Source organism: Vanessa atalanta, chromosome 19 (genome assembly GCF_905147765.1).
Source record: "Vanessa atalanta chromosome 19, ilVanAtal1.2, whole genome shotgun sequence".
In the NCBI taxonomy this organism is placed as follows: Eukaryota; Metazoa; Arthropoda; class Insecta; order Lepidoptera; family Nymphalidae; genus Vanessa; species Vanessa atalanta.
In genome coordinates, this window is record NC_061889.1 from 2,018,898 (window position 1) to 2,090,986 (window position 72,089).

Below are 72,089 nucleotides of genomic sequence, written 5' to 3' on the forward strand. Positions count from 1 at the left end.
TATCAGGCAGTGATCCGAAGAACCAAGTGGAGCCCGAACCTCAACCTGATATTCCACCGGGTGGCTAGTCAGCAGAAGGTCCAGTAGGGAAGGCGCTTGCCCGTCAATGTCTGGGATCCTGGTGGGCTGATCAACCAACTGGGTCAAGTCATGCGTGAGAGCGAAAGCATGGGCAGTCCTTCCCGCATGGTCAGTTTTGGAGGACTTCAACCATGATTCATGGTGAGCGTTAAAGTCCCCCAAAAACACCAGTTCCGCGTTAGGAAACTGCTCTTGCGCAGCATCTGCCACCCGACTAAGATGGTCAAATAGTCGGCTTGTCTCCAAGTCACCATTGTGGGATCTGTAGAGGCACACGTAGACCCGACTCTGACGAACCAAGTCCACACGTACCACCAACAGGGAGAAGGAAGGGTCCTCCAAGCAGCGCAGACGGTGACAACAAACATCCGTCCTGACGAACAAGCATACTCCGGCTTTCGCTTTGAAGGATTCTTCAAGCATGTAGCCGGGATAATTAAGGTAGCTGGTATCGACAGGACGGAGTATTTGAGTCTCCGTCAGAAACAACATTGCTGGCCGTGCTGTCTCGAGATGGTGGTGGACAGCATTGAGGTTAGCGTGGAGTCCACGGATGTTAACGAACTCAACCTCAAACAGCGTGGGAATGGTGGGGGTGTGCACCGCTGTACGACCGTCATTTCTTTTATGCACTGTCATGGATAGGGGGAAAAAAGAGGAAGAGACGTGAAGCGAGCGATGCGTTGCCACGATAGGGACGGTCAAAGTGTGGAGCTGTGTTTCCCCAATAAGTTGCCAGAAGAGAAAATAAACTGACCCGCCGGGCGGAAGGGCCCCCGAACCCTCCCGGTAGTGGCCGCCGGGACCCCACCGTCCGGTCACCAACCGGCACGACGGTCCACACCGGGATTATGCGTGGCCTGGTGGGGCAGCCTCGCGAGCTGGTTAGGAACGCTTGGGCCCCTGTACTCTGCCACGGGCGGCCAGCGGAACAACCGTTTCTACGGGTCTCCCTGACCGGCGGGTCAATATACTTTCCTCCAGCATTGGTTCAACAGCAACATCCACCGGACCAACTCTTATCGCGACAATGCGCGCTCGGGCACTGGCTGTACGCCGGCTGATCTCGAAACGCGGCTGCAAGCAGCCACTTCACGAGTGTTTCACCATGCGTACGGTGGTAACAAGCCAGGCGGATGATTGACATCCTACCACCAGTTTACTTTACTTTATACGGCATTTTGTTTAAATATATATTTTTTTAAACTAACGTACTCACAGCTATTAAATTTTAGTCACTTATAATTGTGAAAGTTGTAACTTAGTTGTAATAAAGTGTTTGATGTATTATTTATTGGAGATACTAATTATGTACTAAATTATTAAGCACTGTTATAATATTATATGTAAAAATGCACATAAAACTAATTTAAGAATTATTGAATTATTTTTAATTTGAATATTATTTGCGATAAAAAATGTAGGCCATAAGAGGCATGATGGCATAAGAGGGTCATGCCTTTGCCTTCGCCAGATACGATTCGATCTTAACCCCATTGGCGGCAATTGTTGTTTTACGTCAAAAGTTTGAATTTCCGTTAAACGTGCTTAGTATACTTCTACCACCCACATTTTAAATAAAATCAATAAATTTTGTAGACATTTACGACAAATTTCCTATTCTTGACGATTTCATAACAAAGACATAAAAGAGTCATTATAAAACGCAATATTTCTAATTAAGGTGAAACTGTAACCCCAATTTTTATTAGCCTAATAAAATAGCAAATTGATCGTAATTTTTTTATTCCAAATCATATGTAGCATATGTTACCGAACAAGTGTGTTTGAAAGATACATAAATTAGTTCAGGAGGTGCATTTCATTAAACATACATTTACATATTTCGAAACGAATACGTCGCCAGGTTTGCGTTTGATTTTACAATAATTCATTGCTGAGTTTAAAATCTGTTTTAATTAAATAACAATCTATTTATTATGAAGAACAATCTTAAAATTAGATTAGATTAGATTTATTAGTATAAATATATAGTTAAGGAATATTTATATTTTATACTTTGAATATTCCCGAAGATATTTTTCAGTTCTATTAACCTGGAATCTAACATCGATGACAATTAATTACAATACTTCTTCTTTTTTCCAAGAAGTAAATGTTAAAAACATAAGAAACTTGCATAGTTGTTATTTTAAAGTAAACCGGATTTACAATTAGATTTACAATTAATGTTATTAACAAGTCAGTTGATTTGGAATTCGAGCTTCAATCCCAACATCTTTCTCAAAGAGGTATTCTTTTAATATAAATACCTAAAATTTATTGTTAATTTGTGATGTAATTTTTTTTTTTAATATAATATGTAATCGTTTGCCCAAATCATTCTTTCTACCATTTGTTTTTATTTTAATTATTAATAGTATGTCAATTTATAGGAATATTTTTGTATTCCGTATAAAAAGATAATATAATTTGTTTTTTTTTTTATTTCACATTTTAAAATCTTCATAGGACGACAATTTAAATTACCTATCTCTTCAAAGCGTTTCAAACCTTAACTAGCTTGATATGAAATTTATATGTATGAGTGGTTATGTTTCCGAACGACATAAATTATACAAAACAAACACATATTATATAAACAATGAGGGATTTAAGAATAAGACAATATGAAAAACACCAGTGAAAAATTTTATCAATATCTATTTTAACATACCGAGACACAATTTTTTTTTTTTAAATTAACCTGGATTTAGTGTTGGCCTAATTCATAAGACCAAGTATATTGCATAAAAAATTAGATTACATTTTATATGTATGGAAAGGGAATAATCGATTTATATAATATGTTTTTAAAGAAGCTATTTATTATTAATTTAATCAAACTACGAGTGTACAGATTGTTTCGATTGTCGTGTGAGTTACCACGTGTTCGTAAACACGCACATTTGATATAAATTTAACATTATGCAAATCATTACAGACAAAACAAATGTTATTTACCACAGAACACTTGTAATTCATTCAAAATTTTATTACTTCAATATGCAGAATATCATGTTCTGCAAAAAACGCTTTCGACAAAAAAATATAAATAATTAATGTAAACACTTCCCACTGTTCCATCTTTAACTTTACCCTTATCAATAAATATGTTAAAAACACAAAAAATTTCAAAAGAACGTCTGTTTCAAACAAACAGACGTACTTACTTTAAGAATAGTATTGATATAATACGTAAGTGCCTTAAATATATATTGTTATATAATATAGTAGTTAGGTACACATAAATATATATTTAGACTTTTATTAATTATAAGACAGAGGGGGGCTCCAACGATATAATTTGATAAGCATATATTTTGACTGCAAGTAAAAATCTAGACAAAAAAAAAAAAATTTGTCAATGAAATATTTATTAAAATAGATCACATAGATATAATTGGTAATAACTTCGATTTACTTGTAGAATGATTGTTGTAGAATATTGAACCTTATATCATGAAACTACATATTTATTATAAGCATTTTCCTAGAGCAATAAAACTTAAGTTAAAGGAAGATTTTAAATAAATGAGAAAAAACATACGGTAAGACGAATTAGCGACGGATATAATGACAAATGCGTGCCAGCGTAGAAAAGAACGCACAAGAGATCACTTGACGTGATATTGATCGCTTTATAATAATCGTTTATATCACTCTAAGCACCGGTTTAGAGCCGAGACAGTTCAGTTGTCAGAACGCTTAAATCTTAACTAAAGACTGCGGCTTCAAAACCGGACCATCACTGACATTTCAAGCGCTTAATTTGTAAATTTAATTCATAACAAACTTTTTGTCGAATGAAAATGTAATAAATACGTATCCACCAACCTGCTTTGGAAAAGCGTTGTGGCAAAGCTCCATCTGTTCTTATTAAACCTAAAGCAAGCTTAAGTTAAACAATGGACATATTAAACAGACTGTTGCGTTTAAATTAATAAGCTAATTTAATTATAAACACTTGTCCTCAATAATTAGCCGTTTCGAATTAAGAGGCTGAGGGATATTGTAATAAGAAAGTCTCTAATACCATTCTTACAAAGAAAATCCTATCTCATAAAAAATATCTTCTAACATCTATAGAGTGCCTCTGTCTGCTACCTCTTCACAGTTCAAGTGCTAAAACAATTTAGATAAAATTTGGTACGAAGATACTTTGATCCATGGGAAGGATATACGCTACTTTTTTAAATTCACCCCTCGAGGAGGTAAATTTGGGGGTCGCGGTTTATGTTCTATGTATAGTTTTGTATATTTCGCACCAATAAAGCCGCAGGTTCCAAAACCTTCTCCAAAAGCACTGCATTTTCTCATATAAATTTAGGTGGTATAGCAAATTTTTCAGTTAGACATTAAAAGAAAACGTACGTTCATTTATTAGTATAGACGTCTTATGGTATTTATATAAAACGACTACTTAAAAGCCATATGGCGAAGTGAAGTTGAGTATTATTTTTTTGTCAAATATATTCGAAATCTCCAACACTTATTAGGGTAAGGTACATTCGTCCCGTTGACAACTATCATTTGTATAATGTTCAGGGGCGTATGGTCTATTTTTATTTATGTTAATAAATCATTATAATTATCTACAGTTTTGCTTACGTTAAATAATATTATAGAAGTATATTAAATAATTAATCAATTGCAATAATTGTAGCAGGTATATTATGTATTTAAAAAAAATTGAGTTTGATGTATGTCTGATGCATTAACAAAACAAATAATAAGCTAATAAACTTTTTTTTTAAGTTACGAAACCCATTAAAATATAATACATGTAGTGTATAGATAAATAATAATTTCAAGATGAAAGTGATTTTAAAAATAGAATCAAACAGGAAATCGTACACAAATGGCCGAGTGGGCCAATCACATGGATTCAATGGAATCAACGATTGTAGGTTCAAAATTGAAAACAACAAGTTGTACACAATCTCCCAGACTGCACATTGCACAAAATATCTAGTAACCTACTGCATGCAGCGTGGTACAATAAGCTCCAAGCCTTCTAATGGAAGAGGACCTCTTTAAACATCTGTACTAATATTATAAATACGAAAGTAACACTGTATATCTGTCTCTGTTGCTCAATCACTGAACTGAACTACTTACTGAACCGAATTGGATGAATTTTGGTACTAAGCAAACTTGAACCCAAAGGAAGGACTTTCTATGTCTAACACCTGACACAACCAACCCCTAAATCGCGAGCAAAGACGCGAATGACAATAAATTATTTATAAAGGAATATTTGTTTCACAATAATAAATAAAATTACTGTTAGAATACATTTAGCAATAATGTGTCATCCTTTGTCCGTTACAACCTTTATAGGAAACCAACCGTGAAATACTGAGAAATAGGAACTGCATTCATCATGATATTATTTATTGTCTTATTACAACGGAATAAAGCTGTTTTTCTAACATTCAAATATGAGTCACTGGAGAAAATGGGTATTAATGACTTGGTTATTTAATATTTAATGCTCGGACTAGCGACTTGCTTTTCAATGTTGCTTACAAAAAAAGCACGAATAATGATTATTTTCTTATTGTTTAAAATAAAATATGAGTTTATTGCACACATAGGTAATCATGAAATCTCTGGTTTAGACATTTGCTAAGAACGGATTTTACGAAACACCACACTTTAAGACACCACACACTAAGACGCTAAAATGGGGGTTGGAAGTTTGTGTTTTATAAACGCGGGCAAAGTCACAGGTTCAGCCAGTCATAGTATAATTATAATCATAACATAATTGAAAAGTTATTGCTCGTAAATAGCCCGTTGGTATCCCACTGCTGGGCAGAGTTTATACATACAATACATAAATTATAACAATTTTTAAGAATAAATTTACGATCGATTATAGCATGCACTTATGATCAAGTAAACGATTTGTGATAAAATGTAGAATAAGTTCATGGATCTTATAAGCAAAATGCATTTTAATGCAACCATTCAATGTATTTTAATTAACTTGTATTAATTAGTAGAAAGTTCGTTATATATTTCCTTCTAGAAGACCTTATTCAAGTGAGTTAGGAAACCAATAAATCAAAAGCGTAAAAATTTAACTATAAAATATATTAATCAGAAATAATGTCCAAAATTTTGTCACTGTTACAAGAGAGGAGGTTGTATTTTTTAGGTTATAGGTAGAATGAGCAAGTAGAACCACCTGAAAATAAGTGATCACTACTGCCACTATCCTACCGTACAAATATACTAAAGTAACTCAACACATTCTCCGCCTTCTATAAACCAATGAAAGGCAGCAATTTTTCTCTAGAATACATTTTAAACAACAGACGCCGAGTATTCGTTAATTCGACGTAGATTAATGCAAATGACACCTTCTCATATACGACACAAGACGTACATCTTACTTTACATTTGAAAATAAATATACATTCAATACTAAGCCGTATGCGGTTGAATTAAGGTGCTAATTATATAACCAAAAGTGTAGAAATATATTTGTATAGAAGAAATGCTGATGTACTCGAATTGACAGAAGATTTTGTTTGTTCGGAGGGTGAAAATGTTCTGTATACCGATATTTTTCTTCGCTAATGTCATGTCTACAGTTTAAGCTTCGTGTTTAAATACATTAAAGATCATTAGAATAGTCATTCATCCTTGTATAATAATTGGGGCTCGGGCAATTATTTTCAATTATCTTTTCATACAATCTTCTGATTCTAAACAATTTAATTTTCAAATGTTTTGGAAATATCGTTAATTTTGGATTGTTTTTTTCTTTTTTATATGGCATTGGTTGGCGGACGAGCACATGGGCCAATTGATGGTAAGTGGTCACCACCGCCCATAGATAAAGGCGCTGTAAATTATATCACCTATGCGCCACCAACCTTGGGAACTGAGATGTTATGTCCCTCGTGCCTGTGATTACACTGGTTCACTCACCCTTTGAACCGGAACACAACAATACAGAGTACTGTTATTTGGCGGTAGAATATCTGATGAGTGGGTGGTAACTACCCAGACGGGCCTTACCACAAAAAGGATGATTGAGAATTTATTAATTTATACAAAATTAATTGTTTATTAAGGATATAAATAAATAGTTTGTATGAATTCTATAATCAGTCAAAATCAAATAAGACTATAATGAAAGTAATGAAATTATTCTTTATGTTATATATTTTTTTAGAGCCCGATCAGCTGTTTAATAAATAAACATACACACGCTTATTTCATTATCAGACCCCAACTGGTCTGCCATTGTATTTTATACTTAGGGACGAGATGACCAAGTGGTTAGAACTCGTGCAGATTTTAACCTGAATTTCCATGTATGTACTTAATTTGTATTGATAATTCATCTCGTTTTCTGTGGTGAAGGAAAACAATGTGAGAAGACCTGGTTCAGAAAATAGAAATATGTTACTGACATACGTTAATGACGTCATATGCCAGAAAATCTAGAACATGTGTAACCAATACACATTTAAGCAACGTGCTGGCATAAACTTTTCCTAAGCCTTCTCCTCAAATAAAGAGCAGGACTTAGCCCATCGGTGGGGCAATTACAGGCTGTTGCTTTTTTTTTAGTGTATTTTATAAAATGTCTATTGACATTACAGAAAAATATAATCAGACTTCTTTATTCCTTCTTGTGCCATCCGCTTGTCTGAAGCCAATGCTTTTTAGGGATAACATTTATGGTAGGTCAGTTGCTACGGTTTACGGTCACAGATATGGGTGATTACGAAGCTTACGTGCTCAGTTGGATAAATGCACTACTACTACTCCCTTGGTCAGCTCATACAACAAAAGTTATTATAATATAATTTATAAGTAAGCCGATATCACTCAGTAGTTAGTGATACGTATATCTTAACCAAAGAATTATGGTTTAAATCCTGACGAGCATAACTGAATTTTCATGTGCTTTATTTGTGTTAATCATTTATGTTCGATTTTTAGTATTTTTGTCCGGGATTGAAGGGTGAGTGAGCCAGTGTAACAACGGGCACTAGGGGCATAACATATTAGTTTCCAAGGCTGGCACATTGTTGATGTATCTTACCACTTACCATCGGGTGGCCCGTACGCCTGAGCCCATCCAACCTACCTATATTATAAAAAAAAAACCTTTTTAAATGCTGAACGTTAAATCTTTAATCAAATCGACAGTGCGAAGTCTTCCAGTAACTACACTTCTGAGTATAAAAAACTCAGCGTACAGTAGTCGGAAGATGCTTCCGACTACCGTACACTGAGTTGTAGTATAAATATTACACATATCGCAACAAAATATTACGCTGGTGTGAACATCGATATTTTTTTTTATACTCAGAATTCTAAATTTAAATTATATCCGAATTTTTTTTTTCTTTGATGTCGCTTTTTGTATGACCATGGGTTTATATTTTTTGAATAGTTTAAAAGTTGCTTCAATAGACTATATACTTATGTAAAACATTATAAAACAAAATCTATACAATTTATATACAAACATATAAACAACGAAGCTTCCCATAAGAAGGGTAATTGTATCCATGATTGGCATCTACACGTGTGCTGTCCGGCAGCGTCTATGCGGGTTAGGTGCGGACTTGCTACGACAATTTGCAGTTTATTTAACTACCTATACAATATTCAATTAATTTGTTATCAGTAACTGTTTTTATTTGTGTCTTAACACAAAACGTTAATTTTCATAAAAAATAAAACTAAAAGAAAATTTCGTAATTGCACAACTTTAATGATTTCAAATTAGTTAATTAGTAATCGTTCCTAAACTAGTATCGAGTTATCGAAGTAGTGAGTTCGATTTTGGACAATTACTAGTATTATTTTAGGCCAATTATGTTTTTGCTGCAATCTTATTATTAGAGCCTATATGAATTTATATAAAGTTTATGTCAATGATAACTTGGATAGTTAATACCTACGTTATTAAAATGATTATCATAGTAACAAGTCCGTACTTTTTAAGGGGGAAGTGTTTTATTATTGCTTTTATCTTTCAGAATCTACAATTTTTTTCCCTTCCATTTCATAGCTCGTCATTTATATCGCAACTGCTAACAATTAATTTAATTAAACCGTATCGCGTTGGGGCGCTGTTTTTGATGTAATCATTTATTACCTAACAGGTTTCCGCGTTAGGTGCTTAATGTAGTGTGAATCGAAATTAAAAAGAGAAATGGAACCGAAGTGAAAATGTCATATTCCTTTCAATTAACGTTTCACGTTTACCCGAAATTCGACTTAGATCGATCGTGAAATGTCAGAATTTATTATCTGACATTGACTGAGATAATTGAATATTTAAAGTCATACGTGTCAAAATTGTGTATCAATATAAGTTGACTTACAACATTTTATTATTGAAGTGACAAATTTATTTCTTTAAGAATGAATTTGGTGCCTCGCAATCATACGGGTACAATTATTTATTCCAAGATTTTATATTAAATATAAAATAATAAGGAACTTCGACACACTAAATCTGCCCCGTTGTTCCGTCCACATTATTTTCTCCCCTCTCGATCCCGTCATTAATGGTCCAAATTTTTTTCAAAACAATCTCTAATTTGGTTATACGATGATGTCGTCCGAACCGATTTCAGATAGGGATATTTTTTAATTTTTTGATAGTATAGGTCGACGGACGAGCATATGGGCCACCTGATGGTCAATGGTCACCACCGCCCATATACAATGGTGCTGTAAGAACTAAGATGTTATGTCCCGTGTGCCTGTAGTTACACTGGCTCACTAACCCTTTAAACCGGAACACAGTATAACTGAGTACTGTTGTTTGGTGATAGAATATCTGATGAGTGGATGGTACCTACCCAGACGGGCTTGCACAAAGCCCTACCAACAAGTAAACTAGCCCTTTACGCACAACATCATTATAATAGTCCAAAAGTGTGTGCGCAAACAGGTGCATCCTCTATTCGCTCACTTACACAAACCAATGAGATGACAAATTCGACACCAGTGGAAAGAGTTCAGATGCAGGATCAACGGCTTCACGTGCCTTCCGAGGCAAGGGTATGTACACACTTTCAACTTCCAGATTCTGAACTGAGAATTCTTCCACAGAAAACCTCAATATTTTTTTATTGGCCCGACCTGGTATCCAGAACCTTGGGATATGTGGCCTTATGTCTAATCCCTGGACCAATGAAGCAGTAACAACCGGTAAATGACATTACAAAGTATTCCTGTACGGCAGTAGCGTTTTCTATTTTCTAGCGATTCCTCACGATGATTTCCTTCACCGCCGAGCACGAGATGAACTATAAACTCAAATTAAGCACATGAACATTCAGTTGTGTATGCACGCGTTCTAACCATTGGGCCATTTCGGCTAAAGCATACAAAATCGCCGTCGTCCATTAAGACGGGTACGATTGTTTACCAATTCAATTTATATCGATTATAAATATGAAATATACTAATAGATAATAAAAAATATATTTTTCCGATGCATCCTGTCGATGTTCACATGATTACGTTAATAAAACCGAATCACGCAATAAAAATAATCACGATCGAATTTTATGATCAAAAACGGTCAAAAAACTTAATGATTATTTTATGAGCACCCGTGACCTTACGAAGGGTGAAACTAAAGAACCGCAAAACCGTTTTTCACCCAATTATCTTGTATATTTACCGTTATTATGTTTAAATAGCTTAATGATGAGTCATTGCTTTAATTATATAACGTGCTTTCAAAATCGAAATATTATTTATTAAAAAAGTCGCATAAAATTATATCGTCGTGTATAGTGTGTAGTATTCGATTAAATTGGAGGCTACCACCAATTTGGAATTTACAATAGTAGTACTTGTTGACTTCCAGGCAGGAATATATACGATATAATTGTAATTAACAAACATCCTTATAGATATCGAAATAGTGTAACTACTGAGTTTCTTGCCGGTTCTTCTCGGTAGAATCTACATTCCGAACTAGTGGTACTCGTAGCTTCACTATATAGCTTGTTAAATGACGATTCAAAAGTGCTAGTAAAAGGCTATTTAAATACTTAAAGTAATTATATTTTGATTTTGATTTTTAAGTTACTCTTAACAATTAATGTTATTTAAATATGATTAAATTATCCCTTCACTTGTTTCGTTTATCTTAATACAGAACTTATTATAAATTAAATTGCATACAAATGTATTATTAATTAAATCCTTTGTATTTATTTTTAACAAAAAAATTATAAAATCAACATCCAAACCAGTAGTTTTAACATCATCCAAAACATTAAATTTAATCCTGAAATTCAACATCTGTAACTAAAAAAAACTACATTTAAAACTACTTTAGGTGTTAACCTGCGTGTTACACCAAACCTATTCCAAATTTTGATATCGAGTAACAAAATATACAAACTTTCATCTGTACTAATATTATAAATGGGAAAGTAAGTCTGTCCGTCTGCCTGTTGCTCCTTCATGGCCAAACCAAACCACCAAATTTGATGAAATTTGTTTTGAAACAAGCTTGAACTCCAAGAAAGGACATAGACTTATTTATGCCTAGCACCTGACAATCAACCTCTAAAACCTGATTGAAGCCGCTACTACTAGTAGAGACAACTGTAAAATTAACTTTGTGATACAACTTAGTAGTTGTAAATTTTACAGCCCCCAAAATATGTAAACTTAGTATGAGATTACCGCGACATTAAACCTCCCGACGCGTTTTCAGTTTATATCGCCTCAATCTGTTGCAAAATAACGTGACAAGCTCCCTTGCAGGCCGATGCTAATTTAGGATTACCAGATTTTTATGATCGAAGTCTTTTGCACAGAATTACGACGGCAAATTGCAAGATTTATCGGATTGTTTCATCTTCTAGGCGGATTACGAATGCCCTCATCTTGTTTACGATCATCGCAAGGACTAAAAGCACGTTTTATAGTTGCCTTAATTTTACGACGCCTGATTAGTTGCGGGATTCATTTGTTTTAGTTACCTACACATATGTACACGGCTTAGTAATACAGTTGTTGACAGAATGAAAAACAAGATATTGTATGTAATGTATATAAGCTAATTACGAAACTGAAATCAAAGAAATTGAGATTGTTTCTTTCCTTTTGTCTTTGGGACTTGCAATATTAGTTTTTTAAATAATAGTAGCTTTGCCTACTTTATAATTTCAATTGAGCTTAATGGTTGTGCTAAAGAGGTTATCGATCCTCTTTAGATCGCTAGGCAGTACACCAATGCCCTATTGACGCTTTACTAATATGCTTTCGTATAAGTGCTATGTACCACAATTATTGTTATTATATTTCGAGATATCTTTACAAGTCTTTACATCATAAATTAACGAATTTGCCTTTTATTACGACTACATCGTATAGCAACGCTTATATTTGAAAATAGAACAAATTCTCTTCTCTAAAAAATATGTTTTATATTTTAAATTAACACTTTTTAAATAAAATAAAAATAAAATTGCTATCATATAAAAAAAAAAACTTTAAAGAATACTTATTTCCGAGCTCGTAATAAGGCAGTATTTCCTTTTTTTTCCGTTGCGGCTAAAATGGAACAGTAAAATTAAACCCCGGTCTAGATCTGACGACTCATCAGGGAGACAATAACGCATTTCAGATTTTACAGCGGAAAATTTGCATGAAATTCATCTGGGGAGGATTTACGAGTGAGTGTAATTTCGAGTCCTCTTCACTACTAGCATATGCATGTTTAAATTTCTAACTATATACAAGTGAAGCTTTGTATCGTGTTACGAAACGGGTAATATATATTTGGAATATCAGACAAAATTTTTAGATAAAATCTATAAAATATTTTGTCCATAAGAGATAATTTGGTAGTTAGTTACAATAATATTTACCATATAATTTTAACTAAAGTCTTACTCAGCATCAACAATTAGGAATAAGAAAAAAAATTCTATATCAAGAATACACTGTCCCTTATGTTTTCAAGCTAAGTTGATTCCAGAATCATCTAAATACAATTAAATAATAAAAATTAATCATTAATGAAAATTTAATTTTAAATTATTTTAAAAATGTTACTAATTATAAACATATATATTGTAATTTGAATATAACGTATTTATATATTATGTTTATGTATATACGGAGGAGTAGGGTTCTTTACTTCTTTACTCTACCTTAAGGTTGGAAGAGATCACTGTTTTAAATATAAGGTCGACTTTACAATAAAGAGTAATTTAATTTTAATTTTTTGATTTAATGTTTTAATATTTATTTAGTTTTATTAGCGTCTGTAAAAGCCCGACGAATAAATAATATAAAAATTTTACTTCTATTATTAAAATAATTTATGAATAATATATTCATTGATTTTTATGTTGGGATATTATAATATAAAATATTCAAGGTACAAAAAACAAAATAAACAATTCATAAAACTAATTCCTGATGAGATTGACAACATAGTATACTTTATTTGTTACCGAATTTGTTGCAATTTGAACTTTAATTCTTTTGTAATAAGGTTCAATGTATATATTATAAGGGTGCACAGTATGTCAAGACTCGGGGATTAGGGAACGAAATGCATTCGGTAGTAAATTTTACGAGTATGCAAATATAAGAGCAAATTGAACGGTTGATTCTGAGCCTTGACTTATCACTGACGTGATGTAAAATTAAGCCCGACATTTCTTGTCGTAAACCATTCTATTAACGTGATGAGGAAAGTTTTCTAACCTTTTAGTGTTTATATCGGATGTATTTATCATGAATCTCTACTTTTCTTAATTGTATACACTATAAGAATTTCGAATTCATTTTGATTAAAACAAAATCACTTATCATTGTCCACGGCCTAATTGCAGCCCAGTCATTATATACATTTCGAAATTCAAATGAACCGAGATGGCAGATTTTTGGATGTGTTGTAGGAGGGCTTAGTTTCGATGACCCTGGTTCGAATTCTTCTTGCTAGGCGCTCTTATCGAGTCTCGTTGATTCTCGAAAAACAATAAACGATCCTTCAATAGTCGATGTTGAATTTCGCGACGTTCTTACATATTTGCACATAACGTATTACGGAGCACACAATCCCGGCTTTCCTGCACCAACAGGCAGAATCGTATTTCCCTTTGCATTTGCACGATATGAGCTTCAAAAAGTCGGGTGGCGTGAATTTTTTAGGATCTTTGTGAAGTTCAAACCGCCAAGCCGATCAGATCCGAGAGATCAGGTACATGGTGAATACGCTCCAAGATGGAGCGAGTCGCTTTCGCGATATCGCAATGAACATGAACCGTAAAAACAAATACAACCCTTTTTTCAAGATGGCGGCGAACGCACATAGGAAATCGACGTCGACATTCAAGTAAAATTTTTCTAAGCTTCTCCTACAACATATTCAAAAATCAGCCTTCACGGTTCATTTGCACTAGACTTTTTTCTTTTTTTTATGGCATTGGTTGGCGGACGATTATATGGACCCCCTGATGGTAAGTGGTCACCACCGCCCATAGACAAAGGCGCTGTAAGAAATATTAACCATTCCTTACATCACCTATGCGCCACCAACCTTGGGAACTAAGATTACGTCCCTGGTGCCTGTGATTACACTGGCTCACTCACCCTTCTAACCGGAACATAACAATACAGAGAGTACTGTTATTTGGCGGTAGAATATCTGATGAGTGGGTGGTACCTACCCAGATGGGCTTGCTCAAAGCCCTACCACCAAGTAAACTACTACTAGATAGGGCGAACACGTTATAAGTGTTTAATGTTGCTCTTCCTTTTCTAAAACGCAAACCTATTCATATCATTAACGAAACTTTTATTTATCTTCACATTACTAATATATCTTGTTATTAAATGTTTATTAAATTATTCGAAACATTTAATCACATATGTATATATATAATTCCATTTCTACTTCGCTAAAATTTGACAATACTTTACTTTTAGTTATTGACGACCTCCATGGTCGAGTAGTGTGTACATCGGTTTTCATGGGTACGCCACTCCGAGGTCCCGGGTTCGATTCCCGGCCGAGTTGATGTAGAAAAAGTTCATTAGTTTTCTATGTTATCTTGGGTCTGGGTGCTTGTGGTACCTAATGATATCAGAGTAACGTATGTGATGTTGTCCAATATTTATTATTATTATTTATTAAAGTTAATATAATAGAAACATGTTATATATGTTACGCAATTTATGTATTTATTTACGAGCCATACAGTCTTCATTATGATAAAATTTAATTTTAATGGAAAAATATAATCAGTGCAAGTTAATTTAATGCTTTAATAAAATTCTTGAATGTTGAATAAATACATTTGAATTTAAATGCTGCTGATGTTCTCTAATAATTCACCTGGTATCTCACTCGTGAAATACAGTGATACGCCATTTCGATAAGTGTATAAATATATTCCATACATTTTATAATTATTAAAGTCAATATCGCTAATCACATTCTGGCATTTCACGCTCGAGTTCTAAAGTGGGATTCGAGTTTCTACTTACAGAATACTTCTAAAGTTATAGGTCGAATTTTTTTTTTTAAGACTCAATATATATATATATATATATATGCAAAACCGAATACTTATTCATATTATTTAGAGTTTATAATTTAGAGTTTACACCGTAACACGTATTATAGTATTCGTTGTCGCCCGCCTCTCGTTTTAGGGGATAGTCGTCCGGTACTAGGTACAAAAAGCCCTATGCCCTTCCTTAAGGCTTAAGCTTACTTTATACCAAATGTTATCAAATTTGTTTTAGTTGTTTAGCCGTGAAAACGTAACAGACAAACAGTAATAGAGTTACTTTCTTATTTATAATATTAGAAGAGACGTAACCCATTCAAGAAAAAAAAAATTGGCACATTTTGGTCTTTCGAAAATTAAACTGTCAATTCCAAAAAAAATAATTTAGTCACATACATAAAAACTGTCAAAATTGTATGCTAATGATTATTTATTAATATTGCACGTGTTTTATATACAATATTGGTTTTATGGACAGACCTACCAATTACATACATACTAGTTGACAATCACTAACACGCCATTAAAAATACAATTGTGTTCAAACATCGTAACACACAATTAGCTTTCGAAATTCTATTCAAACTCGTTTCACTGTCAACGCGTAATTAAAATGAATTGCTATCAAAACGTATCATCAGTAAAATAACTAAATCCGTTTTTTATTTAAAATTTAAAAACCTTTAAGTCGACGGAATAGAGTTCAAAATAAACGAAAATTTAATTCGAAATATTTGCTATTGATTTGATAATATTGTAACTGATATTACTTAAACTGGTAACACACGTCGAATGTACATCAATATGGTCTTTATAGTTGGGTAATAATTAACAAAATCGTTTGAAGCGTTTGTACATCGCAGGTCAAATTAAACTGGTGTGTTATATAATACAAAAGTGTAAACGCTCAGGGGCGTAACAAACTAATTAATTTGAATGCCCGCATTTGATTACACAAATCAAATGGTTTATTGTGTGGAGGGGTGTAATGAGAAATCGCTAAGAAATTTCGTTTGTCACGTTTCGGCCGTGTTTCCTGTGTATTTTTTGTCCGTGATGCCTCATTATTGAACACTGTGCGAGGACTATGAAACTTTAGATGTGTTTTTTTTTTAATATTATTTTTTATGTTCGTAAATATTTTCTAGTTGTGTTAATTTAATCATTCTATTAAGATCCCTTAACTAATATTTAAACGAATCAACGTGACGGATTATTTCGTTATAATTTTTCTTATTTAAACTAAGAGGGCAGGCAAATGAGGCGCTTGGTGAATAACTACCTACCCATATTGGTAATTTAATTAATATTTACCACTCCTTCAAGGTGCTGGCAAGTCCCTTATACTTTGTTCAATAAAATAAATTGTTGAAATTTGGCGGTACAATACAGTTAGAAAGTACGGTACTTAGATGTACAAAGGTAAATATTTTAACTAAGATCAATCAATATTCGAAACTTTAAAATTCAACAAGACAATAAATCATATTGAAAGACATAATACAGTAAAGTATTCAACTATAATGATTGAAGCGAACCTTTATAATATATCTTTAAAAAAAAAACAAAAATACTCTAAAGCGTATAGCTCTATGGCAATCTCCCCACGACACAGGTGTCGTCGATTCACACGCGGTTTCCTTTACGATATCTCGTTTATTATTTTGTCCAGTAATTATTATAGTGTGCCCACTGGGCGGTTATGATTATGACTATGGTTATTGCGTAACGCGATCATTGCGTAAACAATAAAAATACGTTAATTTTACGTCGTTTTGAATTATAGACTTTGCTGTTATTTTTGTAAAGGAGGGATATATTAACCCTAAAATACAGATATAATTTGATATATCGAATTTTAACCAAAGATATCCAAGATCAAAGGGTTCATACTCAGGGAAGCACCACTAAATTTTCTTGGCTTAATTTGTGTTTATAATCAATCTCAAAAACATCGTGATGAAAGCTGCATTAGTCGGATGAAAATCTGAGCTATATGCTCGTCAACTCACATTGGAGCGTTCTGGAATAAACTTAAGAACTTCTCAAGGAAATAAGGTCAACTATGAGACACTTACTGGCTGTTAGATTAATTTTTGATGAGTAATAGTTGAATTCGCGACGTCGCTCACATGGCATTCGTTTTGTGACGCAAATCCTCCTAAGTCTGCCTCCGTACCATGTTAAAGTTATTTTTTTTAATAATAATGCATATTTAGATTATACTTACAAAATATGACTTATGGTAGAACTGAATAAATTAGCTTTTTGATGACGATATTATTAAAATCAGTTCAGTAGTACTAGACTTTATCGATGACAAACAAACCGAAACAATCTTATTTTCTTTCATAGAATACAATTTCATGATTTCTAGAATTATTAATCGAAAATAAAATAAAATAAATAATGTTTTAAAAATAAAAACAATAATCGTAACTATACATAGTTTCCAAAACGCCGATGATGATCATCACGTTCATCGGACATCCAGCAATGAGCCTCAAATGTTTAGCCAGATAAAAAAAATCTTTACTTTTCTTGATGATGATAATCATGTCCTGGTCGATTTAGATCATGGTTTTAGTCAATATCGCAAGATATTATATTCTGTGCCTAAGTGTATGTTCAAACATAGGATCACTTTTTTTTCGATACGGACGACAGTGCCAAATTTTAAACTTCGAGCTGATACTGAAGATTTCGTAAATGAAAACATAACAATTTCTTTGTTAACCTGACTTGGGGTTCGAACCCAGGACTTCAGGATCTGAAGGCTTATCAGCAATAAAGCAACGAGTCAAAATAAATAAGTAACAACTTATAAATGTCCTTTTTGAAGATTTGGAGCTTATTCCACAACTCTGCTCCAATAGGAGTTGTTGGATACTCATGTGGCAGAATTTCATTAGCATTAGATAAATTCAGGTTTCCTCATGATGTTTCCCATCACCACCGAACACGAGATGAATTAAACACAAATTAAGCACATGAAAATTCAGTGAGTGCCTATAATTCAGTGAGACCCACCCACACTTACAGGAATACCTACAAATATCCAGATCACGGAATAACTTTCATCATAATAAGTGTATTTTTAATTTATTTTCATGTCTCCTTCATTGCAAACGTACATCTATTGTGTGCAATTGTGACACAGTTACAGAAATACTCTAATTGAGGTCAAGTGACGTATATAAATAAGCAAGCCACGCGACCTGATTAAGCTCATAGGGAAATACGCGACTTCACATGAAGCGCTCTCAGGCTCACGGTAGCTTTATGGTACAGTTAGTTTTTTCATTGAAAATATAACGCTAATTACATTGACAGCTTATGCTCTTTCAAAAACTATTTAATGATGAAAACTTTTAACGTTAAAATAACGTTATTTTTAAATAACATTTCAAATGTATTCACGATATGACGTTTAGAATTTGGTAATATGAATTTTACTTTATTATTTTTTTACATAATTATAGTTTATGAAATTTTAAAATTAATGATTTAAATGATTTCATTTTATTTATATTTTTTCCGAAAATTATATCAACCATTTCATTGGCCAATTCAGTACATATAATATGTCAATCTTAAGCATCACTGGCTAAAAATCATTCAGTAATTTAATTTTATAGTTCATCTAGGATGATATTATATTGTATGACATATTATAATATAATATATCCACCAAGAATTAAATGCATATATTTTTATAGACTTTATATATATATATATTTACAAGCTCAGAGCTTTTCAGTAACAATTCCTCAAAAAATGACTTAGCAATATTTAAGGAATTACTGTTGTTTCCATTTGCCCTTCAAAATTAAGTACAAAGCTTGTGCTAGGCGTATCAACAGCTATCGTCAATGGGTCAGCATCGATCTGCGACCCTCACTTCATAGGACAGCCGATATACCGTTGAGCTATTCCGTCATAAACTTAACGCAATATTTTCTATAAATAACCCACTCGCTCTCCCGCAGTGATTAATCACGTGACATTCTTTCGGAATTCATAGTACGATTTCAACATGACTAATTTAATATTGTAGTTTATATTAAGAATGGAAACACTTCTCTCAGTTTGTTTACATTACAAATTATCAATAACCAAATATATTTTGTATTAGTAGTAAGTATAACTACTATTTTATTATTATTAGTATGAGAATCTGAGTTCCTAATTGAAATGCAAAACGAAAAGTGCCTGTTGTGAGGACTTAAATCTATACTAATTTTAAAAATGCGATAACTAAATGCTCTGTCTGTCAGTCTCTGTTACTGAAGAATAATCCTTCTTCAGTTAGTGTCTTGAAAATCTCGGAAAGATGCCCGTGACCTGCAACGCGGGCTCAGAGATGCTGTAGGAGCTTTTTTACATATGTATCCGACACCGTTACGGTGTCGTATACGTATGTGAAAACGGTTACGGTTTCGTTCTTCGCTAACACTTACGCTCTACGACTAGAGTGATCCCAATTAAAAACCCTTCGTTAGTTGCAAAGTCGTATATATTCGTGTCTTAAAAAATATAATAAAAAAATATTTACAGTAAAGTCTCATTAAATAAGGAACCGAGCATTATTCAAATTATAATAATAGATATCTTTTCATTTGTTTTCATTTGAGAAAAATAACGTACACTTAAAATTATGTCAACATATTCCGTTAATGACCCACTGTGCGCTCCCTCGGCGATTAATCACGTGACATCGTGCATTTACCGAAGATCTTAATTTAGAACTCTTTGTTGAGATTTCGTTTTCAAAACCGTGGAATTAAATCTTCCGTATAATTGTAAGCACATGATAATATTAACATACATGTACATTCTAGCATAGGTAACCCTTTGTTTAGAGAAATAAAGAATAATTAATTTGTTTGTAAGTTTTTTTGACTATTTATTGTGTGTCCACGTCATTTTTAATTTTCTTTTCTTTGGAGTAGTTTTTTTTTATGGATTTGTTATATTCCTTCATTATGTATGAATGTAATTTATATCATGGCATGGTTAAAATATGATTTTGACTATTTATATTATATTATTTACATATATTATAGTTGTACGTCTTTTTAATTAATTTAAACAACTATTGTACTAAACAAAATATATCTAGAAATGCACCAGGTAGGTAAAATAAGGAAAATATTTTTTATTAAATATTAATCGTACAATATCTAAAGCCTTCTTTTTAAATTGTATTTCGTTAAAAGATTTATTTGTTTAATTTTATCATGTTAAGAAATGTGATATACAAATTTAAATGTGTATGGTTCCCGTAAACAAAAACACTAGAATACAAAAGTCAGAGAAATGTTATTCTCAAATTAAGGTATTTATTTTTAAAGTATGAACCAGTCGTCTCTGTTTAAATCTACTCTGTAATGCGAATGAGTTGGGCGCGGTGACAAAACTAATTATTGTTTTGGGATAAACGACTTCCTCTAACAGAACTACCATATCGTTATATTTAAGTAACCGAATATGAGGTTAACTTTATTATTACTAATATCCATACTTCCGAAATAAGTTTGCAAGTAACTCACGACTCACATAAAGACCACTACAGTTAGTGCACTGTTTTTTTTTTTTAAATTGAAAATAATCGTCTCAAGGTCGGCCGCGCTTTTCACTTTTTAGTTGTAGTTAGGTTAGTTTACAATTTTTCTTATTTACTAAACATCAGCAGATCTTCGCTGTAGTTGGAGGTCGTCGTGCTTCATGAAAGACTGGCTCAAACCGACTTAAATTTTTCATATAAATTTAATTTCTACTTCCACACAATTTTAACAGACATCATTTTCATAGATTATGCGAGTCTTAGTTGTCAATGCGCAATTGACCCTGAATAAATAAAAAATAAAAAGAGAAAGATCATTACGGCTCCTTCAGCCTGATAAAGAGTACTTTTGTAAGGCATATGTTTGCAATACGAGGTATTCACATATAGATACAAATATGTCGTCTTTTCTTGCTGATAAGGTATTTTTCGCTAAACGGAGACACGTGGCCGAGTGTTCGACTACCCGCTAAAAACAAGCGAAATCCTCCCCGTCATTCTGGGAAGCCACACAATTGCTTGTGTACCGTGTTGTCTTGATGGACAGCCTACTTCTGAAAGCCAACTTGAGGATGCACAAAATCGTACCACTATGGAATTGTTGTGTGCTAGTTTAAAGGGCGCGTAAGCCATTGTCTACGGGCACAAGGGTTAGTTCGAATTGTAGGTGGCGCTTTAGCGATATAAGGAATGGTTAATATATTTTACAACGCTAATGTGCGGTAGTGACCTCTTACCATGAAGTGGTATCATAAAGAAATATAAACAAATAATTCAACATAAATTTTTACATACATTAACAAATTTTGTATCATATTTTGCAAAGTGTTAATGTAATCATTTAATACTATTAATAATAAATTATATTTACAATTACAATAAATGTTTTACTTATCATCAAAGTCGTAATAGATTAAGCAACCTTTGATGATGCAAATCTAAAAACGCCCTCAGCGTCATCCCTTAAACGACTAATGTATTGAAATACGTCTGAAGCAAATAGCTTAAAGCGAAATTAACAATTAGCGTATAATATTGATGGTCCTTTAATGCTTAAAAACAATATTGAGACATTAGGGAGATCATAAGCTCTTTAAGACGTTTTAAAATCATAAACATTTTCGAAATAAAAACAAAAAATATTTATTCTCGCTTTACGACCGTATTGTCTAAATGTTTTAAATAGATTGGGTTTCGCGAGTCCGACGCTCGTGTTCTATTTTCAAATCTTAATTTTTTTTTTAATTCAAATTTTGATTGGCAGCAAAAGTCCTATAGTTAATTGTAAATTAATATTGAACTTTAAAATAACGTTGAACCAAAATTATTAATATGTAATTAAAAAGAAATAAAACACTATATAAAAGTAGATATATGAATCTAAAACTATGATAAGAAACATAAAAATTATGCAAAATTGTCACAAGCAATATTTATAAAGCATAAAAAATTAATATTATAGGTATTAGAGTAATACAAGTTACAGCCTACGCCGGTGGGTCTCAAAGGATAAACTTCTACACGGGGACTCCTTACCAACGTATTTTAGAAAATACCGTATAAATACGTACATTTTTAAATGGGGGATAAAAGTTTCTATAGAAATTCGTCACTTCTTTATTAGAGATATGGAAAACGATATTTAAGACATTTTTTAAAGATTTTTAAATAATTATCTAAGAGTATGAAACTTAGGATGTAAGTGTACGGAAGTTAGATACGGACGTTAGTTATATGGAAATAACCGTTAATGCTTCTATTTATAAGTAAAAGATAGCTATTAAAGCGTTTCTGACAATTCATCATCCAAGAGAGTGAAATGGGGGATGAAAGTTTGTATTTAAGTATCGGCTTTTTCAATTATTAGAAATATAGGAATCAGTGTTTGTTTGTTTTGTAAAATTTAATTTTCACATGATTTTTTTTTTAAAAGCGGGATTAATTGATTTAAATATTTTATTTGAGTAAGTAATATCAGTAACAATTATAATAATTTATATTCATCATTTCGTATATTTTTACATTAGCAGCCTGTAAATTTCCCACTGCTGGACTAAGGCCTCTTCTCTCTTCGAGGAGAAGATTTGGAGCATATTCACCCACGCTGCTCCAATGCGGGTTGGTGGAATACACATGTGGCAGAATTTTGATGAAATTAGACACATACAGTTTTCCTGTGGAAAACATCATGAGTTATAAACACAAATTAAGCACATGAAAATTCAGTGGTGCCTGCCTGGGTTTGAACCCGAAATCACCGGTTAAGATGCACGCGTTCTAACCACTGGGCCATCTCGGCTCTTCATTTCGTATGCTGAAAATAAATAAATATAATTTCATTAGTACCTCATTTGTGGCTTATTTTGTTAATCATTTAAATTCTTTCGATTTCCTGAAATTATACGTTAAGCTACTTTTATATAGTATATATTATAGGAGCAAAATACCTTTACGTTAAAAATATCATAAAGATCCACCCCTTTTAATTACAATTGAGTCGCCAAATGAAAAATTCCTCGTCCAGAAAGGGTTAAACCACACGTGAATTGAAAGTTAATGTTTAATAAGAGGTTGCGTAAAACCAATTTCGCTAAATTAAAACGAAGGTTGTTTTGATCGTTGTGTCTGAATTTACGAAGGATATTCATAAAACTATTTTTAATAACGCTTTATTTAAACAAAATTTAAACAATAACGATTTAAAAAAAAAAACATTTTAAATTAAGAACATACGAATATGAAGTGTGTTTATATATAAACACAACTGTTATTAGACGGTGTTGTGTACCAAAGCTAAATCAAAGTCAATCAAACCGCTTTGATAAGACATGCAGATAGAATTATGATCTGTCCCTATGATTAGGCCTACAGTTTGTAATCCTTTGTCTATTACTAGCTTAGTCTAGATCGATTTGGTTTAAATTGGCATACGTCTGCTTAGTTAGTGGAATTAGGGAGTCTAGTGGCAAATTAGTAATCGCTGTGCAGCTTCTGCGTATCGCGTGGGTTATGTCATTACATATGTTTTAATTTTAAGTTGGCATATACTCAATACAAGATTATATTCATGATAAAAAGCGTGGACTTAGTGTTTGTTGATTTACATATAGTATAGGTATACATATATTAATTTAATTTTTGAACTTACTTCAATAAAGAATATTTATATATAAATAAGAATATTAATAATAAAGCCATAAAAGTGACATTTAATGTTTGTTTTAACAAATAAAATCAATTCAAATTTAGTTTCGTTCCACCTTTAAGCAAACAATTAATAACTAATAGGTACTCGCCTCTAATGTAGATTTAACCGAGCTGAACCCGCAAAAGACAAAGCAAAGAAAATGTTATAAAAAAAATCTGGAAATAACGTATAAGATATTAACACGTCTTAATATTTATTGTATAAATAATTTTAAGTCTAACAATTTAAGAATACCCCTTTCTTCAAAGTCACGGTATCGTAAAATCACGACGCCTAAAATATGCAGGCAGGCAAGATGGGAATCGACTTTAAACGCTCAGTTCATAGCGTAGGCGTTTTAAATTTACTCTTAAGAAATCTTCAACAGCTTCCGAATTTTCTACCGATGGAGTAAATACACCTTTCGTGTTCAAAAATAAAAACAAAACTATTATTTGAATAGTAGTGAAGTTCTAATAATTGCTCTGTGAAAATATATAATTTCTATTATACAATAATATATAAATGTTTCATCATAGTCGGCTATTAACCATCTCTTACATAACCGATGCACCACCAACCTTTGGAACCAAGTTATGTAATAACCCTTAAGCTTGAAGTTACACTGGTCCACTCATGCTTCCAGTCGGAAAGTCGAAAACAATATATGATGAGCAAGTTGTACCTACGGGGACAGGATTGCATCTAACCCTACCACCAAGTAGCTCACTCCACTAGTCTGCTCTACGTCGGGATGGTAGGCATGTAAATGAAAGGATTGCATTCTACACATGTAGGTACGTTCCCTTTCATTATTATCCTCCAAATCCGATCATAATATGAAATTTAAACACAAATTAAACACATGCAAGCACTTGGTACTTGCAAAGATTTGAACTCGCGATCTTTATTTAAAAAAGTCCACTTGCAGTCAATTGAACCAATCGGTAATCAATTATACTTATTTGTTAAATATTTTTTCGATAATAATGCAAGTTATAACTTGATCAATTTAAGTCTAATTACACGCAGAGAGCGTACCAATTGATTGTAATTATTAATTATCTAAATTAATGATATTATTAATTAATGTCCGGCACAGATAATCTACTTAAGCTACTGGTTTAATCTGTAGGAGCTAAATTCAATTGACTCCTTAATTAGCGCAATACTACTCGCTAAATTCATTGTCGATAACATTTTGCAAGTTCGTTTTTATGAACTTATACGAACTGATAGTTTGAGACAAAGAGATTTTGTTATAAAAAGTGATCTCGTTGTCCGAACGATATACTAAAATCATTTGTACATTTTAATTACATTAATATAACGAACCATAATGAAAAACAATGATTTGTAATGTGTAAATTTCCCACTGCTGGTCTAAAGCCTCCTCTCCCTTTGAGGACAAGGTTTGGAGCATATTCCACCACGCTGCTCCAATACGGGTTGGTGGAATACACATGTGGCAGAATTTCGTTGAAATTAGACACATGCAGGTTTCCTCACGATGTTTTCCTTCACCGCCGAGCACGAGATGAATTATAAACACAAATTAAGCACATGAAAAGTCAGTGGTAGGCACCACTGTTTGAAATGGGCTTAAACCCGAAATCATCGGTTAAGATGCTCGCGTTCTAGCCACTGGGCCATCTCGGCTATATTAGATTGTCAAAGGATAATGAGGCTAGCTAAGTAGGAACCAATTTAGAGTTCACAATACTGATTGTATTATTTAAGAGTCTTCTAACTTCTAACGTCTTCCAATGCATACATACGTGATTGTAACAGCCCTGACGCCCGGGACTTAAAAGATTAGGCGTTACCCTGGGGCCTCACGTGTCCTATTTCAAACGGTTCTGTGGTTCTCCGAGGCGGCCGAGATGGCCTCGTAATGCCATACGCATTAGCGAGGAGGCGAGGTCATTTATGACCCCATAAGTGTGCTCTGCTGATCTACGAGCGCATCACAAAACGGGAGGACCGCGGAGACGACATATAAACACGATCCTTCAGCGTTTCCGTGCCAGAGACGGAGATAGATATCACAGATAAGGTAAGAATCCCATACAAATTCAAATCATTTGTAAAAAATACTTTAATAAAAAAAACATATTCAATACAAGATTATATAGATAATAAAAAAGCGTGGCGCTAATACTTGTTGACTTCCAGGAAGGATATATTATATACATATATAATTTTATTAAGCTAACATAACTTTGTATAAAAATTTTTGAAAAAGTGTAACTACTGAGTTTCTTGCCGGTTCTTCTCGGTCATCTACATTCCGAAGTGGTAGCTTCACTTAATACAGTTTATAAAATGTCGATTCAAAAGTGCTTGTAAATCATACTTGAATAAAGTATATTTTGATTTTGACATGACCCGGTAGCCATCCCGAGGGCTCAGATATGTTTCTAAAGATATCCCTTGCGGAAGTACGTAACGGTAGCCTGCGGAAGCGATGATGTAACGTTCTTATGATGGAGAGGGTTAATCCATAGTTTTTATTCGTTAGTATGACAATTAACGAGGGACAAACGTGTTTTACCAGCGAAAACGCTTTGACCTGTTTAGAATTGGAATTAGCTTCTAGTAAAGAATCTAGATTACAAATTAATACTTAATTTTTTTTTTTAATAATTTTTTTTTTTTATTAAAACATGATATAGGTACTTATTTATATAATAATATCATAACGGAACAAAAATTCAAAGACAGAAAATGTCAAAAATGTATAAATGACAAATTGTTTTGTGATCGATACGTTATAAATTTGTTCTTATATATTCCAAAATATATAACTGTAACAAGTTCTATTTATTTTTTTCCTTCTGTTTTAGTGACATGTTTATTTTTACATATCGTACCTTCTCGACGTCATTGTCTGTTAGAAATGCCTAAGCCGGATAACAGAGACTTTGATGAGAGATATGCAGCTTGCTTTGTGGATTTTGGCCTTAAAATAGGTAAGATTTTAATGGACCAAAGAACCGATTGGACCGAATGGACTGTCCATTGGTAGGAACATATGATATTATGATGCAGTCCAGTACAAATCAAGGAATGTAATTTGTTACTTTTCTATCTTTTTTCATGAGAAGCATGCCCGCTTCTAAACTCTAGCTTGTCAACCCAGGATACCGGGGTTGACCGTATATTTGAGTCACTAGATCAACGAGTTATCAAACCAAGCAATAAGGAATTCAAACATTATTATACTTAACAAATACTCACGAGAATGAATTTGCGAGGCACGGTTTTAAATATTAGGTCCGTTGTTGTCAGACACTAACATCACAAAAGAACTTTTTTAAAACGTGGTCTACAGTTCTGGTGACACTGTAGATAGCGCTTACTTAGATCAAAAACTGAGCCTTGCGGTTCAGAGAGGTCATAGTGCCAGCATTTTTGCTACAATACCACAGGACAATGTGTGATTTTGTAATTTATATTCTATCTGTATTTAATTATTTTTTTTTTAAATTTAGGTTAGAGTTTTTGTTCTTTAAATATTGTTTAAAAATATCAAAAACTTATTTCCAGCGACTGGTCTTCTTATTGGCAGTATGTTGGGAGGGTTTTTTCTACGCGGTTACAGGAGATGGCCTATGTTCATAGGTGGTGGACTAGGATTTGGAATGGCGTATAGTAATTGTGAAAACAGCCTAAACAACTATTTGCTAGCTATGGATCCTAAGAGTTGTGTCATAAAGTAAGTAATCACTGTGCAACTAAAGTAATGTATTTAAATATTGTTTTTATTCGAGCGATTTTTTTTATATCTCATCTATTAATTTTTCAGGATGTTAGTAAAGTTCTGTATTAAGTTAATATTTTACTACTAACTTTACCTTTAAGCCGTATTAAGTAATTTCCAATATACCATAATATAATATTCATAATACTTTAGTGTAATATATTTGTCTTCGATAGTGTTATTTATATAAACAAAAAAAAAGTCGCATTTTATTTTTGATAACTAAAATGTCATACGTTTTTTGTTGATGGTAAAATTACCACAACGCATCTATTAAGTTTCGAAATTAAATTTCCCAAAAAATTCACCACCTAATCACGTAACATTTTATTTCAATTTTAATGCAACGTTAAATATTTTAGCGAACGACCATTCACATTTTGTCGGTTATCCTTTTAAAAAGAAGCCATCGATCGTAACCGACACAATGATCTCCTGTTTACTGTCCACACTTCAAAAGACACAATTAGTTTAACTGGCGACAATTCTATACCAGACAATAGGAAAGAAAATAATTACGTCCATAAAAACGGTAAACGTGCTACTAAGGTTGTTGTTTTTGACTATTTAAAAATAGTAACCGACAATGTAAGCGATGTAAATTACACGAAATATGTTAAAGAAATCGGTAAAGTTTAGAGAGTCATTGTGTTGTGCAAATGAGTTGAAATAAATATCGGTCGTTGTGTATTTTGAATAAGGTTGGCACTGTTTGTGAATTCAGTAGTAACATGTAGATATATTTATTATGGACTGTCAATGTACAACCAGAAATACAATAATAATCTAAACTAATATTATAAATGTGAAAGTAACTGTCTATCTATTCCGTTCCGAATCTTTATCTGTTCCGAATTGGATGAAATTTTGTATGAAGCAAGCTTGAACTTAAAAAAATTTAGGCTTCTTTTTATACCTAACACATGACGATCCCTAGAATCCCTAAAACGTGAGCAAAGTCGCGTGCTACTAGTATGAAATTTTTTGGTCACAATTCATACGATATCCAAGTATTGTTTTTGTATTGAACAAGTTAGGTTTTTATAGTTGCTTAATCTAGTTATTTTGGATACAAATTATTTGATCCATCTAGTATATTTTGCAACAATAAATACGTCGATCTTTTATCCCGTTGCTGTGTAACAGAAATACTAACACGTATTATCTTTTTATTTTAAATAAAACTTCATATCTAAACTGTACTAACTTATTCAATTAAATTTATTGCTTTGACTAACGAATAAAAAATATATATCTGACATTAAAACCTAAAAAACATATTTAAAAATAAAACGAAATAATTTCAACTAATTCTTTACAATAAAAGAAATTTAAAGCGATCGTTATCGTGCCAAAATATCCCTTATAAATTACTTTAGAACACACAAAAAGTATGACCAATTAAGTCACTTCCCTTTGTTTAGTCTACCAAAGCTATAATACCATCAACAGAACAGTAGACAGCCCTAACAAATCCTTTAAGAATCGTCTGGTCAGCGGTGAAGACGTTATGTGAATTTCTTCGCACCCAGCGGGACACTTCCCTGCTTTTAATGCTTTGTGCTTAATATAAAGGTCACTTACTCTTGCGTCCCGTGCTATTCAAACTTTTAAAGTTTTAAGCTCTTTGTTTAGAGCGGCATCGGCTTCTTTTTCTTTTATTATGTGAAATCGGTTAGTGTTTGCAAACGTTTCGCCTCTACTGACGTTACCACCCACAGTGCTTTTTTCTACTTGATTTTTAACGTTTCCTACTTCATTTTTATGTCTTATCCCTTCGTGTTAAAGTTCAAATTTGTTAGTATTGTTTATATCTTTAAATTGGTCAGTCGGTAAATCGTCACTTGTTATTTCATTTTCAACCTTTTTATTTGGTTCGTGCTTCGGCGCTTTGTTTGTGACTCATACAGTCGGAACTTTAAAGTGACCCGAATACGTAACAGTCGTTTTATTCTGGATAAAAATGTCAATTACATACGGGTATTGCTTTCAATTGGAGATCTGGTTTCGATCGAGAGGCAATATGTCCGCAGGCAAAGTTAAATTATCTCTTTTTCATGTTTTTTTTTTTACAAACGAATCCTTTTGGAGTTTTATGGATTTTTGTTTTTGACGGATAATATAAACTGTTGTTCGATATATATCAAAATAATGTTATTAATCTTGATAATCATTTTCGTGTACCAATATTATTGTACTAAGGAATGCTTATGACATATGAGGTTTGCTTGGTGGAAGGATTTTGTGCCAGCTCATCAGTGTAACACCAAACTACCCATTATTAAACCAATCAGGATTACTTGGTATTGTTGTTTTCTGGTTTATAGGATGTGTGAGCCAGAGTTGTTGTAGGCACAAAGAACATTTTATTTCCCTATTGGCATAAAGGTGATTTATTGTAAGAAATGGTTAAAACGACGCCAAAATCTAAGGGCGGTTTTGACTGCTTACCATCAGATAGCCCACTAGAGTGTCTACCTATTTTCATGAAAAAAAACCCTAGAATGTTCGAAAAATAATTTTATATTTTTAATAGTATGTACGTCTGTATGTGAGTATATCTGTGCCTGAAAGTTATCTTTAATTTATTTAGATTCATGAGGGTAATTATACCAAGGAAACATTGTTACATTTTCCTATAACTTAGAACTAGATTATGTTATTAAGTTGAAACTCATGTTATACAAAACGAGAACTTATTTATATTTATTATAACACATATAATTTTCATATCTGGGTAAAAAAAAATATTCCAAAATTTTTTTTTATTAAAGGGCAGTTTAGATAAAAATTTCGTGCAAAACTTAATTAAAAAGTCACCAAATAGATCCAAAGAGTCACCGTACCATGTAATACTTTGCATAAACGAGATATTGGTGATATACTCACCAGTATAGATGAAGGAGTCTCGTAAAGCAGTTCTCGAAAAGGTCTTACTAGTGCCTTTACCGGTTTTCTTGAAATTTTAACGGGAGCATTAAATTTTATTCTGGATACTAAAAGGATTAACCACTTACTGTTAAGTGTTTTATACATAAATGTTAATTCAACAGGTCCTATCGACTACTGTGATCGAAATTATTTAGTAACGTTTTGGCCTGTAACAATATTTCTTCATAGTAACTAGTAATTAATTTAACACCAGTTATTTACTTTCCAGATACTAAGAGTAAACATATCATAATATTAAGTTTAACTTAACTCTCTTTGTTACAGAAAGCAACCGTGACTCAGTGGACGCGCTTATCAAATTCTCGTTCAAAAAAAAATTGTACGAAATTTTCATTTGTATGTATATAAAATAATTATTATAACTCTAAATTAAAAAAAAAAAGTATTTTATTGCCAAAAATAATTTAATTCAAAAAAATTTTTTCTGGACTAAGGCTTTATCTTCATTGTGCAATGTTGGTACGTAGTTCAAAGTCGAAATCAATATATACCTTTTTAAGCACTTTTTAAAATAATATGTTTTTAATTTAAAAGCAAAACCCGAACGCAAAGTCGATTATTCGAAAAACAACCCGTAAGAAAATTGGTGAAATATTTTTCCTCAAATTAAATGGCGTTTAAAATATGTACAAACAAAATATAACCAGTCTGAACATTAAGCACAACTTTTCACTTTGTCTTACTAACTATTAAATGATGTAATGTATTAAATAATATGTTAATAAAGACATTTATATATTTTTAAATCAATACAATAAGGTGTTAAAAAGGAAGACTATTATAAAATAACTTAAAGGTTTAAAAAAATACGTAACTTTAATATAAATTATTTTGGTAAGCAATAAATATACCGTAAATAATAATCAGGTGGAAATTATAGAATTTAAATGTTATACTAGTAAAGAATGATGAAAACTACATCATGCACGAGGTCATCGTACGTCATCAGGTGTAACGTGAGTCATATTGTGACTCAGACACCCAACATACAGCCTAGGTAAGCTATAGAGTCGACGAAACAAAAGTTTAATATTTTATAACAACTAAAGAGGTTTTAATTATTTGAAGAATTAAATGCGTACTTTCAGAAAAACGGTCTAAGTGTTTTAAATATTCAACATTTTTTTTTTCTTTTATTGAATTTCAAATTGATCAGAGAAGTTTTTTAGAGTAATTACAACACACACAGCGCTCTAAGAGCAGATGATACTAACATTGAAATAGATTTTTGTAAGCAATTATAAACTAAGTTCATAACAAATAGATACAAGAAATGTATATAAGGAATATATGTACTAGGAATACGTAACTGACAGTTATTAAAAATAATACATAACAATGCTAAGAGCACCTCAAGTTCGAAGTATAATCTGTACTAGGACTGTATGACGGTAGGAGAAAATAAACCGTTTGATTACATTATTATAACAAACAAAAGATAAGCAGTCGACGAAATTAGCACACTCATTTAAATATTGTGACAATATTTTATTTTATTTTATAATATTAATTGTATTTTGTGGCTCACTGAAAGATAAATTTCATCTTATATTTTTTATTTTTTTAAGTTCCATCGTATTACATATAAGTATTTAATTAAATAACATTTTCCACAGTATCTTTGATACAATCAACGAAATATAATCGGTTGTAATAATTATTAAATTATCACACGTAAATAGCAAAGAAAACAAATAAATTTAAATACATAATTTATTCTAAGAATGTTTACATTTGAAACATTACCTAAATAACAAACATATACGACTGTTAAGTTAGTAAAAGTTAAGCACTAAATCGTCTCAATGTTTATAACAGTTATAAAAACTCGTAAGTTAATAGTTGAGTCTTGGAGTTCGTGACATAAAATAGGTCATCGCCTCGGGACTAGCTGAGATATGACTCGCTTTATAGTTCTTTGTTGCACAACGACTAATGTGTAAAAAACCTTGTTAGTTCTGCATTTTTTAAGTTGTTGTAATTGGTCTAAATTTTGGATGTCCACTGTAATTGGTAAAAATAAGGAGAAGACTTGATTTATCAACGAATAATGCTGCTCAGAGGAACAGCTTAGCGGTTATTATGATTTATGTCTAATTTACTTTTATCTATTATTTTATTTGAAAGGCTTTCTAAATATTTGAACACACACACACACTTCAAATAACAGAGCATGCAATTCAGGTAAAATCAAAACTTGAACTTGGATATATATTTCTATTTAACGTTGATGAATAATTGAAGTGGACACCTGTGTGTGTCGAATGAAAATCTTCTTCGTGTATATCCACCAACCCGTAGAATAACGTGATGGAATAAAATCTAAATATTCTTAATAGACGAGAAGAGAAAGGAGATCTTAGTCCGTTCAGTGGGACATTTGCAGGCTGATAGGTAATTTTAGATACTTGAAAACGGGATTGATTAATGAAAATTTATAGCATTAATTAATTTTATAACAAACGTGATAGTTTAAGAAAATTCAGACATGCAAATAATCACTCGGAAGAGAAAATTCCAAGTCTCGCGATGTTTTCTGCGTCTGTGATAAATGTCGTCGCATAACTTTTATTAGACTCGCTTCCTCTTTTGGATTGTATTAGCTTTTACGATAATAATTCGTTGTTTTTCCTAAAACACGAATACCTTAGAAAATATTATTACAAATATATATATTCTTAACATACATTTATATTGGCGATGAAATATCTAAATACGATTTTTTCCCTTGAGGTAAAGGCTTATTATTTTGACACAAAAAAATCTGATTACATTTTATATCCATACCCATTAACAGCCTGTTAATTTCCCACTGCTGGGCTAACCCTCCTCTTCCTTTGAGGAGAAGGTTTGGAGCATATTCCACCAAGTTGCTCCAATGCGGGTTGCAATTTCGTTGAAACTAGACACATGCAGGTTTCCTCACGATGTTTTCCTTCACCGCTGAGCACGAGATGAATTATAAACACAAATGAAGCACATGATTTTTTTGTATTTCTATAAAAGATTATAAAAGATTTTACTTTTAATCTCACTCGTGAAATGTTAACAAACGACTTAGGATGATACGCCATTTTGATACACATAACATTTGACACCACACATCCGCTCACTTTATAATATCACCGTTACTATACTAATTACCTAAAACCTATATACATATATACACATTATTCTTGATAGTGTTACATAAATTTAAAGTAAGTTTTTGCGTGATTTGCTATCTTTAGCCATTAAGGCTTTATTATAACCGCACCCTTAATGGACACGTGTCTGCTATATTGTGAAACAATGAAAGATAGACGAAGTAATTTATATAATATCAGACGATCAAAATGCGATGAAAACGCTTGATAACCGCTTTCCCTCGCTACTTAACATAAGCCAATGTCAAATATTTTGATCAAATGTTTGTCCAATATAATATAAAATTAAATATGTATTACAAATCAAATGAACAATAAAGCATTATTAAATCTTTAATATTTTAACTCTACCACCGTTTCGGAAAGCAACCTTAGCGAGATAAAACGGTAAGAAACTCGCTTAGTTGCTGTTTTAAAATAAATCAGATTTACAATGGTGTTAGTACTCATTATTATAAATTATTACAAAACTTACTTATTGCAATAATGTTAAAAATGTTTTAGATTTTATAACAATATATTGCAAACGTTTGCTCCAATACTGTATCAAACGTTGGATATAGTGGGAACCATTATGAGCCATTTTTATGGATGTATCCGTGGGCGTGGCAGTGCACTAACGTCGTAGACATCACCAATAAAAATCGCCACGCTATTCTCGTATTAACCAAGAAATTTAAGAAGTCATTAAGCTAGCTGTAATATTCGAATAACAATTTACCACACACAATCGTTGGTTAATACCAACTATTCTTCGAGACTATTTAAATTACTTTTTTATAGTGATCATATTCAAATGTCTATTTCCGTTCATTCAGGACAAATAATAATTAAATTGTATTTAATTCACATGTTTATGTTAATTGGTGGATAAAACTACCTACTGAGTTTCGCAGGTTTAGCTGTAATTCTAAATATATGCTAGCTTTATATTTATGACTGCAAGTACATGAAAATAACTTTAATTAAAACAACATAATAAATCACCAAAGGCGAATAAAACAACTCCCATAGGATTTGAATCTTTGAAAAGAAACGTTACCGCTGGACTGACATTAGCTCCTCATAAATATTAGCACAAAATATCAAACAATACTGATTTTGTAGTCACAATGTCACTATTCTTAACTGAACTGAACTATCACAGCGGATTAACGACACAAGTCAACTAATAATCTTTTATTACGGCAGTAAAGCGAAGCAGATTTCAGGTAACTGGCTATGGTAGGTCAGTTATTTTAAAGTACACATTGTCAAAATTTGGTATTACACGATCACAGAACTTTTCAATTTGTACGCGTTACTTTCATATACTATTGCAGTTTTTTTTTATAATTTATAGGACATAGGTTTCGTTAAATGCATTTAATCTATACAGATTTTAAATTAGAGAAATTAAATTGTAGTGTCTGTCTGTGATTCCAAAACAATTGCGAGTTAAGCCGAAAAATTCAATTTTTTTTTCTGTCTGTCTGTTTGTCTAGAGTCATCTTATAAGCGACCAAGATTCACTAATTTCAATAACTAAGTTTCGGTTTTAAAATTGCTTCGTTAAAATTCATATGGCTATTTGCGAGTTACCAAAAAAAAACTTTTTTTTTCTCTGATCTCTGATACTATCTGATACATTACAATTTAAATACTCTATAAATATAATTCAAATTTGCACAATGTACGTTAAAATATCAGATATTGGAATATTTTTGGCCCAACTGGATTCCACGCTCTTGAAGCCGTGGGTTTTGCTAGTCAGTTTTAAAGTATATAATACCATATAGACAAATATATGTTCGTATAGACAAATAAATTTGTATATTTCCTATTAATTAATACATGTTTTTGTACTCGATTGGTTGAGCTGACAGCTTGAAAAGAAAAATCAAACGATCGCCGACTGTTCTGGAGACGATATATTTTTATTTTAAATTTGTAAATATTTTTTTCAATTTCTTTGTTTTTCCTTATACGACATACCACACTCCCCTTCTCTTTCTTTCAGCATGGGTATGATATTCATAAGAAGAAGACACAACATAGTTTAGTACAGAAGAATTTAATAAATCACCTATATAAGAGATTAATATGTGAAGCCGTAGATTTAATTCGTTTTTTTAAATAAATGAAAATTATTATGCTGTCTGTACCTGTGTTTGATGGCTACATTTGTCAGGTTATCAGTGACACAGCGGTGCATCGAACCTATTAACACTTTATTGACTATACGCAGTTTATTGCACAATGCAATTTACAACGCTCACCGTATTATGGAAGAGCCTGTTTAAGATAAACAATAAAATTGTATTTTGTAAAATATTCTCATTATTGTCTTAGAAAATGCACCTAGATTTTGTAATTACATGACCGTCAAGAGAAAAATATTTTTATTTATTAAAAATTTACAAACTGACCGACAAATGGGCCGCTTGATGGTTAGTGGTCACCACAGGTCACAGACATTGATAATGTAAGAAATATTAACTTTTTCTGAGTACGTAAGTCTAGTTCCCGTTCACTCCCCGGTAATGTTATACTATTTTGATGCGTTTATTGATTAAACGTTACAATTATTAAAGTTTTCTAATTTCTTACTGACAGAAAGATCACTTACTGACATTTCACAATCAAGCTCTGCGGAGAGATTCGAGTTACTAACACGACTTTCATGTTTTCCTGACCATTTTCAGCCTCAACAATTAGAGACTAGTCAACTACGCAGGATATATCATGTGTAAAAGTGTGAGTGAAAACAGAGATGTCTTACTCGCAAGATCCGATAAGGCAGAAATCCAACTCGATTGGAAAGAGTTCAGACGCCGTACCAACGGTTTGACGTACTCGCCGAAGCACGAAAGTATACACACTTCCAAATTCCACCACTGACACCGTACTCCGACAGAAATACCAAAAACTTCATATCGGCTCAACCTGGAGTTTAAATCCAAGACATCGGGATTTTATATATCTAGCCCAGGCAAGTACCCAGGCAGTGTATCACAAAGACTTTTACATGTCTTTTTACATCGTCATTTTATATAACTGTATTAAAAGTAAAGAAATTTATAGCTAGCTATAACGCGTGCATCTTAACCGATGATTTCGGGTTCAAACCCAGGCAGGCACCACTGAATTTTCATGTGTTCATCTCGTGCTCGGCGGTGAAGGAAAACATCGTGAGGAAACCTGCATGTGCCTAATTTCAACGAAATTCTGCCACATGTGTATTCCGCCAACCCGCATTGGAGCAGCGTGGTGGAATATGCTCCAAAACCTTCTCCTCAAAGGGAGAGGAGGCCTTTAGCCCAGCAGTGGGAAAATTTACAGGCTGCTAATGCTAATGCTTATATCTATATATATAGCTTGACGAAATTTTGAAGTCACTTCTAGTTTTTTTACAGCGAGTAACGGTAATTTAATTTTTCGATGGTATTTCGCAGTAACAATGTTGCCCTCGAAATGTGTGGTAACGTGCATTAACTATGACTGTGACAGATTTTATTACGGAGTGCTACCGGTTTAATCAATTCTACATATTCTGCTACTTTCAACTATGTAACATAATAATTTAATTATTAACATATTAACTTCCAACCGTGACTTTATCACGTGTGTAGAGGGTGGAGGGGCGTCGGAACAGTCAGGTATTAGGTACAGTATATTTATACCTCTGATAATATGTATACAAAATTTCACGACCATTGGTTGAATAGTTAACTCGTGAAAGCGTAAAAATAAAATAAATCATATAATCATACTTTGGTTTTAAAATTTGACTATATTGCTTCCGAAATGTTTACCCTCAAAAATAGTAACGATCACAAGCTTGACTTGATTCTTACTTAAAATCAATAATTGCTATAAACTCATAGAATACATCATGAATGATTCTTAGAATCATTACGAGCCATACTGTAACAAAATAAAATTGAATACATTTTTATATACATACACACACATAAAATGTGTGATAACAATAAGTTTAATATAAAGAAATAACTATTGAGATAAGAAATCTATTCAAAGATAAAAATCTGAAACAGACAATAACGCAAGATCGCAATGCTATCTATCAGCTAAAAGACACGGCTGCAGAAATCTCTAAAAGCATTCTTTGTCAACCAACAGTTACCATTAGCTCGTATTCTACAGGAAATTTATGTCGACGTCTCGGTAGCACGTAGGAAATTTTTATTTGGCTAAATATTACCTCCCTCCTTGTCTCGGTCGTAAATAATATTCTTTTCAGAAGCTTATTGCGATCCTCGTATGAAGAAACAAATATACGAAACATCTACGAGAAAATTTTGCACTTCTTAAGCAAAGTTGAAAATTGGAGCATTGTATTTTGATGCTTTATTTCAAGACCATAGAAGCGGTTATCGCTTGTCTGGATTGTGGATTTTTAAATTGTTTGTATGCTTGTATGAATTTTGTTAGTACGACGTGCTATTGTCCAGTACGGTTTGTTAATCACGAAAATTACAAGCGTGTCTTGTCATGAATGTTTGTAGCGTTCATAATTTTGACCGAGTATTTTATACGCTTCACGTGCTGGAAAATGTATCCCTCTCTGTACTATTCCTTTGCATTTACATAAATACAAAAATATAAGCAGAGAATATGTAATTTTATAATTATGAAGTTTAATTATAGACAAATATCGTAATAAAAATGAATGTGTCTTTGTATATGTCATATGCGTACCCAATCCATTCGTCCGCTTGAGTCGAAATATCGTTATCATACTATGTTCAAAAGTTTACACGCCTGTCGTATCGAATAATTGTTTAGGCAAAACTTTAAGGGGATATATGTATTTAATAAGATTAACGTAATGTAAATGATCTCACATCGTCAATCGGCCATAAACTTTTGGAACTTAGATATTATGCAATTGAAATAATATAATTTCTTTAATTAATATTGTAACTACATCTTCGTCATATTTAAAAGGATTCCCACGCGTGACATTGTTTTAAAAAAAATGTATACAATATTTTCATGGATCTTATCATCGAATTAATGATGCGTTACGGAGTTATCACCTCGTCTTTCGAACCCTCGACATCATCAACATCGCTTTAGTTCAGTTTCATTGTCCAATATTTTTTGTAAACGAAATTAAACTCGAGAGATCGAGATCAGTATATTATTGTTTAAATCTCTAACGATAGAAAGGACTCGCTCACAATGCATATTTTGAATTCATTATGACCTGTGAACTAGTGGCATGTGTTCTTTGTCACGACCCTAAAACGATATGAGGTTCGGGCTTTCTCTTTGTAAGTTCATACACCTCAAGGATTAAGATTGTTGTATCGATGATTCATCTCGGTTGTGGTTTGTCAAATATTTGTAGCTTGAATGCCTTTGTACTATAAAAGTATAATGCATCTTCAAAATTTAAAGAATATAAATATGCTTGACATCAAATGATTTTGAATTTGAAAACGTGACGTTTGTTTGATTAATAGCCATCCGTTAATAAAATCATGATTGGCTTAGGCACTAAAATAAACATAATAAAATACCTTAATGTAATAATTTACGGGTAGATGAGTAAATAACAGACAGAAGTAAAGTTTTGACAATTTAAAAAAGTATAACATTTATTTATTTATTTATTTATTTATTAACCACCAACAAAGTACACACTGATACATGACAGCACACAGTTCATAAAATAAAAAATAAAATAAGTGGTACCTCAATTACAGCTGATAACTGCATGAACAGTAAGGCAACATATACATTAAAGCACAAAAAAAAACAAATAAAAGACTTATCAAAATTTCAACTTACAAAAAAAAAAAAAAAACAAATCCATGAATATCTTAGAAAAATAGGAACAAAAATGAATAGAAAAAACAATGCACAACGCGTAACGGAAATATAACTTACGTTAGAGAACTTAAAAATACAGTTGAACATTATTAAGCATCTATTGCGTGTCACATTAATCTACTGACATATTGTGATACAATTCCGTCACGTATAATTAATATTAAAGTGGTCCAAGGTATCTTCTTGCGTACCTTTAGGGTGCCATTGTTACAATTGATCTAACCCCAGTTCGAAATCCTTATCTCTCTTTATTATTTATTCATGGTCATTATTTGACCATTTTGGATCTAATGATGTGTTATCATTGTTCTTCTTTACTAAGAGGTGTGAAATAAGATATTTAATGGTCGTAACGAATGCCCTTTTGTTGGCATTACGATTTTAAATTTGGGTCGAGATATTTGTGGAGTTCAATTTAAATGTTAAACTTTTTATAAGCATTTAAATTGTTTCGATGAAAATTATATCAAGTTTTTATTATATGATGCAACTGTTTTTAGTTCTCGATAAATATGTTTATCCGTGTAGTTATTTAAATTACAACAAAATACTTTATAAAATTTAACAATTCCAAAAATATTGATACATCGAAGTTACACGCTTGAATCGATTCAATTTTACGTTTTATTGCTATATAACCAAGAAAAGACACGATTAATCAATTTTTTGAACAACATAAATGTATTTTATGGCTTGCAACTTGCAAAATCGAAGTACCGTTCAGATTAATAACAAACGTTCTCATCGAAACTTTTCACATTTAACTATTAAGTGGAACATTCGCTGTGCTATTAAAAATGTAACTGCTACTTCTATTATAAAACCAAGATCATTAAAATGTACTCATACTTATATTTCATTGTCTGTTTTAAGTTTTGTACATTTGTCACTTACTACACCTTCGAGGGGTCCAAGTAAGGTGATAGTTTAATCGTTTTTAAACCGGTCTGAGCAATAATCAACAATGTTGCAATGTTTATTAAACAAGGTAATAGCGCATTCAATGTGTTAGAATCTATTATTTTCAACCGGTTTACTATTGTCTAGTACCAAGATTTTATCTTTCTTCAAACCTTTTCGTACATTGTGTTTTAGTTTTAATGCTATTTCTATATAACGACGTAGAAAAGTTAATTTCATTTTCTGCTTTTATGTTTGAAGCTTATGATCCCGTGTCCACTTCGAAATAGGATATAACGTTTTATTTTCCGTTATATCTTAAGTTGTTTTTCCTATTTTCCTTTGATACTATTGTAGATTGTACGAATGATAAGATAAGCCCTGTTCATCGAGATATAATCCGAATAATTCTATTATTGCTTGATTATAACACGTATTTTTTTCTAAAAGACTTCATGAGTACTTATCAAATACTTTGTGTAAAATAATTTTCTTGTTTCGAATTGATACCATCATATTAAAACTTAATTTCCATTACATTTTTTTCTGCTTTTTCGTTTAAATTGAGTTTATAATTATATTGATTCTTATATATAGACCTTGGGAATGTAATTTGACATAAATTTATAATTTTCTATGATGTAGGTAGATGGCCCGACAAATGTGCCACCTGATGGTAGGTAGTCACACCACTCATAAGCTAGTGGTCGATCAAAATTGGGAATTAACATCAATAACCCTTATGCCTGTAGTTACACTGGCACACTCACTCTTCAAACCAAAACACAAAAGTATTAAGTTTTGATGAGTAGTTACTTGCCCAGACAGGCCTGCACAAAGCCATAACACCAAATTATTTGAACTGATTATTAAAACTTATAGTATAAAACTCGAATATTCGCATATTTTATACTTAAATATTCATATTTTTTTAAACACGATTCTTATATAGAACAAGCAACGTCTTCAGACGACATAATCGTTTATCATGACAATGCCGAACCCCTAACCCCTTCAATTCACACGTAACTCTTCCTTGACCCACATGCAAGCACCCCAACGAATCAAAGAATAGCCAGTAATGAGAACATTAATTCTAGGTCATAAAATAAACAATTTATGTGCGAGTACTATAAAATGAGACACGGTTTCTTTCGGACATTATGTGTGTTCTTTTGATACAATGTTGCTGAATTGTTGAGACTAATTTTTTGACACCTTCTGTCGGGCTTCGGAAAAGTATGGAGACGTATTCGATTACTAAAAAAAGAAGTGTGGCGTTGTTTATTGCGAGATTAATCATGGGGTTGATCTCTGTCATGTTATTTCAAGAAATTTTATTTTATGTTACTCAATTTATATGTTAAGATTTTTTATAAATTTGCTTACGATAAATGTCGATGTTTGCAAAATTTATGTCAAAAATATAATTAATTTTAAAAACATAGATAAAAGTTTGAATACTTTTGTTGCTATCAATATCAACGTTAAATCTTCTCTAGAAATCAATTATAATACCTTGTTTTAACTTATGTTGTATAAAATAAATTATATAAAACAAGAGACTCCACTGGCACAAAGGAACAAGACAACTAAATATTAAGCCCTTTCAAAGAATAACAGTTAAGGTACTAATAATCCATATATTTCTGAAAGTCCATTCGTCGGACATAATTGACCATAAATAAAGAATATTACACATGTTCATTTTAACTATTCAATGAAAAGGGGTCAGGCTATAGACAACTCTTTGTGATGTACTTGTCTTTGCTTACAATTTGCTAACAGATTATAAATAATAAGTTCCATTGTTATTTTATTATTTATATTAAAGTATTGTTAGATAATGTAGAAGTTTTTTGGGCTTTGGTCGTAATTTAAAAAGTATAATAGCGTTTCGTAAGGTTTACTCAGATGTACTTTCATTTGATGATGTTCATAGTATATTATTATAACGCTTCATACATATAGTAGCACACGCTGAATTCAGAAATAAAATGATATTTCTTAGGTTTTCTTATATAATTATATATTCATTATTGTAAATATTTTACTGGATGCAAAATGAACATTATATCCAAATAAAACCGCCATGGTAAGTATCTGTCAATGTTAACGTTACCAGATTAAAAAGACAATATAGATAGATAGATTAATATACAAATTGACAGATACTCGTCTATGATATATAGATAATAAATAATTCGCAATAGATTTTTTTAAAGGTATTACATACTGATGGAGTCTTACACCCAGATGACTAATACTTCAGAAAAAAATCGAGGGCAAGTCTAACTTATCGATGTTTTAATTTGAACTTTATCTTACAGCAGTATCATGGTATGTTTATAATAATAATAATGTTTTACTAAAAGGCGTTTAGTACAAGAATTAGATGTGAATTAAAAAAAAAAAAGAAATATATCAAACCATTTTATATTTGAATAATAATAATACACTTAAAATCTTAATGATATATATGAAATCATATGAACTCGTATTATATATGCATATTTAATTTATAAATGTGCATGCTGGAACCGAGAAGCTATGTGGAAACCAGCTGTCATGGTATGGGCATGAATGAGGACCATGTTGTGAGGAAGGTCTTGACCATGGATGAGGATGGCTATAGAGGTAGGAGACGACCAAAGAAACGATGGATGGATTGTGTGAATGACGATATGATTAGAAAAAATGTTACTTGTGAGATGACGTCTGACAGGAAAGTATGGAAAAAGAAGACGTGCTGCGCCGACCCCAAGTAAAATTGGGATAAGGGCAGGGGGATGATGAAATGTACATGCTAATTTTATAAATGAAAAGATATATAGCACGACAAGTTAACTCAGGCTGACTTGACTGCTGACTGAGCTAAGCCACTGAACGGGGTTTGATGAAATTGGTATGAAGCATGCTTTAAGCCCAAGGAAGTGTACAAAGCCTTATTATATACCTAACATCTGACGTCACAGCCCCTAAGCGTTCGAAAACAAGTCGAATATATACAGTCGTATTACATCATATTAAAAATCTAACCTCGCTAGTATATAGGATACATCGTACAAAAAGGTATATAGGTATAATGTAACGAAGTAGTGTATACCGTCGCGTGCAACACTAACCAGAACAGCCAGCTGATAAGTATAATAAACTAACAAAATAATTTATAATTAGATTTCTTATCTATTTTCATTTCCCTTTATAAAACTATACAGTATTTAGAATAAAAGTTTACTTGGTATATTATATTTTCAGATCTTTCTATTTACTTGGTGGTAGGTCTATGCAAGCCTGTCTGAGTATGTACTACCATTGTATAATCTACCGCCAAATAATAATACTTAGTTATTTTGCGTTACGAGTTGAAGGCTGAATGAGCCAGTGTTACTGCCGGCACGAGAGACTTAACGTCTTAGTTTCGAAGGTTGGTGCATTGTTACAGTAAGGAGTGGTTAATATTTCTTACAGCGCCAATGTCTGTGTGGTGGTGACCACTTACCATCAGGTGACATTTTCCCATCCAAGGTATTAAAAGGCGCAACTTATTATCACATTTAAAATATCACATTTACAGATTTTTTACCAATAAAAGCATTGTGCTATGTTCAACGGCTAATAACGGAAGGATACCTCCTATACATATTTATTCCAACCCTCATTTGAACTTTGACATAACACGAACAAAATTATATCGGATCGCCCTTGGCCTTAGAATGTTTTAATTTATTTGATAATTAAATTTTATTTATATGGGAATTTCAAACACAGGTGCTTTTCAAAGTCAAATTAAAATATATATTTTTAAGCTTTAAAAAAAGAACTGATTTATTTTCTAACGTTTTTTTTAAAATAGTAATCAAAAGGCAAATGGTATGACCAATTTCTGTCTAGTACTTAATGGACATATACAGTATCAAAAGTTATTTCGTAGATAATTAAAAACATATATTTACAAATTATTGTACTTTATTTTTATGTGAGACTAGTATGAAACATAGATAAGCTGTAATAGTTTTTCTTTGTTTTGAAATATTCGCCATTTTTGGCAACGTTTGCCACACATGTAACTATTGTAACATAAGATTAGGCTCATTTACTTGGTGGTAGGGCTTTGTGTAAGCCCGTCTTGGTGGCCACCCAATCATCATATTATATTCTATCGCCGAACTGCAACACTTTTTATAGTGGTGTTCCGGTTTGAAAGGTGAGTGAGCTAGTGTACAAGGGTCATAATAACTTAGTTCCCAACGTTGGCGGAGGAAAAACTATTTTATTTAAGAGCTTATCGACAGAAGTGACGTATTCAATATGTATTATAACAAAAATATATCAGTACAAAATAAAAAAACAAAATCGTAGCGAAATGTTATTTGTAATTTCAAAAATCACAACAAAGTTCGCTTCGTTATTTTTGTGAAATAACTGTTTTTAATATTTAACTACTTGCTTTTATATACGAAATTACCGAAATCACATTACTAAGATATTATGCTTAATGTTATGGACTTTTGCTTACGTTTTTTTTGTCCAAGAAATAGGTGGTATTAATTAGGAACAGCTACGTCATAGTTAATGAAATGTTATGTCTTTGTTATCCACGATAACAATAATTGAGTTATGTACTTACTCACTACATAATTGTAATAATTATAAATCCATACATATAATTACGATAAACTCATTGCTTCGTTTCTCGTTTCAAACTGACGTTATTTATATTTGAAAAATATGTGAAAACATAATATTTTCAAGTAAAATAAATAAGTTTATCGTGAAGGTATTTGTATTCCTAATACTTATATTGCTCTTACAAATCATTACCCTGTATTCTAGTATCAAAACATCAATAACATCGCACGAGGTTTTTGTTAATATCAAAAATGTGAATTGTGACTATTTAACTTATATTATAATTATAAAGAACCAATACGAAAATATAAAATTCATTATTGTACAAAAACTTTCAGCTAGCCTGGGAGTCATACACAGATTGACCGTATTTACTGTTATGTGTAATTAGTAATTAAGTAGCTAGAAAAAAAAACGCAAATAAACAAATAGTTTAACAGCGAATCGATCCATTTCTGGAACTAGTAATATTATATTTTAAATATGTGTGTATAATACAGCGATTGTTTATATTAAGGTAATAACTGACTGACTAGTAATAACTAAATTCAAATTCTACACAAATGTCTGACCCATTCAGACTTGACTTAGATAGATATGACTTTCGCAAAGACATAAACATACTTATTCAGCAGTTGACAGACGATGACAATGAGATAAATCTTCATAATCACGTCATCAGAGCGTCTTACGCAAACAATTTCTAAATTATGCCCAATAAGTCCAGGATAGATACTCCTGCATTGATATTCAACACTGACATATTTAATAATCGAAACTAAAATATACAACACTACTAATTATCACGTACGAAAATCAACCTTAAGCTAACTTAGTTGGATCCAAGTTCGAATAGCAAGTGAAATGCTTTTATAATCTTTTACAATACATGGTGTTACCAGTGTACGATACTTCCCTTCTCCAGTAAATACGGTCAGCCACGTTTAATATCGTGTCATCTGTCAAGACGGTTTGCGCGATTCTGGTTCTTATTACTATAGGATATAGGCCAAAACCGCATACATAACGCGGTCAGAAGGTGTAAGTGGAAGTGTTCTATTGAAGTCGAATATTTTCCCCCGCCCGACCCTAACAATGAATAGGGCTGGCGATTTATAATATTACGTTATTTATTTTTTCATTATGTTAAACAAAAATTAAGAACGAATTTAAATCTTTTCAAACTTTTTATAAATTTACTTATTATTAAGCAAATTAATGACTTTAATGTAATAAATGTATAAAACAGCATAAGTTTTGTTTTTTTTTAAATGATTACTCATTGCCGCTTAATATATAATTTGAGGCACTTTTTGATTCTATTTCAAGTTTCTCATTATATTATAAAGATAACTATGCTTTTAAATTGCCACAGAACTTTGATACACTCTTGATGATTCTTTTTTCTGATTACACATTTGTTGAATTTATTTTTTTCATCTATAATACACAATAAATTTAATTTCATTAATTAATTATTAACTTTATAAAATATATCTCTAAGATGTATATCAAGGTATTATATCTATTTATCGATAAAATAATATGAATATAATTATACATCGCCAGCCCTAACACCGTAACGCCCCCTGTTACCGCGGCGACACAACGTCGGTCACCCTTTACCGACCGGCATCGTAGCGTCGTCCACATTATCGATAATACAATGAATTATTTATTACATCCATCACTATTTGTTACGTTTGACAGTTTTGTACAATTGGAAAAAAATAATTATTGTTCGTGATTATTCTGCATAATTTCTTAATATTTTCTTAGTACTTATTTTTCACGATGACATTTAATTATTGAATTAAGTGAATGCTCATTTCTCGAGTGCCTCGTATGTTTTCTTCTCCAAATTATTAATTATACTTATACTTAAACTACCAACACTTAAACTCAATACAATATTTTATAATAAATAACGATATCATCAGAAATATACTTTAATCTATATATTTTTTACACGAAAAAATCGTATAAATGGGAAAAACGCAAGCTAAAAAATTGCCTTGAAATAATCTATAATACAAATACCGATTTTCCAATTGGAAAAAATGTAAGCAGTCTATTATTAGGGGTTAATAACACTTGTGTTACGTCAACGTTAGACATAACCCTTGGTTAAAAACCGCAACCGTCTATTACAACTATCTAAATCGTCATGTCTTATGTCAACATTTCAAATAAAGATGCATTTTTAACATTGAGAACTAAGAACTGCATCAAACACTTCTTTGTGTTACGCTATAATTATTCAATTGTACGAACACGATAATTATGCTTTAGGTTAGCACGTAAGTGGTAACTTAAAAGCTAAGACATTTTACTTGGATGGAGGGAAAATTGCTGATGAGTGGTACTTACCTAGATGGTCATGTAAGCTTTTTTTTAACTATAGACTTCGGTAGTATTTTGAGGTTATTTAGGTTAACATTAAAATGTATAATATAATTAAAATTGAATTAACTTATACGTAATAATAAGTTAATAATGTTAAATACATATATACATTATGTTTAGTATCTGGGACCACACGTTCGGTTACTTTATTTATTTCAAAATAATAATACTACAGCTAAGTTAAAAAGGAAATAAAATATACTCATATATTTTTTTAAATATATGATGTTTTGTTAATCAGAATAGAATCGTTAAAATATTGTAACTAATTACAACTATATCGACTTCTTCACATCACTATTCGATGTGTTGCGATGAGTCAGACTATAGTTACGTTAATATATAGGTGAGTGTATGCTATTATTCTTTTAAAAAGTTCTGAATCCTTGTTCCTTTAGTTTAGACCTGTTATTAGTTTCATATTGGTATGCAATTTTCGGAAACAAACTTTCAAATGTTATTAGTTAATTATAAAAAAAAAATATTTACAAGTTTTTTATGTTTTATTTTTAAATATTAATACTTTATTACACTTACTAAATATGAACGTGGCTGTATGATTACAAACCTATGTCAGGATCAAAGAATTTAAAAATACAGAAAATGGCGCGTAACGTGACAGCTGAATCCGGATAATTTGTAATTTTCTTATAAAAAATTATACTGTATTTTCATCAGACATCAGATCATACATAAACTATGAAATAATAAATGGGTAAAAAATTACTTTAAAATTTAAATATTGACTAGTAATTATGAAAATCATATTTTAAATTTAAAATATGCTAGAAATTTGTAAATCGCAAGAGGTATTTAAGTTTCAGTGTGACACTATTTAAATAATTTTGAAGTGAAAATCAATGAATCAAGAGAACAGTATTTTTTTTTTTAATTACTATTATTACTTAACAATCGTGCATGATTCGTTTAATTAACAAATATCTAAAAAATATTCGAGAACTTATCATAAATACCTTGATCCAGCAAGTGAATCTTTAATTTAAAAAAAAAACACTATCTTAGAATACGACCATAATAGTTCCGATAAAAGTTCACAACATTTATGTTGATAGTTATCTTCGTTTAATTAAACCTGTGTGTCAGTTGGTATAGTCAAAGGGAAGACAAATGATTGTAATTGAAATACCTTACAGACGTCGCCACATACTTCAATTGATTTTAATCGTATCTGGACGTTGCAACGTCCCAACGCGATGGGAGATATTGTATCTTATAATATAAAAGAATGATTATGCTTGTATTGAATAAATTTTTTGAATGTGTGCAATATTTGTTTCTGTGTTTTGTTTATTCATATTGTATTTAGAAGTGTGTGTTAATGTATTGTGTAAATCGTAATGTTTTAATAGTGTTACAATACAATGTTATCTATGTATGTATATGTGTGTGTGCGTTGTAAGTCAAATTAGTGTCGATTTTAATTGTATGAACAGCTACCATATATTTAACATTTATTCTATCGCAAACTCGCGCACTGCTGAGATTTAGTTTGTAGGGAGAAGTAATTAGTGTAATTACTGACACAAGATATATATTAACTTAAATAATTTCGCTTGCGCCGTAATGGGCATATAAAGATTTATATTTATATACGCGTATTACACTAACCATTTTCAAGCTTGACATCTAAATATACCTAAGAAAAAACCATTTCGGTAAATTTCGATAGGTTTGGGAAATGCATTTCAGCAAAGCGACGCTATTTAAGTTATTCGACTTTAACTAAAAATAGGTATATTTTTTTACGTACCGTTGGAAATATGTCGCAGTTTAATACAATGTATTTTTTTCAACATATCTTTCTTATGTCTATAGAGTAAAGAAAATAAATGACCACAAATCAAAGGGCGTGTCCCGATAACCGCTGTTTAGTTTTCGTATTCAGGGAACAACCGCAATATTTTTTATACAGATAATCCATATGATTTATGAGTTTAACTCCTTGATTTATTGTCCAAGTTCTGATTACAATTTGTACGTTATCAATGTTGTGTGTAAATTGGATTAAGTGTCACTATGTTTTGATTTACTCTTATCTTCAATAACAAGTTCATATAAAAAATAGTCTAGCGTCGGTCTTGGGTCTGCAATAAATGAGTATGTAAGTTAACTATTAGGGCCAAATTCTACTACATTAGCAGCCTGTTAATTTCCCACTGCTGGGCTAAGGCCTCCTCTCCCTTTGAGGAGGTTTTGGAGCATATTCCACCACGCTACTCCAATGCGGTTTGTTGGAATACACATGTGGCAGAATTTCCTTGAAATTAGACACATGCAGTGTTCCTCACGATGTTTTCCTTCACCGTCGAGCAAGAGATGAATTATAAACACAAATTAAGCACATTAAATTTCAGTGGTGCAAGCCTGGGTTTTAACCCGAAATCATCGGTTAAGATGCACGCGTTCTAACCACTGGGCCCTCTCGACTTCTAATTCTACTAATAAATTGTTAATTTATCGCAATTAATTCGAAACAAATTATGTAGTTGGCCTTTAGCCATTTCTCTAATCTACCAATGCATACTATTTTTTTCGAGACGAATTCTCGAAATTGGATGTTATTGAATCAGAAACGTATCATTACCGCTATAAATTGGTAGAATTTCCCCTTGGTGTTCAACTTGTTCCCATGCATACTATCCTAGTGTCCTATTTGTGCTAATAAGGATGGAGCAGCATGATGGCATTAACTTGCTCCTCGAGAGAAGATAAGACTAGCTCGGACTTTGTACAAATAGTATATTGTTTGGTGAAATAATAAAATTTATAAGAGATCACCCAGACGTCATTCCCACGTGATAAACTATACAGGCTGTTTTAAAAAGAAATTATTATTAATGATATACAAACTACTATGTTATATTCTTACCAAATCTATCTATAGTAACGAATTAGGGTGATTTTTTGTAAGGCTTAACCGAAGAAACTAATAAATCGATATACATAAAGCTTATATCAGAAGATTCAGCGTATTTCAAAGAAAATTTTGGTACAATATTTATTGTTTTATAAATATATTCACTTCTCATTTTCACACGTTTTAAACCTGTGAACGTGAGAATCGTAAATTTAATATTCTTGTATACTTCTTTAGGTACTGCTAACGTTTAACGTCTAACAAATTTCAGCTTTGATTGAAGCGCTACAATGTTGAACAGAGGAGACTCATATGCGATCCAGTTATAACCGGATCTTAAGAGTCAGTGGGGTGCAGTTAACAGGATTTCAATTATAAGTTTTACTCCTTTCAGACAAAGATTATTTGATCTAGACGTAACACAAGGTCATAATCTCATGTAATATGAAGTATAGAATTTCATCTTACATTTAATACTGAATATCAATAAATGTTATTGTACTGAGGAGTATCGGTTGGCAAAATGATACCTTGTTTGATTTTTCCCAATTCTTACAGAATTGTTTACAAGGATTTCTTTAACACCAAGCAAGATACGATTCATAAGCGCAAATTTAAAACAGGAACCAGTACAATAATGTTTTCTCGAATTGGAATAACTTAATGAGAGCAATGTCTGCATGTTCTATCTAATGAGACATCTCGGTCATTTATCTTTTTCTTCAGTATAGTAGAATCATTTAAGAAGTCCCTAAATTTCTCTAAGCTGAGCAAAAGAATCTCGAGGAGAGTGTTTGCGCTCTTAATAAAAATATAAAATACGACTAAATGAAGGAGTATATTAAAACCAATTATTTATTTTATTTTGTCTTAGAATCTTCACGGGCGTATTGTTTTGATTTGTAGTGGGTGATTAGATTTTTGGATTTTCTCCTCCTGGTCTATATAAATACTACTATACAGTAGGGTTATCTCTATTATGGATCGCCATTGTAAGGTTATAGTCCAGAATCTCATCAGTTTTTTCCCTATTCACATCAGTTAATTGCTTTAATCACTGTAATACACAAAGTTGTTCGTGTGACATTATAGATTTTTAGTGGCACATTTCATTTTTGAGCATATTAAGTTCAGCATAGACAATTTTAATTTATAACTTCTGAATGTTAACTTATCTTTGATATCATATCCTTTACGACATCACCCAGTTGACTCATAACATGAAATCCATAATACTAGTTAAATTTGTAATAGACTCGTCTTCAACTTTAATATATGATTGAAACTGATACAACGGGTACCTCAACATAGAAAATCTTATAAGAATTCAAAGAAAAATAAGTTAAATAGCATAAAGTGGAAATTATCAAAACCCAATTAAGTTACTTTTTATTAAACTTGTCTTCCAATCCAAGAAACGGTTTCAATGTTCAATAAATAGTAAAAATATATTTTACAAATCTTATTGGTAAGCGTATTACAACTGAATGCTTTTTCAATATATAGAAGGGCCGTCTCAGTGTATGCAAAATTATATAGATTATAAAAAAACAGGAAGTGTGCTTGGTAATTGTTTATTTTAATGCAGGATTAATAGATTTCGATCTAAATGAGGAATACGTGTAAACTCTCTTTGGTAAAAAATATCTAATAAGTTTCTGATCGGTTTTTATGGCTAGTTAGAACCTAAGGTAGATTCACTTGTAACAAACTTACAACTTGACAATTCTTCAGTCTTCTTCAATGATTTCCGCCCGCGATTTCAGTCGCGTTTGAGGAGGGGGAGCAGCTGTTAGGTAACCTACTTCCATTTTTGGTCTTTTCTCTAATTAAAGCCACTTAAAACTTTTTCGATAAAGAAATTTACCAGCTTATTAAATGTTGAAAAGTAATTACTGAGTTTTTTTGCCGGTTCTTCGAGGCAGAATCTACATTCCGAATCGATAGCTTCACTTAGTATAGTAAGTAAAATGATGATTCAAAAGTGCTTGTATGAAGTATAATTTGATTTTGTCAAGTGGCCGATCAAAGTAAAATAGATCACTATTTTATTTACTCATAAAAAATTGGCGCTGTAAGAAGTATTAACCATTTCTAATATCGCCACCAACCTTGAAACCTAAGACGTTATGTTCCTTATGCCTATACGAGTAGTTACGTTACACTGACTCACCATTTAAACTTATACGCAGAAATACTATGTAGTACCGTTTGGCGGTAGAAGAGCTATAAACAAAATGAACTATATTTATTTAAGAATTTAGCATATTTATGATGAAGTGTAGCTTAATATCTGCTTACAAGGATTGGGGTTGTTGAGTTAAAAAAAAAATGATTCAATTGAAATTGGCTGACAATTTTAACACTTGCTATAAACGCAAGTGTCAATCAAACAATGCTTTGTTGAAGTGTTTTGGAGCGGCTAAAACTCTTATTACGATAAAATTCGAGTTTATCCATTAATAACATGAAGCGTAAAGCGCTTTAGCTGTAAATAAAAGTTATTTTAAACATACTAAATAAGATGTTACATTATTTAATAGAAGATAATAAATTATTTAAATATTTGAAAATGGAATAAGTGACAAATATTAATAAGATTAATAAATTATTTAAATATTTGAAAATCGAATAAGTGATAAATTTAAATGAGGTTTATTTTCAACGGAATATTATTTAGATAGCTATTTTATTATTTATTGTTTGTCACCAATTTATACTTTAAATGATATTTTGTATTATTACGGGTTTTTTACAATATTTATTAGTAGTTATAATTTAATATGTAATGTGCAAATTATTTACTTTAATACGATCCAAATGATTTAAAGCGCTGAAAGCACGATCGTATCACTCCACGTACGAACCAATGCGCATGAGTGGTTTCTGGTGACAAGTGAATAGCGATCGCTCAAGAGGGATCAAAATGTATTTCGGATTAATTTTCTCGAAACACGACCATCTGTTCAATTAGTTTGGAAATGTGGATTGTGGCGAAGAATTTTGTGTCTAATTTTGTTTCAATAAATGAATGGATTTATTGAAGCTGATGTTTTGAATATTATTATTTCGTTTAACGTTATTGATGTTTTTTTTTTCTTAGTAACAGGTAACATTAATAGGTGTTCATAGCATAACAATAAAACCGGCTATAAAATAAATCATACAGAAAAAAATTAAAAGACAAATGAAACTTACAAAACAGTTATTTTACAAATATTGTAAGATAAAATAATTTTCGGAGAATGATAGAAGTAAGTATTGAAAAAGAATCATGATTATAAGGAGAAATAAATACACTTACAGTAGTTAGGTACTTGTAAAAATGTCATCAAGATGATGACAAACTGGGTCCGACGTATTGGAGAAAATTATCTTTTACATGATTTATCTTAAAATAAGCAAGTAAGACATTTTGCTATGTTAATGTATAAAAATATTATAAAGTTAAAGAGTTTGTATGTTGAGTTGGTTGAACGCATTAATCTAAGGAACAATGTTTCAGCGTTAGATTGTCCATTTATTAAGGCTATTGGCTTTACCATCACGCTACGACCAATAGCAGCAAAATATTTTATGACAGAATCTGTATCATAGACAAACAAAGTCGGGACGAGCATCTGGTTTATCATATAAGTATACGCGTTTTTGAGCACATTATAACGCCGCGCTGCTAAACCATCAAATAAATCACACATAAAAATAAAAATTAAACAAATACAAGTTTATTTTTACTTTTAAGTGAAAAAAGAAATATATAATCTCATTACGAAGTATAAATCAAACGACTTATTGGAATAAAACAGACCAATACTAATATTCTTTGTTCTTCCAAATTAATACCTTCAAACACTCTCTTATAAAAATATTACAGCGATGAACTCGTTCAACAAAGATCACGAACGGTTTGCTTAACAAACAATCCAGGACTGATAATGTTGGTGACGAGACCTAATTGTGTTTATTTTACGTGTGGATCTCTCGAAATGGGATAAATTGGTGCTTGAACAAGGGTATTATTATAAGTCTGTTTTTGTCCAATAAAGTTTGAACCTCTTTGGAAGGTGAAATAAATTTTTGATTGTAAATGAAGAATACTCTCGCAAAATCGTGTATCTTTTTAGAATGGTCATTGGAAGGGCAGATAAATCAGTATAATGTAGCTTAACAGCTTATGTGTATTTTGTAGCTTACTAACCTTAAAATGGAACATTGACTGCTTTGGTGGTGATTATAAATCACAAGGTCCTGGGTACAAACTCCGGATGAGGCCATAAAGAGTTCAATTGTCAATAATTCTGAGTAGTAAACTGAAGCTTGAAAGTTAAGTGTAGAAACACTACTGTGACTAGAAAATCACGTGAGCCATTGGCTTTATTTATCTGTGACATATTTATGTATGCTTTATTTTATTGTTCTATTTAAATTATAACTGGAATATGTCCGATATTTGAATATTTTTTTATAAAAATAATTTTGTGTTTTAACCCAATATCTTTCGATCATATCTTATTAATAAAAGAGGAAACGATTTTTTTTCCAATGATTAATTTTAAATATATATTTAAAACTTTCAAAAAAGTACGCAGCGCGCTTCGGATACAAGTTTTGTATAAAATGTTATAAGGAGAATTAGTCAAACTATCCGAACGTCATTACGTCACTCTGTCAGTTTGATTTTAAAAAACACTTTTGGCGGGAACGCGAAATTCAATCAGACTAGTATTGTTTATACTGTTATTTAACAATATTCGCAAACCAGAAATTGATAAACATATTTTAATATTAATTAATATTTTATCCTTGAAATAAATTTATTAAAAGTTATTTTGTTTTGGTTATAATGTTATTATGGTATAAACTACATGTATGTATTGCGAACAGTTTCATCCGCTTTAAATTTTGACTGACATGACAAACTTGAATTTCTTGTCCTTGTATCAAATAAAATGATTCAATAAATGAATGACGATCACAAAACAGAACTAATCTAAACACCATTAGTACCTCTTTGTACAAATATCTTTTTAATACAATAATTGCACTCAACAAATTTTCTAATAACGTACATTAAACGCGATCACGTGACAACTATCATCTGATATTAATGTATTAGGGACGGAATTAAAACAATGAACTATAACTATTCGTGTAATTAATTTTAATAAGAAATTAATTATTGTAATATTTATAAAGTATTTTTTGTAATTTCAAGATCAAATTTGTTCATTGACAATCCAGTGAAACGCCTTTGACGATGAATTTTATACTTCTGTCTCAAAACTTGATGCCGTCGGATTCTACATATACAGGGGGTATATAAAAAATAATAATATTGTGTATTTTAGATACGATTAATGTAAAAAAAAAACTAAAGGTGTTAGTTGCTTTTTAGTCGTTAGTTTATTTTCTAAATCGATGAAAATGTATTCCTTATTAATCAAAGTTAACGAAAGCATGTCCTAATAACCTGTAATTGGAAAATAACGCGATCGAATAAACTGACTCTTCACCTTTATCTCCGGACTTTGTCCGCGTGATATGATAATTTTATTTACTTTCCGATCACTTAAGCAATCTAAACCATTGACTCAAACACACAAAAAATATCATCAGAGTCGGTAAAGGAGATTTATATATGTATAGATAAAAAGGGGAAACTATATCCTTATAATAACATAATTGAAATACCATTAGACATCTGGAATACAATGAGTTGACTATTCACTATAGAGGCAAATTAATGTTTGTCCCTACTATCATTTACGACAATTACTCATAAACTGTACTGCAATATTATTTTTATTTTTCTAATTCGTCACGCTATGGGGTCTTCGTTTAATTACAAATAGCATTTCGCACAGGAGTTTAATAGTGAGATTGTTTTAATATCGCCACCATTAAGTACCTACTTTATAATTTATTTACTGTATGAGTCCCACTGTTGGGTTAATATCTGCTCTCCTTTTGATGATTAAGTTTAGTCTACCACGCTGCTTTAAATCTGGTTGATTTATACGTTTAAAAATGATAAAGAAATATTTATGCTTGTTCGCCTTTTTGGCCAGATAAAAGACAGTTTCCGATGTCCTGGGTTCAAATCTCTTAGTTTTCATGTCGAAAAATTCTCAGTATCAACCTGGAGTATTGAAGTTGGAAGTATATACACTGATGGACGGTGCCTCGGAAAGCACGTAAATCGTTAGACTTGCGCCTGAAATGTTTGCAGTCTTATTTGATTTGCCGTCCCATCGGACGTTTGTGTCTACACTTGTACAAATATTTCTTGCTTAGTTAGTAGGTCTCCTTTGAGGTTAGCCGCTGTGTCCGAAATCAGTTAGAAGGACATCAGTATCGGTGCTTGCGCGGACTTAAACATAGAAGACAACATCATCTCAAGTAGTTATATACTTTTATTTTCTCACTTTGACTGCACTTAATCGTTCTCTTACTAAACCTCATTCACCAATTGTATATAAGAAATCTTCTTATTCAAAAGATATATCGATATTTTCTATTCAACATGGTATTAATTAAAATAATTTTCGCACCCCAATGACTAGTATGTCCTTGTTCACTCATACGGGTGCAAATTATCTGACCTCTATACTTTATAGTAGACTGATTCGCGATGGTACTGACATAGGCGTATAGCGTGTTATCATATAATTACAATCTATGGTTTTAAAAACTAGTACTTGATATTTAAAATTGTTATTACTTAATTATTAATAGTGCATTTTGATTATTATTAACTTAAGACGGAATATATTATATTAAATCGTTTAAATTAGGAAGTAGTTATAGAGCTTAGAATCGACATTCAAGCCCCCGTTATATCTGACATTCTATTTAATTTTGAAAAATAAATTCATAATAAACACTGAATTCTCTCTTTCTGTCAAAATAGATTGACATTCGAAAGAAGAAGACAGCATTATTTAAACAATCATTCTCTAAAGAAGATTGTTAGGTAGTATAATGAAATCTATAATGAAAAAATTAAAAATAAATTAGTGTAACCGTATGCAGTTCTTCGCGTATGAATTGAACCGAAACGATAATGTTTATAGTATAAGAGGAGAGAAAAGCACTTAGTGTAATTAGATTGCGGAAAACGAACTTGGACTCTACCACCGCTATGGCACAGGGTGATTTATTATTTAGTTATTTTAGTTTAAATATTTTTTGTTAAATATATAGGCTGTTTATTTCTATTCTGTTATGATTCTAATAATAGATAATCTAGATATTTTTATCAATTCAAATTGTTTTGTTTTGTCCCAGCAAATGAGCCAAGGTGCTTAGAGTACGGGAATCTTAAGCTCCATTAAATGTAACCTCAAATATATTATATTTGTAAAAAGGGCTTGTAATTTTTATACACATTTTATGTAATTACATAATTTAGGATATGCTTAATTTGCGTTAGTAATTTATTTTGTGCTCAGTGTAGAATGAAAGCATCGAAAAGTGTGTGTGAGTTCTAAACCTTCAAGAGCAAATAAGACCCAGCACTTTACAGGCTTTTACGCCATTTGTCACTTAGTTTTTTGTTAATTACGTGATGATTGAAAGCAGATATACTTTTCAAAACGAATTTAAATTTCGAATTCAAATTATACGTCTAATATATATTCGAGTCTAAATTAATTAACAATTTAAAAAAAAAAGTTTAATTTAGAATTAAATTTTGATTTCTCAACTATCCGAATTTTCTTTCCAAAAAGATTGAACTGAAAAGGTTTACTATTTCAATTAAAACTAAATACAGAAAATGCAGCGAATGAAATTAAATAAGACAAGTGCATGTGTAGGAAGGCTCTAGCGCTGTAATTCTATCCAATTATTCTATACGTGAAAACGTAGCAAATACGAATCCTTACCGGACGGACGTTTAATTAACTAGACGTACGTATTTCAGGCAATTTTATCTCATTTTCACAACTTTGTTTACAAAACACACTGATTTTAAATGGAATGTATGAAATGGCTAATGTTGTTTTAAGTTGAGTGCTTGACAGTGTTCATACGAAAATGGATTAAAATTATTATTAGAGAACTCTCCGTTATTGTTTGAAATATTTTCACTCATAATTTTGTTATTAATTAAAGTTTTATATGCAGTATTGTATAACATACGAGACGTGCATGTTTTAAATTAGGAATATTTCAGATTTTCTATAATTTGTCTTTATTTACTTAATATAAGGGATTGAAACTTTAAATATGTTCAACTAGTTATGATTTGACAAACTAACGATTCATAAATTTTATATCTATACTAATATTATTAGGCTGAAGAGTATGTTTGTTTGTTTGGTTGAACGCGCTAATCTCACGAACTACTGTTAGCTTTCCGTTTTTGGGCTATATCAGCGGAGTATCAATGAAAAAAGTTGTAAAAGCTGGGGGAAATTATCCCTCTTTCAGTACACTGCGTAAAAGGTTATAGTTTCGCAAATATTATATATGATAGAATCTGGATTATAACCGAGCTAAGTCGGGATGAGTAGCTAGTACTACAACCTGGATATTTTTCTATGAGAAAAAGTTATTATTTACCTTCATGAGGTTTAATATTCTCGTAAGCTTCACTTGAAAAAAAAATGTGCTTAATTTTTTATTGCATAGCATACTTGAGGGTATTTTTAAGTACTTGAATTACAATGCTATTATATTAATTGAGCTCGAGTTGAAACGAAATACGATTGCAGGAAAGATGTTATCTGTCTGTCTGTACGGTAGCTACTGGTTAGATTCTTATCTCGACACGATAATGAAACTAGCTTTTTACAAGAATTATAACATGTAAGTTTAGGTAACTAAAATTTTTAATGAAAAACAAAGATCCTATTGGAGATTATTTTATTACTTAATAAATCTGTAATTATTACTACAGCTTCGGGAAAGGGTCACTAAGAAACTCAATAGATACACAAAAACATTTCAGAAGATATTCTGCTAGTTAATCAATCAAGTCTTAGTTGTGGATTTATCTAACACTGGTGGTAAGATTTGAGAAAGTAATTTTATTAAATTATATTATTTTGTCATAAATGTAAGTAAAATAAAATAGATTGTCAAAAGTGAAAAGATATTTTCATTTTTAATCCACACATTTAAAAAGTAATTCAATAAAAATAAAACATTGTTGTTTAGCAAAATTCAATAACCAATAATATAACAATGCAGTATAATCTATTATCGCACCTATTTCTTACATTTTCCATCTTTAGTACCTTACATATAATTATATAACAATGATTGTTTTCCAAAAAGAACACCCTGTATCGGATCGTAGGTACATATCTGCCCCGAGAGAGGTATTATCGGACGGCGCGGGTGCGATCCGGCATTTTTTGCTGTAAATCTAATTTATTTGTATTAGTTAATGACTTATCCACGTTCACAGCGTTCTGTAACTCTTTCGACTTTGTCTATACTTGGATTATGATGCATTAGATACTTGACTTTAGAATAAAAAATACTTGTATTTTTTCTACTGCTACGTCGTTTTGACATTAAGGTATATCAAAAAATATAGACGTGATCAAAAGTGAAAAATTAGAAATGACTTTTTTTTCTCATTTTATAATTTATCAATCAATTGAAAATTAAATCTATAATGTTTACAAATGTTCTCACTTACCGACTAACAATGCATTATCATCAATAACAAATAGACTTGTTTTCCTTACACAAAATGAAAGTACTCTGAGGGAAAATTTTGTAAAATATTAATTATAAGGAACACGCTGCACTTGAATGTAACTTACATTAGTCTTAGCACACCAAGTCCAGTAAATAATATGTAAGTATATATAAATGATTACTATTAAACATTTTTCGGCAAGTATCAAGTGATACAAATCCAGTATTCAGGGTGACGGTCGAAGCGTGCTACGGAGCAATTATTTTAAGTTTTGTTCCGTGTCCGCACATTTCGCGGTTTTCCAATGTCCATTAAAACAAATACCGAGCACTCGACCGTTCGAATTTTAAACTTCTATTTGGAATTTATTCGATTTTGATCATCGAGATGTGGTCTCTACTAGTACTGATTACTTACGAGAGGACGTTAGTATTGTTTTTATTTGTACATAGGTCGTTTTAGTGTTGAAATTGGCTTTAAATCCGCTGGCGTCACTGCTATGATCTTCTGAACAGTAATGGCAGTCGCGGTGGCCCATTGGTTAGAATTTTAAGATTGCTGATCAAACCCAGTCAATATTTAATGAGTGTGTTTAGTTAATCAGTGTAATGTATTTTTTTCTTTCATTGTTATCTTTAATTACATCTTCAATGACTCCTTTCGTGTACGTGGCTGTCCTTACACCAATAATCCTGTTTTCGGTAAAAAACGAGCATATTACAGAATTTGCCTCATAACAACTCTTCAACTTTAAAATATAATACAATCAAAATTCTTAATACATATATTATAATCATAATTCTACAATATAACATTTTCTACTTTCAATACTATCATTCAAACACAAAAAAAACCTAATTTTGATATAACAAGAAGTCAAATTACAGAGAAAAGCAACATGCTATAAAATATAGAACAATTAAATGAAAAGCCCTTTAGGCGACATGTGGCCTTCTAAGTGGCGGTGACACACTACAAATAAAGTTACTCTTTTAAGCGAATTCATTTATTAATTTAATATAAAATAAAAAATAATCGTTACCTTAAAATAACTCTACGCTCACGCCACATTAGCACGTAACAATTAAAACATTAGAACCATTTTTGCACGCACATTTCTCGAATGTAAAGATTAGTTTATTCCCATTAAGTCAATTGAAATAAAACCATATTCAAATATCGAAAGGGTGGCTATCGGTTAAAACGTATGTAATTATTGGATCGTGGGGCTTAGAATAAGCGATGCGTGGTAAGTTTAATGAATTTTGTCTGAGTGGTCTGACAATTGAAGAAATTGCCTTTACGATTTATTTTTTAAATCTGGACGAGATTTAATGTACCGGGAGAAAAAAATTGCAACAATTGTTTTTATATGTATCTCTATTTTTTTAAATAGTAAAAATTTAAGGTCGCAATTATGTACAACATTTATATATGAAGCATTTGAAATTATAAGACAAACATTGACAGTAAAACAATTAATTTTTAACTCGGCACGTATTACTTTTATCTTTGCTTTTTTTGTGACGACGAACTGCCCGGCGATAAGCCACCGAAAATACTTTGAATTTTACGTGTATCAAATTAAAAAACGACTATAATTATACTTAGTCGCTACATAACAACATATAACATTAGAAAACAGTACAATAATATAAGGAGTGATAATGAAGATCACTCATTGCTTAATTATTATTTAATAATTAAATGTCTTTTTAATTTTCTGTTACAATCAGAAATAAGCAATTCAATGCCTAGCATAACTAACTAATATAAGTAATATTATTCTCAAATTAATTACAAATTACATAACAGTATAATTATCATTAAATAAATAACAATTATTATAAATCTATTTGACAACAATCCATTTGAACGTTCACACGATATAAACACGACGTGTCATTATTATAATGTAAATTTGACAGTCTATCAAAACTCAGGCACGCGTCTTCATGAACGAATCAGAAAATAGATAACACGAGAACAACAAAATATAACATGTAAAAAATAACAAAACAACAATGTCAGTTGCAAATCAAACCAAATAAAGCTTAACACACCCGAGCGTCACGCTAAACAAATTGTATAAAAACAATCGCACACAGCGTCTACTGTTTTACTATGCCTTTGACAAAAATCAGTGTCGAATCAAACGTTCGTAAATGGAATCCGTATATTTTTGAATATGGAATGCAATGGAGACGACATTTGTATTTTTTTAAATATAAAACAAAACACCTTATTGCTTTTCTATTCGTGGTTTTGATTATGAGAAAATTAATATATTTAATTTTAATTAAATAAATTAATACGAGATTCGATTATAGTTGATTGCTAATTTTAGTAAATATTAGGCACATTGAATTTAACATATATTGTTAATAAAAACTTCAGTTATATTCTGACGCAATGGTCGTTGCTAATTTAATCCAATATAAAAAACTAAATTGTTTAATATTCGACTCCACCGGTTTTAAGCCAAGTCTTCTCGTCACTACCGCCATCTCGCGGCACGTGTCGGTCACGTGGCCTCCAGTCACCGCGCGTGTGCGCTCCCCTTAGATGTATTGTTCTTTCATTTAGTGCAGTGTCCGGGAGGTTCAGGAATATTTTTTTTATTTCGATCAAACTACTCTCGATGTTTTCAGTAATTATATTTATATTTAGCTGTGTAGCTATTCTGTATACAAACTCAAAACTTGCAGTAAAATTCGATCGAGAAATGTCTTATAAATATTCGATTTTGAATGCTACAAATATTATGTTTAAAGTATATAAGTATCAAAATAGCATATCACTGAAAGTAGACTATTAAAATTTCACAATTGAGATACGAATTGAGCTACAGAATAACTGCTGCTGTTCTGCTATTTCTGTTTTTTTTTTTTTGTTTTTCTATCGAGTTCTTTATACGTAATGAATAATGATGTACAATTATTCAACTGTACTATTTAAATTTTGATATTATGAAGTTGTTTCCATTTTTTTGGGATTTCAAATTAGATGGCCGTGGTCTTAGTCCATCTAACAATATATGTGTCAAACTTATGAAAAATACAGTAATAATAAATTTAAAACTTCAAATAAAATCTACTAATACAGTTTTGACTTCTAAAATTAACTATTAAAATAAAAAAGCATGCATCTAATTCACCAATTATCTTCACGGGATGTCGACTGCACTGTAACAAAACATACAATTATTTGGCTCTCTGCACGCGCCCTTAGGCTATTTTGTGTTACGCAGGAGACCAAATTAATAAACGCTTTACAATCTATAAAAAAAAACATTATGATGTACGTGACCTAACACAAATGGAAAACGTTATAATGTTAAAAAAAAATTAGACAAATTAGTTTTTTTTTTTTTAATTTACTATTCCAAAGTTAAATCCATCGGCTACTATCAATAAAGTTGTATTTTTCTTTAATCTCGCTCCAGGCATCGATTGATATCATTACCTTAACTTGAAATTTTTAAAAGATATCCAAGAAACGTCTTAGATTTTTAGACATACCTGTTAATAAGCAATGCTTATAATCGAACTTGAAATACTTCGCCTTAATACGAAAACTTTGAATGCGAATAGAATTCGTATAACCGTCCCAGCTTCACGCGGTTAGCATAAGAGTCCACATAAAATGTTTATTATTAAAAGATTTTATTTTTACCATAAACCTTCCCGGGCGTACAAAGATTGTATAGAAACGCATAGAGAAAAATCTACATATTTACTTATATAGTGATAACACAGTATATCACAGCTGAATATAATTCAAAAATAGAAGGTCGGAAATATTTATGAAAAGAACACATTCCATTTTTAAAAATACACGTGTAATTTATGTCCCTCTATTAGAATAATTTTATACGAAAATAAAAATAAAACAATCGTTTACTTCCACAAACTCTGTCGCTGATCGCCTCAGGCCACATCCCACATCAGCTTTTCAACCATGAATAACATTATGTATACAAATGTAAGGAACAATGTGGTACAAAACGAACTGTAAATTACTAAAAGGTTCCGTATGATTTTTTTTTTAAGTTAGTTGTAATTTATTTTGTAATTCTAATTATTGATAGTCATCATAGTACGTTAATTGATTATCTGTGTGTATAAGTCATCTCTTATTCAACAATCGTAAGGAAATCTGCCGTAGTGTGCAGCAACGTGTCTCCATAAAAGCAAGTTCCTTTAAAGGGGAGGAGGCCTTAACCAAGCTGTGGAGAATTTAAAAACTGTTACTTTTAGATTTATTTACAATCTATATTAACTAATAAAGCTAAACAGTTTGTCTGTGGTTAGGATTAAGTGTCCCATAAAAAAAACCTTTAGCCTATTTCTTGAGATAGGTTTAATAACCTAATTAGGTAATAATCTAGGTAACACGACCTACGGAGGCGGACGGGACTCAAATATAATTATAAACCTTGCAGAACAGCTATTATTAATTCAAAAAGTATTTATTTTATAAAACATTATTGTATCTAACTGTATGAACAAAATCAAGACAAAAATATTTACCCCTATTTTTTTACGCTCCGTCAAAATGTTGCATTCATTGTTTAAATGTTGCCAGTTACTATTTGCACCTCGAGGCGATCACGTGGTCTTTATTTGATAAATTAATCGCTAATATTTGTAAATTAACGCAATTGACTGTTCAATAAATAAAGACGGTGAGAATATTTTATATTTGATTTGATTAGCGGTTGGATTTTTTTTATTTTTTATTTAATGTCACTACTACACTCTCGCTTTGATAAGTGTAAATTGAAATCAGACAATTTATTTTATCAGTTCAAATAAATAATATTCAATCAGGCACGTAAGTGTCACACTGCCAACTATTTAACTCCGACTACTAAACTTTCTTGACGGAAAAGTACATAGCTCTTTAATTTGACCCAAGGATTTGAATTCAGAATCTCATTTGAATGAATAACTTAGCCAATGTTATTATTGGCAGAAGACAGGCTCCTTTGGATCCGTGGATAGCGTCGCAATTATGATTCAAGAAATTTACTATGATATTTTTAGTAAGCCTGCTCTGGAGTTCTCGAGGCAAATTTGCTCTTTGTCATACTATATTTTTTTTTTTAAATATACGAATTGGATGCATTAATTTCGTGCGTATATGTGAAATAAATAGCGATAACCCACAATTATCGTATTTCTTCTCTTATACGTATAACCAAGTTTTCAAGCACGGATCTAACCCTCTAATGAGCGCGGCTGGTCGATTCGGCCCCTGGACATCAAAACAAACATCGGCACGCGACCTTTCACAATCGACAAATTGCAGTTGAAGTACGAAATATGTCAATTATAATTAATAGCAGATTATTGGTCTCGTATTGTCCGATGGACTTAACAAGGGAATCTTCAGAATTGTATTGTTATGAACGAAAATCGCGAGTTGTTAGAACGATGAGTGTTCTTAAGCTGTGATGTATGGGTTTTGTTGGATGTTTTTGTGTTTAGTAGTGACACTGCACAGGAAAATGTTTTTTTTTTTATTATATAATTTCAAAAAGTTACTATGATTAATTTATGTATATATGGATATTTTGCTCCAAGCCTCTCACAAAAAATATTGTTGTTAATATAAAAATATCGCATATTTTTCATGAATAGTTTTATCGTTAATTTAGTATAATATATCCGGCGAGAAAATGCCACTATAAATATCAATTATATTTTTATTTTTTTAAACGTTTTTGAATAGAAAATGTTTCATAAAAACTGTTCAGACATTCATGGTGTTACAAGTAAAGGAAAAAGTAAATGCAATTTTATATAACATAAATGTACAATTTTGATACCTATAAATATCTTCAATAAAATTATTTTGTAAATTATTTGTAGTGTGATACTCTTAGTTTGAATTAATGTTACATACTTTAACTAATATTATTTATTATGACACTGTGTGCAAAATTTTCACAATATAAGATTACAAAATTTATTTGGACGAATGCACACTTTTTTGCTATAATCTGTGTCTCAACGCAATGAATCAATTATCAAAGTTTATTTAAGCGGAACAAGATAAAATAATACATATTATTATTACAATCCTATCTCAACTAACTATAATTTAAATGCCTTTGATAACAATTTCACTATTTCATTCCACAATTGAACACTCATCGCGACACTCGACGCCTAAACAGTCAAGTTTAAGTGTGTCCTCAAAGACAATATTTGTTGAGGACACGCCTTTCCCTCTTACTATTGAGTAAACACGTGTCTAATAACGTGGGAATATTCAGGACACGTTAATTTCTGAACTATCAAGTGTGACGTGTCAATTGAAATTGAATATGTTTGATAGTATATAAAAAAAAATGTCCAGAATAGTCGTCATTCAATAAGATGAGACGACTTTACTTGGTGGTTTTATGCTTACCTGGGTAGGAACATTCTATTATTTATTTATGAGCAAGAGAATGGATGGCCCATTGGTTACCGCTGATGGGAACTAGTCACCAATGCCTCTAGACATTAGCTTAGTATGAAATTTTAATGATTTCTTACAGAAACAATGCCAAGGCGTAGGTCGCTTCTTTTTGTTTTGACCTTATTTTAATACAGTTTATGGATATACATGTGTTAGAAAGTTTTAGAAATCCAGCACATGCAGGTTACTTGCATAATACGCACACACACATAAAACTGAGTAGTGGTTTAAGCTCATGTTTAAGCCCGTAGTCTTGGATTAAGATCCGTTTATGGATCTCCTGGTGTTTTACACCGTATCCGCTTAAAATATTTTGACGAAAAAACAAAACATATATACAAAACTGTTGGATAATAATGACAATGTGAGATTGTTTAAAGCAATAGACTTAAAGATTTCTGGTGACATTGAATGAATTAACGAATTAATCAGTAAAGCAATCTTGCGAAGTAAATCGCATTGCAATTGCAATACATGTGTATTATCTCAAATGTTAGTTCCACGTGTAACATTCGCAGTTAATCCGCACCAGAAACTATTCTACTTCAATACAGACGGATACCATGAAACGGCTGAGCCGATGATATTACAGATTACTTCGCACAGAAATTGACCTCGGCTTATGTTCGGAAATTGACAATGATTTAGTTATAGCGTTTCCATTTCTAGAAGCGATAATACATTTTGTGTTATTTTAAAGATTCCTTTTTTGAAATAGTTTAGAAAAGTCACAACAGCGTAAAATGGCCCGTCTGGTAGATAACACCTATCCAACACATGCTCTCCCAGTAAGCAGCAATTCTTAGTAATTCTTTTGACCTGGAGTAAGTTCACTAGTTTAACTGAAAGCACAAGCTACAAGATTTTAATCTTTATACAAGTTGGTGGCGGATTAATTTTTCTTACAGTGTATTTACCAATAGCTGACACATTAGCCAGTATGTCAACTTAGTTACTGTTAGATCTAAAGAATTTACTACTACTTTTAACCTTGGTATTGGTATTTAAAAAAATCTTATAATTCCACCAACGACTGTCATAAAATTGGTTTTAGGAAATGGTGCTTGTAATTCACGTCATGAAAATTTAAATTCTCCAGTCTCATCTAGTTAACTAAATCTGCAATATTTGCATAACTACGTCAGGTTGGGATTACTATCTGGGAGATGGTCGCCACCGCGGGGTTTCAGTTCCTGGACCGTTTTAATAAGGCATGCATGTTTAATTTACGGTTCTATTTGCTGGATGTAGTGTTGATTTGATAAGAATATTGAGTTCAACCTACTTTGTCGTGACAATTGTTATTTTCACAGTATTATGTCATATGGCATATTACTTTGGGGTAATGCTGCAGATATTGAATCCGTTTTTATTTTACAAAAGAGAGCAATCCGCTCTATTTATAATCTTGGAGCTAGAGACTCTCTTCGGGATGTTTTTAACAAAGTAGGAATACTCACTGTTGCATCACAATATATTTACAACAATATTATGTATATTCACAGTAGCATTGATCACTTTGATAAAATCAGTAATAATCATTGTATGTGCACAAGAAGTAAGGATTAGCTTAGAACGTCAAGCTTCCGACTCAGCAAAGTCAATAAATCATTCTTGGGGCAAGGTATCCGCTTCTATAATAAAATTCCGGAGACATTTTTAACCGTTTCATAGATTCAAGTTATTTGTAAAAAATACATTGGTAAAGAAGGCATATTATTCGATACAAGATTATATTGATAAAAAAGCGTGGAGTTAATGCTTGTAGAATTCCAGGCAGGATATATTGCATACATATACAATTGTATTTAATTAACATGACTGTATTTTTAGATGTTGGAAAAGAGTAATAACTGAGTTTCTTGCCGGTTGTTCTCGGTAAAATCCACATTCCGAACCGGTAGAAGATTTACTTTAAATAGTTTGTTAAATGACGATTCAAAAGTGCTTGTAACAGTATACTTGAATAAAGTATATTTTGATTTGATTGATAGTATTGTATTAATTTTAATAATCTGATTGTTCTCGGTTCATTTTTTTGTTTGTGGACCGACTTTTATAAATCTGAATTGGTATCAGTATGGCTCTTAGGTAAATTCGGTAAAAATTAGGGAAGCGCAAACTGAGGTTAACTTTAATGTAGTTTTTTTATAAATATAGTTTTTAATTTTACGGTAACGTTACGGTTATTGGTATGTACACCAAATAATTAATAATTTCGATCACGCAATACTAGTATTTATAAATGTGTAATAAAGAATTCATATTTTTTTAGACGCGAAATGAATCATATTACAAGTTCAAAATTGAACGCTTTGTTTCTATATTATGTACATATCCAAGACAAAAACATTTTATTTCTGTCACACAGTTATTTGTTCGGTATTTGATATTAAGTGTGTACAAAAGGTGACTTTAGTAAAAATGCGCAAGATTTTACAATGGTGTTTTAATCACAGGATTTGGGGTATTTCTTGCGAAATAAAAACATGGCATGACTAAAATAGAAATATACGTAACAATTTCAAGAGCAAGGGTGACATTAAATAGATTTTCCTCGATACGTCGCCCGATATCTATTCAACCCTTCCCTGCTGCGGTAATTGCGACGGTTGTAAAAATTTACAACTCCGCTACCTCGACGCAGCGTCTGCGACCATTGTGATGTTGATGCGACTGCACTGATATATTGTGACAAATTGAACAATGCTCCTCAAACTATTTAGATCAGACAATTTAAAATCTATATTTTTAGATTAAATACTATTATTAAGATTAAGTTAATAAACAAATTATCACGCAATCTTAACAAAACTCAACGCTTTTTAATTTTCATGTCATATTGTCTAGTTGAAAGAGTGTGGTCAGCTTGTCACTGTACCTAACAGGTAAAATTCTGTCACAACATCGATCGTAGTAGAGTAAAAATGACCATTAAAATAAAAATATAATACACAAAATGTATGCGATTACGCGACAAATTGAAATATAGAAAATTAAAAAGAATATGTAAATAGTAATGCTTTAAATTCAACAAAAAATATTATTGTTTTCGGAAATACTTATCATTTTGAACATGTTTGAGGAGCACAGCTTTCAATGCTTAAACGGCTTAGCTCGCGATGATGACACATATAAATGCTTTTTTAACGAACGTGGTATCGCAAGATACCTTCTTTTTCACGTCCATATTAATGACACACTTGCAGGAGAGGGTTAAATATTAATCTACTTTAATATAGGCTAGGCAAAAATAGTTTCGACATGAATATTTTTATAAAATGAAATATAAATTTCTTATCAAACATATGCATAGTATTAACGAGAATCTAAAAATCACACTTTTCACATATATTTGCTTAGTAGTATTTTTATTATATTTATTATTGTAAATTAAAAGTATATTATTTAAATAATATAGTGTTTGACAATTTGCTGGGTTCATCTTTGGAAATCACGAGAATTGAAGATCATACTTCGAGGCAATATGTCGTCAAGACTTGACGTTAATTCGCCGGAAGTCCGTCGTAAAGTTTTACGATATCGCCGATTGCCTTCTGAGAGAAGCAGAAAGGGTTCTCGTGTCTCGGATGCGCATATTTGAATTTATCCGTAAGAAAAATGTTTGCGCAGTTGCATTTGAATATACTTATTCTCTTTATTTAATGTTTTAGCTAAAATAAAATATGTTATCCTGAATATGGAATAGAAAAAAAAAAAATTTTTCTTCACTACAGATGTCGGTGATTTAAAAATGATTTTTACTGAAAGTTATATAGTATCATCATTCTAGTAACCAATTGATGTTCAATCAGTAGTATCAGTTTCAAAAGAATCAAGAAACTCGAGAACACGGGCTTAAAATGTCAGAATGTGATAAGCGACAATGACTATAATATAATAATTAATATTGTAATTATAAAATTTATAGGACACACGTATGAAAATGGCGTGTAGTCTTAAGTCCACATTTCACGAGTGTGATACGAAGTGAATTCTTACAGAATCGTACTACTGTCCCAAAAACAAAATAGAACCACACCAACTTACTTAACTTCAGTGAATGCATTTTCTTTTAGAACTCTATTTAAAGAAAAAATCCTAATGACAATAAAATATATAATTATCGTTCCCGTTTGTTTTAATAAAAAAAAAATTATAATTTGTGATAGATTAAATATGTACTAAACTGAACAAAGACATTATTTAAGATATCATAATTCATAATATAAAATAATCCTCTGAATAGGTAATTCCCACTCATCACATATTCTACCATCATACAGCTATACTTAGTAATGTTGTGCTCCGATTTGAAGGGTGAGTGAGCTAGTGTAACAACAGGTGCAAGGGACGTAATGTATTAGCTCCTGAGGTTGGTGGCGTATTGATGATGTCGGGTATGTTTAATATATATAAGTATGTTGCACGAAATAGACACTTTACGATGTCAAAATCGACTCATATACAAAGACTAATCTCTAACTTAAGATTCCGAGATATTTTTTTAAATATTATTATCATATCAACCTGCCTATCTATCTTTTCTTATCTAGCGTTTAACATGTTTGAATATTTTTTTGACCAAAGTTTTATATTATATATTGAAATGACTGATAAAAAAGCAAAATAATAATAATAAACACATACATGACATACGAGTTATTTTATAAAAGGCAATCGTACATTTTTATTTATATAAACGAGAACAGAAATATTTTATTAAAATTTGAACTGTATTACGTTTGAACAGGAACTATTTTTTTTATTTTATCTGCTCTGAAAAAGTTTTTATTCATAAAGTGGGTGGTGATACAATAAATTTTAAATCCATTAGTCGTTGTAAGCAAGTACACATGTTCTGGGTCGTGATCTCACTCCATTTAACATTACGAGGTTTAAATTCGGTGAATTGTTACCTACCCGATTTGAAACGCTAGCCGCCCCCTTCGAATTTTATTCATATAATTGAATTTCAAAATGACACTTAAAATTGACACCTTAATATTAAATATTTGAGGTATTTTATGTCGTTATAAAATCTAATTTAAAAAAAAGAACGTTCT

The 72,089-nt window shown here is 31.4% G+C and overlaps 1 protein-coding gene across 1 annotated transcript; it reads left to right on the plus strand.

The window, feature by feature from the left end:
- The first annotated feature begins 27,131 nt into the window (after positions 1–27,131).
- On the plus strand, positions 27,132–31,425 carry LOC125071469 (MICOS complex subunit Mic10-like). Its single transcript, XM_047681727.1, has 3 exons — positions 27,132–27,351; positions 27,929–28,097; positions 31,359–31,425. The coding sequence occupies exons 1-3, from the start codon at positions 27,279–27,281 to the stop codon at positions 31,369–31,371; spliced, it is 255 nt and encodes an 84-aa protein (XP_047537683.1). The 5' UTR covers positions 27,132–27,278; the 3' UTR covers positions 31,372–31,425.
- The last annotated feature ends 40,664 nt before the right edge of the window (positions 31,426–72,089 follow it).

Excerpts from the sequence above, each read along its gene's own strand:
- LOC125071469 (XM_047681727.1), top strand. The coding sequence starts at position 27,279 with ATGCCTAAGCCGGATAACAGAGACTTTGATGAGAGATATGCAGCTTGC. Across the intron at positions 27,352-27,928 it reads GGATTTTGGCCTTAAAATAG|CGACTGGTCTTCTTATTGGC; the intron begins GTAAGATTTTAA and ends ACTTATTTCCAG.